The 58640-nt window shown below is 35.6% G+C and overlaps 2 protein-coding genes across 2 annotated transcripts; one reads left to right on the top strand and one right to left on the bottom strand.

Moving 5' to 3' along the window:
• Positions 1 to 4028: 4028 nt before the first annotated feature.
• On the bottom strand, positions 4029 to 19325 carry LOC145559474 (serine/threonine-protein kinase 12-like). Its single transcript, XM_081620899.1, has 12 exons — positions 18803 to 19325; positions 16764 to 16832; positions 16553 to 16630; positions 15656 to 15741; positions 15447 to 15567; positions 13029 to 13108; positions 11816 to 11875; positions 11579 to 11697; positions 9805 to 9890; positions 6857 to 6978; positions 5732 to 5843; positions 4029 to 4620 (listed from the first exon to the last, which is right to left on the bottom strand). Exons 1-12 carry the CDS (start codon positions 19115 to 19117, stop codon positions 4525 to 4527), a joined length of 1344 nt encoding a protein of 447 aa, XP_081477025.1. The 5' UTR covers positions 19118 to 19325; the 3' UTR covers positions 4029 to 4524.
• A 26090-nt stretch (positions 19326 to 45415) lies between these two features.
• On the top strand, positions 45416 to 48606 carry LOC145557376 (protein FAR-RED IMPAIRED RESPONSE 1-like). The gene is made up of 3 exons (XM_081618558.1): positions 45416 to 46226; positions 47672 to 48333; positions 48433 to 48606. Exons 1-3 carry the CDS (start codon positions 45416 to 45418, stop codon positions 48604 to 48606), a joined length of 1647 nt encoding a protein of 548 aa, XP_081474684.1.
• The last annotated feature ends 10034 nt before the right edge of the window (positions 48607 to 58640 follow it).

The following is a 58640-nucleotide window of genomic DNA, read 5'->3' as shown; positions in this document are numbered from 1 at the left end:
ATCACTAGTCCCAATTTTCAATTATTCCTAGAAAGATTAGGAAACCCTTCTTCTCAAAATTATGTTCATCAACCAACTCCTCGACAAATTCCTAATAATGAAAACACTTATTTTGAGCAACAAACTCCTTCCGTACCAAAGGGAGCAACTCTGAGTACGATGTCAGCCAAGAAGAAGCTGTTCCGGAGACACCACAATACCCTCCACCACCTCCAAGGATTCCGGCCAATCAACCACTTGCTAAAGCGAGTCGCATTTGGTCGGTTGCTGAGGATGAAGCTCTAATTGGGTTCTACCTAGAACTAAGTGATGATGCGCTTCGTGGTACGAGCCAAAAGGCATCCGAACTATGGCGAAAAGTTCATGCAGCTTACTGTAAACTACAAGCTGAGAAACCGCATATTCTTCCGCCAAGACCTATGAAGAGTTTGGAGACACATTGGAGAAGAACGGCAGCTGATTTGCTACAGTGGACTAGTTGCTATGAGGAGGCGGGCAAACTTCCTGAAAGCGGAAGTGGTTACAACGAAGCCGATCGAATTAAAAACGCTTCCAAGTTGTTTTATATCTCCTCTAATCCACAAAATAATTTTGCATTTCCACATGGAGTGGAAATGGTTAATAAAGATCCGAAGTGGAGGACTAAACTAAGATGGGGTCTGTCAAAGGAGGAAAGAAAGGGTTGCGGTACCGATGATGAGGAAGATAACAGTGGAAGTGGGAAAAGGTCTAGGGCGGAGAGTGAGAATGAAATCCGTACTGATGGATTTATGTCCGGAGGATTACCACGACCAAACGGTGTCAAAAAACGAAAGGCTAAGCGTAAGGGCAAAGCAGTTTCTTCAGAAAGTGCAATATTGAGCATTAGTGAACAGATAAAGGCGTGTACAAAGGTTAGAGAAAGGGAAGCGAATTTACGACAACAACGGTTGGAACTTGATAGAGAAAAGGAAAAGAGGAAGCAAAAATAAGTTGATTTAGCAGAGAAGAAGATGATTTTTGATATGCTTCAATCACTTTTAGCAAGGACAACACCACTTACTCCAGCTGAAGAGGCCCACAAGGAAAAGTTACTTCAATTAGTCTACAGTAGAAAATGATTGTATTTCTTTAATTAGTTTATTTTTAATTAATTGTATTATGATGTTAGATTTCTTTAATTAGTTTATCTTTAATTAGTTTATCTTTATTTTGTTCAATTTTAATTTGGTTTATTTTTAATTAGTTGTATTATGAGGTTAGATTTCTTTAATTAGTTTATCTTTAAATAGTTTATTTATAATTAGTTTATTTATAATTAGTTGTATTCTGAGGTTATATTTCTTTAATTAGCTTATCTTTAATTAGTTTATTTTTAATTAGTTGTATTCATGTCCCTTGTCTTACTATATTTTGAGTAGTCATGTGTCTTTCATGTCAGTTGTCTTTTTGTATATTGAATAGTCAAGATTCTTTTCTGTCTTACTATCTTTAATCACTCATGGAATTGTCAATCATGTTTCATCACTCATGGAATTGTCATTCATATTTTTGACCTCTCATTGAGAGTTCATGCTTGTAAATAATAGTGATACCATCTACGCAAACACAATATAATCCAACTCCTCAAAAATATCCAAACACCCGTAAGTAACAAGCAAACACAATGTTTTCCATTAGCAAACACAAAGTAGGAGAGAGATTGATGAGCATTTTTTTTTTGCTCACTAGTGGGATAAAATTTGCTCACAAAAAATGCTCATGAGCAAATTTGGTTGGGAAGAGAAAGAAAGTGGGTAGAGAGAGAATGAGGAAAATTTTTTTTGCTCACTAGTGGGGATGCTCTTAATATTTATCCTCAAACCTTATACTTGCCCCCTTGTTATAGAAATAGAGGGATAAGCCCCTATTTAGTCTCATCCCTTTTATATGGGATAACTTGTATCCCCTAAAACAAACAAGGGATAAGGGGACATTAGGGATTTTAAATCCTTATTCCATCAATAATCCCCACAAACAAACATGCTAGGATCACAAGCTCATGCATCTCACCTTGACCGCTGCGCCAACTCTTTTGGTCTATTACATTATGTGCTAATATTTTATTTAAACTAATTTGTTTTGGGAAGTAGGGGGACAACTATTCCCCTTTGTCCCATGCTAGCTCCGCCAATATAAGGCGAAGTAAGTAGCAAACATAAAAATGGCCTAAGAAGTAAATTGATAAATATAACAATTTTCAAGGATACATTAGTAGGGTGTAAAATGAGTTGATACGTTTTACGAGCTATCACGAACAACCTTTGTTATAAATCGTTTATTATGGTTAATAAACAAGCTTGAACAAAAATCATAAACTTGTTAATAAACATGTAAAGTTCAAATATGAGGTTCCATATGATGAAATATTCACATGTCAACAACAATTTTGTTATGTTGTCATCAATTAGTGGAACCTCTCTTTGGTGTTTTTTGTATGATGACATCCATAAAAAGCACAGAGGGAAAAAAAATAATAATAAATTGTAAGATCAACTGATCAATTTACTCTTTATTACAACGGAAAGTCGAAAATTGTATACAATTGACATTTTACAATTAGGGTTCACGATAGACCTCATTATATCCACTAATGAGGAAAAGTGGACAACACATATCATTAACAATTTATAAGATGATATTGGTTTTAATTGTGTAATCATGTTATTTGTTGAGGGAATTATGATATTAAGACCATCTCCAATGGTGAGACTCTAATAGTATTTTTTAGGAGAGAGAGAGAGTTGTTTTTGCAAAGAATACCAATAAGTTGGTATCTAAACTTAGCAACTCTAAAAGAAAGTTGCTAAATTTAAATATTCAACTTGAGTCTCAATTAACAAAAAATGTGGGCCTTAATTAATATTATAATAATTTTATATTTATTTAACTTGTTTTAAATACAAGCCAACAATCCCTCAAATAAAAAAGATGAAAACAAAATAATTGCATATGATGGGTCCAATGGAAAGTGACATAAGTATACTTAAATGTGAGTCTTACCATTGGAAAATTATAAATCATATGAGTTGCTAAATTGAGAAATGGGTTGAGTATTACCATTGGGAGTGAAAAACAACTCAACTTGTATTTTAATACTTAGAATTGAGTCTCACCATTGGAGATGGTCTAAGAGCCTGTTCAGCTCCTAATTTCTTTCTCTCATAAAATACTCGTTTCAGCTTGGTTCAGTTCAGTTCAGTTCAGCTCTAATCAGTTCAGTTCAGCTCAGCTCCAATCACTTCAATTCAGTTCAGCTTAATTCAGTAAATGTGAACATGCCTTGAGTTACAATGTCCTTGCCATTATACAAATACTGCCACCCATAAGATAAAGTTTTTTTTTTCAACCAAAAATTCTCAAAATCTAAGGGCTTGTTTGACCTTTTTTTTTTTTTTTTTTTTTTTTCTGAAAATAAAAACCAAAAACGGGATTCAAACACCCAACTACCACTTATGACAAAGTTGTCTATTTAACCATCTTAGCCCATTATCAAGCATGTTATAAATATGAAAAAGAAATGTACACGTATATAATTAAGTGTATAGACTGTACACCACATGATTTAATTATTTAAAAAAAAAAAACATTCAATAATGTCAATTTCAGATTTGAAAGTGCTTAAAAAAAATATCACAATTGCACGATTACAAAAGTAGCAACTTGGGGCAACACTCAAGCTACTCACTAGTTATCAATTAAATTAATGTTGTATTATTAGAGTAAAATTAATTATTCACTCTCACTAGTACCAAATGTTTGTGAAGCGAACAAATAATACAATCATCGAAGATAATCAAAGTAATATAGGTAAATTTTTTTTCCTTAAATAAATAGACTTAGGAGAATGGTGCTAAAATCAGAGTGTTATAAGTGTAAAAAAAATGGACACCATATGAACCCTTAGTTTCTCCTCTTTGAATCAGAGCAAAAATTTGTACATCCAAATGACACTTCGATAACCTTTTCTAAATGACATAAATTAGGAAATTTTAAAATGGAAACAAAAATTAGTGCAAAGTAAGAAAGTTATGCTACCATTTGTCATTACTAACAACAGAACCCGAAATAGTTACATTCCTCAACTGTACAAGGATCTCATTTCAGAATGTAATCTGTAAGACCAAACGTATACTGAGAAAACTGTCTACCACACAGAGGAGCATTTTATTCTCCTAAAATCCTAATAATATAAGACAAGTACTATCAGCCATCTTTCACTTGAGATATGGGTATCACAGAAGTTGAAATGGCCGGTTGCACTCTCACAGAAGACCTGTCTCATATTTACAGGCGTATAACCTATTCAGTAATTCACTTTAAAGGGTCTTCCAACTTACTTTCTTACACAGCAGATTCAATAGAAACTGAGATAAACTCTTGGCAAGTCAGGAAAGAATGGAAGGAAGAAAAGCAGCTTTAACAGCCCACGGTCAGAGAAATATTTAGGATGTACAGAATGATTTAAATTCCTATGAACATAATGCACATTCCAATTGGTAGTCATCATCTAACTATTGAGGTGGACGAGTGGCTGCCTGAATCAATAGGAGCTTTCTTGCCCAACTTTTCTAGCATCCGGAAGCATCCAAAAGGTCCAGACTGTCAAATTCAGAGGGTGAAAAAATGTCAACAAATAAAACGTTCACAAAACAGATGTATCATCAACTTAAAATACAAAGAAATGTCACTCCTATGATCTATCACAAGATAGGGGTTACTAGAGAACGTTGACAACAAAAAGCAAGATATAACGTTTCAAGATGTTATCTGGAAGCTTCTTGTATGGACTATATGCTGTTTTCTTCAAGAAAAGCTGGCATATAATTAAGAAAGAGGTGTATGCATCAGTTATAGAATTCTTTGTTCTCATTTACTGAGGCAACTAAATTGTACCGCAGTTACTCTCATTCCCAAGGTTCCTAATCCTACTACGGTGAAGGATTTTCGCACATTAGCATGCTGTATTGTTATTTACAAGATCATTTCTAAGATTTTAACTCAGAGAATGCAAGCTGTTAATTGGTGATGTTAGCGAGTTTCAAACTAGTTTCATTCCTTCCTGATAGACACATCTCTGATAATATTTATTGGCTAATGAGCTTATCAATGGTAAAAGTAGAGTTAATGTGTCTCCTAGATGCATGATCAAAGTGGACCTAAAAAAAGCCTATGACTCCATTGGATGAAGTTATCTAAAGGATGTCATGAACTCATGATTGAATTTGGTTTCAGTAGATTTTTGCTTGTCTTTCTAATAATTTTTTAATATTCTCTTAAATGGCAAGTTTTGTCCTCCCTTTGCTGCTAAAAAAAAGGTTTATAAAAATTCACAGGAATAGGAAGGCATTCAATGATAAATGTGAAGCTCCAACTGCAGTTTATCATAGAATTTGTTTTACAGTTTCATGTAGAGCTAATGATTGTCAGAGAAAGCTTATTGTTCTTAGTTGTTTGCATATGATGACTTTTATTCTCTGCCCTTCCTAGAAGGTAAGAGTTTATTAGTGCTATTGCATTTTTTATTCTTGTGGTTTCTTTGTACTAGTGGTTTGGTTGTAATGCTCTTTATTGGTAATAAAAATTCTATATTTTATTTGCCGCTAAAAAAATGACCTACATTTGCAATATTATTAAGCCCTTGATTCATTTTCAATTTTAATAACTTTGAGTATAGCAAAGATACTAGCAACCATAGTATTAAATAACTCACCTTCCAGCGTCTCTTACGATCCAATACATTTTCAATAACCTCCAACCTACTTATTATTTGTCTGAATGTTGGCCTCTTCATTGGTTTATCATTCCAGCAGTGCTCGATCAATCTGCAAAGTATATTCAAGTCAGCACAGTAGACTATAAATTAAAATATTGAATAAGCTAATTATCTTCAGCGAAAAATCACTGTATTCCCCCTGCTATGCTGGACACCCAGTAGTTTATACCCTTAAGATACAAATACAAAGAACATACATGCAAAAAAAAATCTAAAAGTAATCTTATAGCAATGAAAAGCAAATAAAGAAGACCCAACAAACAAATTACTGTATGCAACCATATGTCAATGCAGCAAGTGAGGTCACATACACTACACAAGCCTTTGTTACGAAATAAAATCCCCATGGGAACTTCAGTATCAATGCGCTGTTTGATAATAGAGGTCAGTGCAATCAATGTCAATCAGCTTCAAGCTCCCCTCGCATGAAGCCTTTTGGCTTTACATTTGCAGGATCACCCATAATCTCCAATTTTACCCCAACAAAGATTATACCAAATATTGCCCCTTCATTCATTGCCAGTCAAATTTACAAGATAAAGGGATATAAAGGCCAATTAATTCCTGCCTAATAAGCCCTGTGTTCTCTAATTCTCTTCACCTGAAGACATGGGTGTCAAAATTTTATTAAACGGCTACACACCTTTACCGATACATATATATACCAGATACATTCAGACATAGATTATATAAACATAATACCTATCACAAGGGAGATAAATATTCAAAAGTTTAATTAAAATAGTTATCAATCTTATCATAGGATTTAAGCATAGTTATCAATCTTATCATAGGATTTAAGCATAGTTATCAATCTTATCATCAAACAAAATTTCTGGTCATATATTGCATTAGATGACATGTACAAAAGATTTAACAGAAATTCAGCCAAGCACTGCAAAATATTAACAGATATATATCTAAGACTTGCCACCATGATATTAGTGAAGTAGTAACTTTTTTAGAATTAACCACAACCTTACTGGAAAAAGGCAGACAAAAACTGCAGCAGCTCTCCTACAGCTTATTAATAAAGAGACAAAATAAAACCTGGATACTTACTCTTTTAATCCAAGAGAATAATATTTGGCTGGAGCTGTAAATGGTGGGCGTTCATTAGAACAATATGCCTTAGCTACTTCCTCTTCTTGCATTGATTCAAAGGGAGGGCATCCTTCGATCATCTGAAGACACACATGACAGTAAACCAAAATAAGAAACTGAAATTTATGAATGTAAATGATAAAAATAAAAAATAAATATAAATAAATAAACCTCCACAAGTCTAAAGTTTAAATAGTAAGTCCAACTCCAGATGGGAAAAAAGAGTCCATATCTCACAAACCATCATAATAAATCTGAACTTCAGTAGATTCATAGATTGAACTGATAGTTAGTTATGTAGTTGTAGCATGCATTTAACATCAACCAATACAGCCTATACAGAACCAATATGGCTGATACAGACCCATACATCTCAAATGGGACTGACGCAACAGCTAGGTGATACAGGGTCATCAAAATACATCATAACAATAACAATTCATTAGCTCTGTGGAAAAACACACATCTTCATTTGGCAAATTCCAACAATCAAGCTCGCAAGTCAAACTCTTTACACACCATAGGGACACTTGGAAGGATCAAGTGTTTCTTATAGCCAACTTTAGTTAAAAACACCAGTTTCTCTAGATACAGACATTAATTAATGGCCCCACCTTGGTTTAGCTCAAAAAAGAAGCACCATGTATACAAAGACATCAAACAAAGGTCACGATTATATATAAATTACAGCAAGAGCCAAGGTTGCCAACACATATGGGTCATTTCATGAAGTAGTTATTTCTTTAATTGAAGGATCGGATCAAAAGGAAAATAATTAAACGGATGGATTTACATGTCGTGGGAAGGTAAATCGTGTTCAATAGATGGTGGAGATCCAAAAGTTACACATAAAGGATAATGGAGTGTTTAGTTTAGCTATATGTGGTGAAGTCTTCGAGAATCAGGGAACTAAATAAGTCACTGGGGAAGGTTATTATAGGCTCTTTGCTACTCCCTCCATTTATAAATTAGTGTATCACTTCCTTAATTGAAAATATCCATCTATTACATTATTTCTCTCCCCTCCTAATAACTTTACTTGCTATTTTATATGTTTTCTATCTCTTCTCATGGTCCCCAACTCCCCACATGTAAACTCACACCACCTTTATGAATAAAATATTCCCCACTCACCTTTTATCAAGATATTAATTCTCAAATTCACCCATTTGCATACTAGAATACTCACTTTAATTCATTGGCCTAAAACTTTGTGCATAGACAAGTGATGCACTTATTTTAAAATGAAGGGAGTAATGCGCTAAGTGTTTAGAAAGGCAGATTGCCAAAATCTATTGTAGCTAGGGATGAATTCAAATGTATGACAATTAATCATCTCATAGACACTAAAGCATATGTTTAGAGGAAAATGTGTAATAACTATAATCAAGAAATAGTCAAGCTCGTAATAAAAGCTTTATATTACTCTCTCTATTTCAAAATCACAACTTCCAATGTTCATCTATTTCCAATTGATTACAATACTTCCTAATTTGACCAGGTCCCACCAATATCTTATTATTTCTATCTCCTCTTGCATACCTCACTAAAGATGCAAATGAAGGAAGCGGATTTTCTGGATGACTACAGGAGATATTCTTGGATGTTATATACTAGGTTTATGCATCTGAGACCATCCTTTCAGAAATAAAGTTTTGGTGTTGCTGTTGTCTCTCTCTCTCTCTCCCCTTGTATGCCCAACAAATTAGTGGAAAGTGTGTAAAAATAATAAGGTAAATCTTCACTCACATGGAATATAAAATTTTACTCACTGCACCAGCTTTCACATGATAAATTTTCCCCCACGGCATTAACTTTTACATTAAAAAGTACTCCATTGGCTTTTTCAAGTGCTTACACTAGGTTGTGCATGGAGTTTTAGAATATTGAGAAAGTGAGGTTCGTTTTGCAGTATTGATCACCATAATATCAACTGGCAGAGCTTTAATCTAAACCGTTTAGCAGGCCAACACATTTCTTCAGACTTGGCTAAATGTGAAACAAATATTGTGCACAGCAGCACAGATGAGATGCAAAGGTAAAGAGGAATTACATTCAATGGAAGGTCTTTATTTACTCAAAAAAGACTCAAAAACCTATATTTTAAACGTAATTTTAGTCATCAAATTTTGACTGTATGCCTGCTAAAAGGTTCAAGGTAGAAAATGGCGTTTCAAACTCTCAAACAAGACTCCATAAACTAGTAGCTACCAAAAAAAAGAGTTATAGCGAGACAGAAATAGTAGGAACTATGAAGTTGGTACCTTCAAAATTGGAGTTAATGCTGATGTGGATGAGAGGACAGGAGTTAAGAATTTTTTTTCCCTAGATTTGACAGGGCTAATGCTGTGCTTTTTATTCGAATTAGCAGGTGTATAATAGTTTTCATCATGTCAAGGGTAGTAATTCAGATTAACATGTTGAGGAAAAAATAGCCTTATTATCTTTGTATGATTTTCGTCTAAGAATGATGGTTTCTTCAATAAGACTTTTCCATTTTTCAAAAAAGAAGAGCACGCATGAGTAAAAGTATTTAGTGTCACGTAAGTTGAAATCTTGCATTAAATTTGGGAATATCCTAGGATACTAGAGGCCTAGTAAACATAGAGAGCAATACTTCCTCTGTTCTTTTTTTAGTTGACACATTTCTACATCACGTTTGCCAATGCATAACCTAAATCATTTATATCTTTTATTACCAATACGTAAAAATAATAAAAAGTTAAAATCTTGATGATAAATTAAATAAATGATTTTTTATTAAAAAAAAAAGGTGTGATGTAAGCAACTCCTAAACTCCATTCAATCAGACACACTGTTCCTAAAACTCTTGACAGACTGACCACTTACAGTACCAGCATCTCAGAAACAATGTAAGATATGGGAAGGGCAAGCTAGAATCTTACTTCTTGAATTATCAAGGCAAATGAAAAAACGTCAACTTTTGTGTCATACTCCTCTTTCTTAAAAACCTCTGGAGCCACATATCTCCCTGCCAGGCAACAACCAGCAAAAGTTTTGAGAAACGGGTTAGAATAGGGGGGAGGGGGGAAAGAACAATTAATGACCTAGTACCTCTTCTATTTCCATTCATTTATAAGTCCAGGAGTCAATATATTTTTATGAAATTCAATTCACTGACAATAATAGCAGCAGAGATGAAAATACTTCAACAAATATGTAATTTAACTACAAGGGAAAAGCAAATTCATTTCAGATGATATGTTGATTATTCAGGCACTTTAAGGGAAGCACATATATAGAGATGCACAAAATCAGCTAATAAATTGTAACAGAAAAGAAGGTACCTAAAACAGAGTTTGGCAAAAATTTAGTAGGAGAGGGCCATTTTCCCGTGGTCATTTTTTCAAACAAAAGTAGAAAGTAGTAGTGGATCCTCTTTCAGAATTTTTTTTGTGAAAATGGTTCATGTATTCCAAGTTTCTAATTTACCAAGCACTTGGATAGAGATTTTTTGTGAACTACAGAGAGAGAGAGAGAGAGAGAGAGAGAGAGAGAGCGAGAGAGAGAGAGAGAGAGATTAATTCGATATTTTCAGAAATGATTTCTCTTAGTTCAATAATTTTCAAAAATGTAAATAAGTTTGTAGGTCTCTCAAACAACCTCTCATTATCCATACATGAGCACAAGAGCCAGGTATTTATCTGAGTGTTTGACTCAAATTATGGACACTGGAATATAAACTTAATAAATGTAAGGGCATGCCAATCATGAAACATAAGCAATCCTTTTTCTATAGGCTTTTGCATGTGCCTTCTAAATAACTGCTACATACCCACAAACGTTACAGGGAAATTGGTTTATCAAATTCTTGTTCCCGTTCAAAACTCATCTAAAGCCACACTTGCCAGCACATATTGCATTGATTCTCTTCTCTATTCAAATTCTCTACCAACATGTGCATTAGGGTGATTGAAGGGTCCAAGTGAGAAGTGAAATGTTCAACAAGAGATTCATACCCTTACCGCTTTATGTGTATTCCAAAAAATGAAAGTCATAATTCAGCTACGAAAATCATAATATATTAGGTGTTTAGTTTGAAAGCACCCAGCTCCCTAGGCATATTTAATCTACTTTTCCACAACCTCGTTCATTATTTAGCCTTTCTAGTGGTCCTCTATTTCTCGTCTTTCTCTCATATCCCATTTTTGGAGGAGCTTTTTGTATACTTTAGCAGATATTCATATTCAATATTTGCATAAGATGATGAAAGCAGTAAATCCTTTATATCACAACGACATATATCAATAAGTAGAGACATCATCATACAATACACAACCAAAACAAATAATTTCCAAATATAAGAATTTAGCATAATAAAAATTCCTTCCCTTTAAAATACCCGTCTTGCCCCTTTTAAAATACGAAATAGGAAATTCTAAGACATTACCGCCACCGTGATAACGGCTAAGGCATTTATTAAAGACACATAGCAGAAGACTCGTTTCAAAAACCATTCAAAATAAAACTAACTTCAAAAGTCAAACCAAACGAAAGTAAATTCAAACCAAAGTTAAACAAAGTCAACATACGGCTTGGAACCATTGTAGGCCCTTTCAAAACCCAAACCAAATAATTAACGCATTGCGTTAGTCTCACAAGCAAATAAATAATAACCAAAGCAATAACCAGGAAAAAATTCAAAGGTAGAAGACTCACATGAAAATTCTTGACACCACAGAGGCTCATGTTCTCTAACTGTTGTCGAGACTTTTAGTAGCTTGCTCACGCCAAAATCTGCAACTTTTAGATGCCCAGAATCGTCCCGCAGTATGTTACTGCCATCTTAACCAATACAGACTAAGAATGCTTCCATTATGCATAGCTTCACATTCTTTAAAAGAACAACTTGAAAATGAAAGTCAAGATAATAGAGAACAAGTTAGAAAGACATACGAAGGCTCAAGATCTCGGTGTATAATTGCTGGTCTATTTTCATGCAAGTAATTCATTCCCCTGCAATATAATAGTCTTTCAAATGTAAAGCAAATTGCATCCCCATCATACCAATGAAAGCTTCACCAAATCTATTATGCAGTTTCAGAGCCTACCTACAAAGATCTCGAACCTTATTTTCCAGAATCAAATTTTTAAACAATAAAAGGCACACAAGAGGAATCGTAAAGCATTCACAAATGTAAACCTAATGTTATACAGTTTAAGAATACAGAAGCCATAATAGCTCTACTAAACCTACATTTAATCAAAGACGTTACATAGTCTGACAAAGCTCCCACTTAGCTAATTTGGATTGGAGAGCAGCAAATCTACAATGATAGATTCAGCTCTAAAACTACTAATCTTCACAGCATAATCCACACCACCCAAGAAAAATAAGGTGATTGCCTGATTGGTGTCTTTTTTTTTTCTCTCTCTTAGACCAGATCAAAGAGTATTCATAATAGGTTTGCAGTCTAAAGAGCAAGAATCACAAGCAAACATACGCAATCCACATAATTGACCAAAAATGATCCTTCCACATAATTGCAATTCACATAATCTTCCTCACACTCGGCTTCCCAAGCCAGCCCCTCCCCCTGTCAGGGAAAAAATACTTTGGAACTGAAAAAAATCAAAGTCATTGATTTATATTGATTAAAGACCACAGATTGCACTCCAATACTTTGAAGGTGTTGACCAGTAGACAAATAGAATAAGAGTGCTAAGGAGAAAGGACTGGAACTAATCAGACCTATAGCTCAGTCATAGCTAGCCTTGAACTTGGTTCAGCTAAGCTGCACCGGTAAGGCAACATTGATCCCAAACTCCCAATGCTTCAAATCTGGTAACTAATAAATGGGAGGAGTGCAAAATATCAAGATATACATTCTGTTTTAATTTTTTCTTTTATGCACATCAAAGTTACTCACAAAATCCTCAACAGATTTTAAATTGCCATAGACCATGATTGATGATTACGATATAAAAACCTTAAGGACTACTGACGCATTGAAGAAATATAGGAAGATGCACAAACAGAGAAATAGCTTAGAATTTTTTGTCTGCCTCTCTCTTTTTCATTGTTCATTGAGTATCATGCACATGAAACACAAAAATATGAACAAAAACATATCGTAGTTTGATTTCATATGCAGACAGGAGAAGCCACCTTGCAATATCGAGAGCGAACTTCACCGTGGTTAATGGCTTTAAAGCAACTTTCCGTTTCAAAAAAGCACGAAGATCCCCCTACATACAGAACTAGCAAACTGTAAATGCTTGTTTTATTTCAAATAAAGAAAATGTTAAATAATACAATAAAGTATGCAGCTATATCAAAAGAAGACAAGTAGCCTTCTAGAAACTAATGATTTAAGATGCATGCCATATGGTACATAAAATAAAGATGATCCTAGAAAGGTCCTTGAAGCATGAAAGTATCAATACAAAGAAACTATTTTTTCCGTTTTTTTATTAGTTGACGCGTTTCTTTTTGGCACACAAATTAAGAAGAAGTGGGAAAGATATGCTAAAGACAAAAGCACCCTTACTCATCCTTACCCCCGCCCCCCACCCTTCTCCATAATTTTTCTTCTTGCCTCATATAGATCAACGGAATCCACTGACATGAGTCTTGAGTGTAAGCCTCCAATAGATTGATGAAATCAATCGACACGGGTCGGGTCTGCGATGTAAGCCTCCAATAGACCGACGAATCAAGATCTTAATTCTATCTCGTGGTGATGGGGATGGTGATGATGAGGGCATTGATGTGTAAATGCAAAAGAGGAGGTTATATTTAGTGGTGGTGGTGGTGGTACGATGTGGTAGGGGGAGGAGAGAGAAAGAGATGACGAGCGGAGGAGGAGGTGGTGATAGTAGTGAGGAACGAGGTATGGTGCAATGGATGGAGGAGAGAGAAATTGGATGATGGTCTGTTAATTGGGTGTGACTAGTGGCCTTGTGGGAGAGGAGAGATATTGCTCTCATATAAGGAGGAGAGAGAATAAAAGTATGGCTAAAACTGACTATTCACCATAAAAAATTATGCGTAAAATAGAATGAAGTATAAAATAATTCTTTCCCACAAAGAGCCTTACCACATCTCTTACAAACAGCAATGCATGCAAAAATGCCACTACATCTTATTCAAACCCAATGCAGAAGCTATACCAACTCATTCCATCCTCGCAATATCACAAGACACAAGAATAATCCAAACAACCAAATCAGAATGCAAAGATAGTGGTTTCTGGGTTTTAGGGTTACCACTTGTTAGCACAAAGCACACACAGTAGGGAGAAATATCTCAATTTGATTATCATTAGTATGAACTTCAAAAAACTATGTCCAGATTTAAAAAATCGCCTTTTTCTAACCTTTGAATTTCATTTCCAAAAAATTCAGAAGGGTTAAACATCAAGTAGTTTGTGAGAGTGTACAATAAGCGTACAAGAAAATGCACCATGCATATTCAGCCACTGAACTCTTCAATCTGACCAGCAATAATATCAGACTATCAGAGCACAACACATTTACTCTGAAGACTCAGACTAAAGCCATGCTCTCTTCAACTTATTCAAATAATATTCACTAAAAATATTTTTAGTTCACTATAAATAATTTAAATAGGTTTTAATCGGAAAAAATCAATAACTTTAAAGAACAAATATAATAGAGAATCAAAGAAAAAAAAATTAAATTCAACAAAAATAATTTTAGTTCAGTAAAAAAATTATTTCAATTCAGCAAAATCAAGGTGAAGAGAATAGGACCTAAATACCTGACCTCTCTAATCATGAAAGAACCGATAATGCCATGATGTACAAAGAGGGGTTGGTAAGGACAGGGAAAGAAACAAAAAGGATTTTACCCAGCCATAACTTTTTCACCAGAAGCCAAATGGCTCTACTTTAAACCTTACAAAGAAAGAAAAGAAAGAGACTTGTATAAATTACCCAGGAGTAATACAAGAGACACAATTTCCTGTGAATACATCCCATTAATTCTTTTAAAGACCCTCCTTGCTTATTGTTATAAAGGAAATTGGGCTCCACCAAACAGAAGACACTTTGAGACACTAGATTCCAAACCTAAACCTCTTTTTACTTAAGTGATAACATCTATGCTCCAACTAAAACCATACTGGCATGAATCCTAACAACAGATGCTAGAAAAATGATAAATGAGTGTAACTCAAAACAGGAACAAAGTTTTCCTAATGTAAAGATTACCAAAGATGGTCAAAGTGGGGTATGTGAATGCTTAATATTACCAAAGATTAATAAGGGACAACTGCTAAAAATAAAACTTTAAAAAAAAAAAAAAAATCAACAACAAAGAGAGAGAGAGAGAGAGAGAGAGAGAGATTTAAAGCAAGAGATTGTTTCAAAATTAAGAGCAAAAGACATACAAGGGGTACAAATGCGCTTAGCAAATAGGAAGAAGAGTGAAGAACACTGAAATTGAGTAAAGCTCAAAAAAAAAAAGCAGGTAGAATATATTTAAAGCAAAACATCAAGCTTTAACTGTTTCATCATAAACTAGACAGCATATTATAATGTATAATATCATTTGGAAAGAAGACCTTAGGCAAGTACTCTGTTATAATCATCATTGGGCTACTCTGTGTTACAGCTCCCAAGAATTGTACAACATTTGGATGGCGTATCTTTTGGAGTAACGCTAACTCGTCTGTAAATGCTTTTCTACAAGCCAAGGAGAAAATTTAAAAATTAATCAGGGACTAACAAAATTAATCAGAAGACAGATAAATGAGATATAGGGTCAACTCACACTTTTTCTTCATCCATCACCACGTCAATTCCAAGTGTTTTTACAGCAACTTCAATCCCCCGCCACAATGCAATGCGGTAAGTACCCTGACATTGATGAACAAGGGAGTGATAATGCTGAGATTCCAAGCAAAATAATTTGACACCAAAACTATATGTGCCTTACTATAAGAAAAATGATGAGAACATATTGCAATGTAAAATGAAAAAATGTAGTATAACATGATATAGAGCTACATCATCTTCACTTTATTTAACATTATAACTTCAAATCCTCTCATAAAGAACCAAAAATAAAGGGAAAAAAAAATACTACACTAGCTAGGAAAGCAGCAATTGTCTCAAATAAAGTATACGAACATGATAACTGAGAGTCATAGATGGCTTTTATTTCTTCCACTTTTTGTTATAGATGGCTTTTATTATTACTTCCTAAAGCATGATATATTTGCTGCTTTCTTTCTTCCACCTGCACAGATGCCAACATAAACATCTTTCGCACATCCTATTCAGGCCTGCTTCATCCTTCCATTCTATGGAACATAAAGATATCTAGCACGGCCACCAACAGAAACACACCCACCCACAGAAATCCTCATTTTTAGTCATCCAAAAAATGACTCTAACCGGCACATAACATGTCCAAAGATCCCTGTGACTATACAACAAATCCATAATTTCCAAAGACTAAACTTTTTAGCTAAATCAGCTCTGCTTGTGCCCAAAAACCAGATAACATCTATGTTCAATCATATGGAGGTATACATACTGCTAAGTTTCCTAAACTTTGTAATAAACCAGAAAGTCACTTAAAAAGTAATAGATGTAATAACTAAATGAACATAATTAAGCAAAATGGAAAAACTAGGAAACCAATAGAGTGAATTCACCAAGTAACCTTAGAAATGTCAACACTGTTGGAAAAGTCGAGTTCACTGGGATCAATCTCATATTCAGGGATTTCAGGAGAATCCACCTATACAGAATTGAACAGGATGTCAATGGGCATAGGGGGAAAAAAGACACACAGACAAAACTAAAATGGTCAACAGATACAGAAAGAGGAGAACAAAATAGAGCATCAAATGCAAATAAACATCAAGACGTACCTTTGCACCATGTTTCTCCAAAAGCTTGATTACATCTAGATGTTTGTAATATTTTGCATCTGCAAGAGGCTGTTTAAAATTGGGGGGGGAAAGTGAGTTTAACAAAATAATTAATCTCATCCAATTTCTCATGTTTTTTTATTGCAAAGCATATTCAAGGAAATTAATTTCAGAAAAAACCAACAATATTTTTTATTTTTTTCAATGGTGCATTTGACAAAAATACAGTCTATTCCCCGTCACAATATTGACAACAGCATGGACCATTCCATTACATGAGAGTTTAGGACCAATATTGGAACAAAGATCAGTTATTTTTTATTAATTAAAGAACATCGAGTCTAAAAATTACAAAGTAATTACTAATTCCTCTGTTTTTTAAACTTTTTTTTTCTTGCAACATTTCTCATTTCACGTTTGTCAATGCATTATGTCAATCACTAATATCTTTAATTGCTAATATGTAAAATTGATAAGAATTTAATATTGTGAAAGTATAAATTGAGGTAAACAAAACAAGACCTCACATGAATATACTTATCCTTAATTATACATATCAAGGCTAGTTAAAATGGAGTATATGAATAGTGTATAAGTTAAAATGGTGCAACTTGCAAGTAAACAAAAACAGAGGAAGTATTAAATCGTTAGACACAAAATAAAATACAAATGAAGTAATCTAGTTTAATAAGTGACATATAAATTTTGTTATTAATTAAGTACAATGATACAAAGTATCACTTAACCAAAGAGTATTCCAAAGAGATTGTACAAGTGCAAAAGAAAATCATACTTTACACAACCTACATTGGACTTGATTTAATACCTACCTTGCCAATATAATCCATGAAAGTTGGAATGATCCAGAAGGAAAGGTAAGAAAAAAGATGTTTTTGCATTATAATCAAAGCATGATGTAAGTTTAGTGGTGTAAATGAAATCAGCAATACTCCCATAAGGACCAAACATTGTCAATTACACTAACAACCTACTGAAAGGCCACTAAATGGAGTAAAAAGAAACATGCAACAAAACAATAGTACGATGGCAATAGCATAAACACCAGTCAGTGGATATGAACCAAAACAAACATAGGACCCCTAAAATGAAGAAGGGAAATCAAAATAGAAATCATGACAACTACGTATTGAAAGGTTCAAATTGGATGAGCAAACATGAAAATCACATTCAATGTGTCTTCCAGACATAATCTCACAGTGATCGCTTATCATAATAGTCAAACAAGTTACAAAATGGTTATGCTTTGGCTTTTAGGCCCTAGACAACTTTGAACCATGTGGTTTCTGCAACTACATTTATTAGGAATTAATCAGATAATTAACTTGTGAAGCTAGCATGCAGCATGCTAATATGCTATACAATTATGTGGGTTTCGGAGTGAGGTTTTCCACTTGAGAGAAAGGTAAACACTAATAAATGAAAGGGGAAGACATTTGTCAAGTGCGATTCTTGTCTCCCATAAGGTCTCAAGATATATGATACCGCCAAGTACTTCTAGTGGCACGTTCCACATATTGCCAAGTAAGCTTTATCACTAAGACCATAATGCGCACACATTTTCGTTGGATCATAGAGATTCCCACCCATCTCTATATATATCTCTATCCATCTCACATGTGTTTGCTTCATAAGCATGTCAATTCTCAATGTTGGCATGAAAAAGGACAGTCAGTGAGAGTACTACGTAAGCCTAGCGAACACAACATCGATTAAATTTAGGACGAACCTCCCTCTATTCCAAATTCTAAAAGTCTCACTAGTTCTCCCTCATAAGTCATAACACTAACACAAGTACACAACCAAACTATGACACTATGATCCATTGCCACAACCCAAGTGCAAAGTAATCTTTTTAAATCAAATCCCAAATTCCCAATAATAAATTCATAGTAAACCTACAGCAATAAGCTCCCAATTCTACAAATTGGCACAATTATATCAAATATAAAACACAATATGATTTCAAAAATCACAAACATTACAATACTTGTCAATAAATAGTGGATAATCAGACTTACAGTGCTACCCCAACGATCCTTAGGATCAACCTTGGCGCCGCGTTCGAGCAACAATCGAACGACATCAGGAAGACCCTGACAAGAAGCAACATGAAGAGGAGTTCTGGAATCAATATCTTTGAAATTAACATCAATCCCAGAATCCAAAACCTCATTAATCCCTTCCAAATCACCCTCATTCGCCAAGAACATCAGTCTAACTCCTTCCTCATCAAACTCAACATTCTCGAACAAATTAGGGGAATCATCCTCGCGTTCCGGCGCCATTGAAGACTGTCTTCCATAGCTGAACTTCCCCTGAGATTTCGACTCCATTGATGAAACCCTAGAGTTGGATTAATGGTGAAATTAGCATGTACAGAGGAAGAAATTGAGGAATTTGGAGGAAAGTGCATAGAAAGGAAGAAAGGGGTGGCTTTGAGTGATATTTCTGCTTTCTCTCTGGAGGAGAGAGAAAGAACAGAGAGAAAGAGAGAGAGAGGGAGTCACGAATCTGAAAATGGGGGAATTTTTGAAAAGTGTTAATATTGTCACTATGTGGTTTATATACTTTGTCCTCCCAATTTTAAATTTAAATAAAATAAAAATTGTCATAAAAAACAAATTACAAAAATGAACAAATTATAAATTACCACTTGAGCTATCCTTCACTCTCTTTGTGAAGATTGAAGAACATATAGTTATTTTGTAAAGAACAACCAATTTTGGTCTTATTTGGCAAAAGCAGCGGTAGCGGGTAGCTTTTAGCGGTTGAGTAGCAGGTAGCTGTTACGGTAACGAATAGCGGTCAATTAGTAGTGGGTAGAGGTTAGATGTCAAGGTAACGGTTAATAGTACTCCCTCCGTCCCTAAATTACATTCCTGTTTGTAAAATTACACGGGAATTAAGGAGGAAAGAATTTAACAAATACTCCCTTCGTTTCACTTTGTTAGTCTCATATAGAATCAATCACAAAAAAATAAGAGAATGAATAATATTTGGAATCTTACATTTTAGTACAAAAATTGCTTAAATAGTTCTATCTTATTAAATGTTGTGATTTTTTTTATTTGGAAAGCATCAATTACAATGCTTGTTTAATGGGATTGATGGCCAATCAGAATATTTAATTACTGTCATGTCATCAATCCACTAATGGGATTAGAAATTATAAGACCAAATTAGGAAAATAAAATAAAATTTAAAAAAGAATAGATTCAATATGGGTAGATCATTTTGAAACGCCCAAAATAGTATATGGGACTAAACGGAGGGAGTAACAATGATGAAAAAATTCAAAGGGAAATACAAAACATTAAATGATGTCTTTGAGTAAAACACGGATAGATGAATGATTAATGATGCCATGTCATCAATCCTTTGCAAAAAAAAAAAAAAAAAAAAAAAAAAAAAAAAAAAAAAAAAAAGACCAATAACATGCTTCTAATTGAAAATTAAGAACCAATCATATTCATTAGGTTAGTTATGGAAAGTACTCCCTCCGTCCCTAAATTACATTCATGTTTGGAAATTTAAACGGGAATTAAGGAGGAAAGAATAAGACAAATAACAATAATTAGATAATGCAATGGGAAGTACAAAACATTAAATAATGTTTTTGAGTAAAACAAAGATAGATTAGTGATTACTCATGACATGTCATCAATCCTTTGCCAAAAAAAAGGACAAATCACATGCTCCTAATTGAAAATTTTTAACCAATCATATTCATTGTAATTTGGCACAAGGATTCTGAAAAATTAAAGGCTGAAAAAGTACATTAGTCAACCAAACATTAAAAGTGGAATGTAAATACATTAATTATATGCGGATTTCTTGGTCTCTAGCTACTTGAGACCAAAGATGGTCTCTACCAAAATAAAAAAAAAAATAATAAAAAAAAAGCTAGAATTGAAAAGGCTATAATGCAAACAAAATAGCTTAATGAAAGAAAAGAAAAGGACAACAGGTGGGGGACCAATGTTTTTGTACTGTACAAATGGAAATTCTCACATATTTCATCCCTCCAATTTTTCCCCCAAATTCATGGCGGGATCTAAATCCCCCAAATTTTTCCCTCCTTTTCATTTTTTTTGGGAAAAATTAATGGATTCCCATCCATTATTTTTTGAAGGCTCGACTGCAACAATAATCAACAAACCAGCTGGGATGTTGGTGAGTTGAATAATGATTGTGGACACAACTTACACAATTCGAGATCAGGTAGATGTATAGGTGCAGCTGCATTACCTCATCCAGAAGTAGGGACGGAGTTTAGTTCTTGGGATGATATGAATAATTACTATCGTACATATGGAGAGCAAGAGGGATTTGGAATTGTATGTATAGGTGGGAGAAAGAATGATGTTTACAACAAAGCGGCATATAGCACTTATGTTTGGAAGTGCGAGTGTTATGGAATTACAACATACAAGAAGAGGGTTAATGGGAAGAGGGTTGTGGTATATGATGAGCCATTGAAGAAAAGAAAGAGTAAAAAATGTGAATGTCCAGTGATGTTGTATGGGCAAGGCCACAGTGACGGTGTGTGGCAGATTAAGAAAGTCGTTAATGAGCACAATCACACTGTGAATCCTGAGCTATCAAGGCACATTGCAATGTACAGAAAGCAAAATATTACGAAGCATTTGGAGCAAAGGATTGAAACTGACCATGCCTCTGGTGCCTTGGTTAGTTAGATTTTCAACAACATGGCGGACCAAAGACACGGAGTCGGGAATGTTTGTTTTACGAAAAAAGATATTCATAATTTAGTGAATAGGAAGAGGAGATTGAAGTTGAAAAGCGGTGATGCATCGGCTATGCTTGAGTATTTTGATAAAATGACTACCGATAACCAAAATTTTTTCCACATGCATCGGCTTGATCACAAGGGCCGATTGAAAGACATCATGTGGGTTGATGCTAGGAGCAGGGAGGCGTATCAGTATTTTGGAGATGTCGTCTGCTTCGACTCCACTTACCTTACTAACCAATACGAACTTCCCTTCTCAAATTTTGTGGGTGTCAACCACCATGGTCAGACTATCCTATTAGGTTGTGCTTTGGTATCACATGAGAATGCTGAGACATTTGAGTGGCTATTCAAGACATGGTTGTCTTGCATGAGGGGAAAGCGGCCGGTGGCTATCATGACAGATCAAGATGCAGCGATGAGGAAGGTAATAAGAGTCGTGTTCCCTATGCCGGAAACACGTCATAGGTGGTGTATGTGGCACATCATGAAAAATTTTGGTACGAAGTTGGGTGCTGTAAAAGATTACGAAGCTGTGAAAGATGCATTGCAAGGTGTGATCTACAACAGCATTACACCTGATGAATTTGTTGAATCTTGGAGGGAAGTGGTGAATAAGTTCAAGCTAGAACAATATGAGTGCTACGAGTGGCTGGAAGGTTAGTAGCTCCTTAAATTCATTTTTTATTTGTGGGTTATTTGTTCTGGTTTTATTTAATATTTGTTATGGAAATGATCAGACAGTCTGAAATCTGCACTGTTAGTTACTGATAGAGGATTCAGTAGTTGAACTTGTTTTCTGAATAAAAATGCAATGACTACCATTCTAGACAAAGATGCATGGTACCATTCTAGTCATAGATGGTACCATTCTAGACATAAATGGTACCAAAGCCAGTAATGTATAACCATCCTAGTCAAAGATAGTACCACAGTTGACATATAGATAAATAACAATCTGGAAATGGATAGTATAATTATGCACTTTTGTGGACTGGTTATTTGGATTTCTTGTACATAAGCATTTATTGTGTTGGCTTTGTGTAATTCCTTCTTGGGTTGGTTTTGTGTGATTTTGTGTGCTTATTGTCCCTTTCCCTTGATCAATACATAACCAAATATTAATGGTGATTTGTATTTCCTTATGCTGTTGTGTCATCTTGTTGTTGCTCCTTAATTCCCTGTTGTATTTAAAGCTGGTGGGTGTGCTCTGCTTCATTGTAGTTGGTTTTGTTGTGTAGGTCTATACGAGGAGCGAGAGATGTGGATTCCTGCGTATGTTAAAGGGGTATTTTGGGCAAGAATGCAGATTACTCAATGTGTTGAGAGCATAAATAGTTTTTTTGATGGTTATATTAATAAACATACCCGGCTGTGTGAGTTTGCTCCTAATTATATTAAGGCGATGGAGAGCCGAGCTAATGATGAGCAGGAAGCGAATGCTAATTGTACACGATTCGTTAGGCCTCTAATATCGAAATTTGCCTTAGAAGGTAAATTCCAGAAGGTGTATACGGATGCAAAGTTTGTGGAAGTTCAAAACCAGTGCAACCGTGTAGCATATCTCACTCTTGTGTCGAAGAAGTCATTGTCACAAAATGAGGAGGAGTATGTGTTTTCAGATTGTGTGTGGATTTATTGCAAGAATAAGAAGAAGGAGACTCCCCTAAAAGGTCGGTTGAAGGAATATACTGTTGTGTATAATACAGAAAGGAAAGAGGAAAACTGTGATTGTCGACATTTTGAATGTCATGGAATTATTTGCAGACATATAATAAAGGTGTTAGACATGAGTGGAGTGACTGAAGTTCCATCCATGTACGTTGTGGATAGGTGGAGAAAGGACATAAGTAGGAAACATACGCTTGTCAAAGTTGCGTATCATGACGCATCAAAAACAGAGGAGGTGCGAAGATATGATAAGCTTATGTTAGCACTTGAACCTATTGTACTTCGTGCTTCTGCATCTGATGAAGCTGTGGAAGTGTTAATGGACTTGATTCAGCTAATGAGCCTAAAAGTCGATGAGTTGCATGTGTTGGCTGAGGGGTCAGGCCAAGGTTTGGGTGGTGAAGAAAGGCCGCCTAGTGGTGAAATGGTACCTCCAACTCCCAAAACCCCAAGCTCAGTTAACAAAGGTAGTGTTGTAGGTTCTACGGATACACCAAATTCTTCTACATGTGTGAAAGATCCTGAACCTCGGGGTAATAATAAGAAGGGGAGACCTCGAACAACACGTTACGTATCTCTAGCGGAAAAGGCCATGGCTAAGGTACCAAAGACAGGGGGCAAAAAGAAACAGGGTAAGGGACATGACAACAAAGTACAATACGGTCAGGGGAATCCCCATCCACCTGAGTTCATGCAACAACAAGTAAGTTGAACTGCTTTAAGTGTTTTATTATTGTGCCAAATCTTTTTCTTTTTTTTTTATTACTCACATTCTAAGTAATTACATTATTACAGGTTGGTTTCCCAAATGTATTACCTTCTCAGCACCATATTGGGAATATGTTTCCTAATAGTCAGGTAACATTAATTTGAGTAAAGTGTATATTTCAGTGTGTTGTTAAGTGTTGGTGTTGGAGATGATTGTATTCATAGTTGTGGTATATATATGAATATATAGGTCAACAACCAAGGATACTTTGCTGGTGACCCGTTGGTGTTCACCGGAAGTGGGAGTGGTCCTTCCCCACCGTTTAACAGGAGGGTGCTAGCTGGTGGGATACATATGAACCAGCATAGTGGGGAAGTTGGTTACTTCACCGCCAACAATGTGTATGGTCAAGTCCAATTTGGTGATGGCAGCCATTTTATCAACCCGGCACATGTGCCCAACACGACCATACAAAATCCACATTCGCATACTCTCATGCAAAATCCAAATCCACATTTGCGAAATCTACATCCCCATCCTAGCTTCTCCTTAAATAATAGTTGACTTTATCGAACTTGTTTGTTCTGGTATTATGAGTCGTTGTTATGAATCATTGTGATTCTTTTGTGTACGTATGTAATTTTTTATTACTATTTTAAACTAATACAGCATTGGAAAATGTCCTGAACTGATTGTGGTACAAAACTAGGCCTTGATGGTATTTAACAAACATGCCATGGTATGCATTACATGTAGGAGTTTATAGGTACTACGCAGCGGAAAAACATGAATCATATTCAATCAAGTACCAATCCCAAGAATCACATGCATAACACACAAGACACATAATCATACCTTTGACGCGTGAATTCCACGAAGCTATTTGACAGGCAAATCAGGGAGATAATAGAGCCCCAAGCGTTGCTCCTCTACTTAGTCCACGAGATTCGAACGAGCCGTCCACCAATACTAGATTGGTCGAGTGATTGAGGAGAACCGCGATCACCACCTTTATGGACAACCGACCACCGCACGAACCACCACCACCACGACACACCACCGGCGCCTAGGAGGAGGAGAGAGTCGTGAGAGAGAGAGAGAGAGAGAGAGAGAGAGAGAGAGAGAGAGAGAGAGAGAGAGAGAGAGAGAGAGAGAGAGAGGACTGAGAGGGGTTGGGTTTCGTGTTTGATAATTAGGGTTTGATCACACTGATCAGTTAATTCTTACTTACTGCAAACCTAGGCACCTAGTCTATTTATAATCTCATTATAATTAGACTAGGGCACGAAGCCCAAAACTCCTTCTAATCCACTACATGGCCGGCCACCTAGAGTGATGAGGCCCATGATGGGCCTCGTCCTCTAATGCTCGATCTAGCCCCTTTGTGTGACCTTATAGGATCCGTCCAATTGGGCTTTGGGCTATTTTACTAGTCCAAAGATCGTTAGTACCTCTATCTATGGCAAAACGACGACCCAAATGTACGAACTTAATTATCTCCATAATTTGATCCATTTATATATCTAGTAATTGCACACGACGAAGACATAACTCCTTCAATCTCCCACTTGTCTGAGACAAGAGTGCAATATTCAAATTCCTTAAGTCAATATATGTGTCGATTTGATAATATGATTGCATCACATGTCGAGATCATATTAATCTACAAATCGTTTCTTGAAATCTGAGTTAGAATTACAAAACCAAATGATTACTGTGTAATGCATTTGAACGCGGCCACGTATTTTCTGAATTCTCCCTCTTCAAGCGGCCATGACACATTTCCTAATTTAATAGGTAGACTCTATCCAATCTTGTGGCAACATGACTCCCACTCAACTTCTGAAATAACCGGGAAACACCCTTTATAATCTCCAGTTACGGCTAGACGTTTGAGTGTACCACAGTCACAACATCCATTGAATGAAATCAATGTTCCACTCATGTCAAAGAAATCCACTAATATATACGGAAGCTCTATACTTGAACTTCAAAGTAGGTCAATAGTTCGATCATGCATCATTCATGCATATCCAAGTGATTGACCGAGCATCACTATGCCCCTATAGCCCATGAAACTGCGCTATCCAATCAATCTTACATGCTAGTCCATTTATTGAAATCATTTATGTCCACTTTAATGATCTCGAACTAGGAACTTAAATAATGTATGAATTTTGTTCACCTGTGGGGTTTCCATTCACCAGGTCATCAACCTGATGAGCCCATCAATTCATAATTATTTTGGACATTTTATTTAATTTCCAAAACCATAATTAAATAAGAGAAATAATAATTTCTATTTTAAACATAATTCTGCAAATTGATGGATTTCTTATGTAATATGTTTTCTCAAAACATATACAACTTAAATTACATAACTTGCTTCAATCTTAAGACTTTAATATGACTCTCATATCTTAGTCCATGGAAGGGGTTTAGTGATTTCTCACTCATAATAAAACTTTGCAGAACACGACCTTCCGCTGGTCAATGATCTCATAATTGAGGTGATATCTCATATCCTTTTGGATTTGTGATGTGACTCTGGCTCCTTTGTTTTGGGCAAAGGTGACCTGTTAGTCACATGACATTTTAATCCAAACTTCCTCTGTAACTATACACATATTCTGACAATGAGTATGCAACAGTGCTCTGCTTTGAACTCTTCAAGCTCACTATCCTTCTCCATCCATACACAAATATGCATTCAGATCACCATCTAGAATCATCTTGCCTGTTTGGAAAACTTGCATTCATGTAACCTTTTGACAACTTGCTTAAATTACCATTTAACACAACAACTAGAAGAATTCCTTTTAGTGCTTCTCAAGTACTCAAGGATCTGTTGTTGGTAATTCTCCGTATGCTTATTCTGAGTTTGCTTGAATTCTGCTACACATGCACAAGTCATATGCAACATCTTGCAATGTACATTTCATGGCACATGTAATGGATCCTTTTGCAGAAGCATAAGGTACATTATCAATACAACTCAACTCTATTAGCTTTTGAAGGCACTGAGTCTTACTGAGTGTATTACCATGAAACATGGGAAGATATCCTATCTTAGAGTCTTTCTTCATGAACTTGTCAAGATCCTTATCAACATAAGTCTCTCGATTCATTCCAATCATTATTCAAGATTCACTTCATGGATCTTAATTCCCAATATGTACTCAACATCTCCTAAGTCTATCATATTGAAACAATCTTTCTAACCATTGCTTGACTTATTCAAGCATTGATATATCATTTCATATGAATTGTATGTCAACTACATACTAGACTAAAAAACCAATTGCTCCCACTAAACTTCTTGTCTCTACAAGAATTCTTTCGTTCTACTAAGGAAATCAAACTGTTTGATTGCCTAATCAAAACGAATGTTCCAACTCCCTGATGCTTACTTTAATCCATAAATGAATTTCTGAAGTTTGCAAAACTTTCTAGGAATTTCTGGATTTCAAAACTCTTAGGATGTATCATATACATTCTCACCATCAAGAACATTTCATGAAAGTGATTTTGATATCCATTACTAGAATAATCCGAATAGGCTTACCCAACTAATAGGTTTGACCCTATTTGTAAGACTATTATGGACTAACACATCTTTACAAACATGGAGTCCATACTGGATTTCATGGCTTTAAGCCATTTCCTGAGTTGGCACTTATCCAAAGCTTGATTGTAGGCCATGGATTCTAACCGTTCTAATAAAAAAATTTTAGAATCCACCTTTTCTCAGAATTTCAACAAACTGTTTGTTTTGATCCCAAGTCACCTACGATAGGTGTGAACGACAATAGAATTATTCTCTTCAACTCTTTGAAGTCTTTCATTCTAGTGGGACGATAGAAGCCTCGCTAGTGGAATTAGCTTGCTTCGACACATGGTTTATCAAATTAGCTGATTTCATATGCCTTCATCTCCGATGCAGTGTTATCCACATCCATTTGTTGCTCATCTTGAATCTCATCGAGATCTAACTTCACTCCCACTTGGCTTTGTAGGAAGACATTCTTTCTATAAAGACAATATCGCGAGCAACAAACACTTTGTTTCTACGCGATTGTATGTAGGAAAAATATCTCTTAGTTTCCATGAGAAAACCCATGAAGAACTACTTTTCTGATTTAGGGTGTATTATGTCATCTTAGTAAACATTTTACTTTGATTTCATAACCCTTAATCCTATTTAGAAAAGATAACTTTTGGAACATTTCCAAATCATAACTCTTATGACATTTTTTCTTCTGCTTTGGTTAAGTTTATTGTTTAGTATATTTGCAATTGTTGTTGTTCTAATGCATATCCTCAAAACGATATTTGTAAATCATTAAATTTTGGATCGAACAATGGAAATCAAAGTTTGATACCTTCTTCATAAACATACAATTGAATTGTAATGTTTCTGGATTGTGAATTAATTCAACAATTCCCTTTAGATGATCATTCCTTGTGAGTAAAATATTTATCACAACAATCATATTGTGGTGTTAAATTGTTTATCTCAAACTGATTTTACATTTCATTTTTGGAATTTTAAACTTTTCAATGTTTCCAAGCTTTACTTCATTAAGTAATTATCGATATATTTACTTAAATTGTTAGTAAAAGCAATGAAATAGTTAAATCCCTTTGCTAGTTTTGAACTTATTGACTCACATACATCATATGTATGAGTACCAAAAGGTCATTTTAGCTTCTTTTACCCTTTCTACTAAAAGGCAACTTGGTCATTTTAACTTTTATCAAGCATGACTTCTAATTCTCAAGTGATTAATAATCATATAAGTTTGAGAGTCCATCCAAAACTTTGGATGTGCAAATGGTTTATGTGACCCAACCTTACTTTGTTATAAGTAAGTGTACCTTGAATCATCTAAATTTACTTTTGTGATCTACGTATATCAATTTCATAAAACAAAATTAACTCATATCTAGAAAAATGAAAATAATTTATTACCTTGGTCATGGATCAACACTTGTCCAAGCCAAGTAAACCAAATTCAGTATTCAAAACAAGAAAACCGAAATATTGTCTCATCAAAACTGGAAATTGTTCTAAAATCATGATAACTAATCAAAATTTAAAACTATGAAGATATCTCTGGTCACTCAAATACTTCTAGTGCACCTTCAAGCTCCATTTCCATGCTAGCTTCACTTGTTTGCAGTTCCTGCGCAACATCATTATGTTAAGCACTGCAACTTGGTATCTCATACCTAAGTGAAAGTTAAAATGTTTATAACATTATACCTGAGGTTGATGCTCCATTCTTCTTGAGGAAGTCATGGTATTTCTGGCAATTTCGCTTCCAATGCCCCTTCTTCTTGCAGTAAAAGCATTCACTTTCACTTGCAGCCTTGGGCTTTGGAGTCGTCTTAGGCTTTTCAGGAGCCTTGGCAACTTGCTTGCCCTTGCTCTTGGAATTAGCCTTTTTCCCCTTCTTCTTGAACCCCTTTCCCTTTTGAATCATAAGAACTTCCTTCTTAGGTTCCTTAGGGATTTGTTTCTCAGCACTAACCAGCATTGCATGCAATTGATTCATAGTCTTTGTAGTGGCAGTCATGTTAAAATTCATGATAAACTGGTTGAAACTTTCTGGTAGTGAATGGAGAATGATGTTTGTTGCCAAATCATCATTGTATGGGTGCCCCAGTTTTTCCATACTTTGAATTAGGCCGATCATTTTGAAAACATGATCATGAACTGTGGCTCCCTTCTCCATCCTACAATCCAGAATCTCACGATGGAGCTCATACCTTTCAACTCTAGCTTGTTTCTTAAACAAAGCTTTGAGTTCTTGCATGATTGAGTAGGCATCCTAGTCCTCAAAACGCTTTTGAAGACTAGGCTCCATGGTAGCAATCATTAAGCAAGTGATAGGTATAGCTCTATCATGAGCTTCCTTGTGCTTCTTGATCTCTGTCGCAGTTGGATTTTCTGGCAAAGGTCCTGGTAATGGGGTATCAATGATATCCTCTTTACCCTCAGATTTCAGAACAAGTCTTAGCATTCTTTCCCAAGTGGAAAAGTTCTCCCCTGTCAACCTATCCTTCTCAAGGAATGGTCGAAGGTTGTAAACGTTGTTGTCATTGTGATTACGGCTACCCATCTATGTCAAAATAAGGCAAAGTTTAATAATTATGTTTAATTTCAAATTAAAGTACCATAAACGCATTCATTTGGTAACTTTAAAACACTTTATTCAATAATTAATTGATCCCAATTGAATTTAAGTGATTCCTAGATCCTTTATTTGTGCAATAATTGACCGGACTGAGGCCCTACCATCAATCATTACATTTTCAAGGTGAGTAAACTCTTTACTAATTACAACTCTTGTAACTCTTGGTTGAATAATTAATCATCACATGCTTAATTATTACCCTTAGCTTCAAGGTTCTAAACTCTTTAGGTAACCTTGTTGAGTAAAACCAATTAAAAGTGTAAAACGTGATTTACCCCCATTCCCCTGAGATATAATATGACACCCAGCTGAGGCATGACCCATCATAAAATATCAAGGTTTCATTGGGTTTTTAATTGGAAAAGCTATCTCAATATTACTGGGACCTAGATTCATTATGTTGTGATTATTTAGTGAACTCTAGCGCATCATCAATCAACATAAATAAAATCTAACATGCATAATCTACTAATGCAATAAATCATGACATAGTATGGCCCCATAGTCCTAAGAAAACTAGAAATGGAAAAGCTCCCACTTGAATCATCATGGATCTCCATCCACCTTTCTCCTTTGGGCCTTCACTTCATGGGCTTCTTTGGACTAACACTATTTAAATAACTATTCTATTTACTTTAAATAAAAGTTACAAAAATACTTAACGGTATGCAGACCGTATTTAGATTACAAAAATACATCACGATGCGCAGATCGTATTTAAGAATCTATGGGCCATACTAGTCTATATATAGCAACATAATATCATATATTATAAAAGTGCCATATAATAAATCACTCAACATGCTTGTCTAAATTACAACATCGAATGTTCATAATAAAGTCAACACATTTCCTAAAATATCTCATATTTTAATCATAATTAGATAATATCATATATTATTCATGACCGTTTATAAAATATCATATATTTAATTTAGTCATGAGATAGAATCAAATCATATTTTAATCTAGAAAGATAAATCATATTTACACTATAAGAAAATAACATTTTCGTAGCAATTATTTTAACCTTTAGTATCGATTGTAATTGCAACAAAAAGCTTTCCCAACGAATGATCATTCGATACAATATCCCCCGTTGCCTTAGCCTGTAGTAGTGGTATTCAATATCGCTGGGGTTGGCCTCAATAATCGATACGAAAAACTACATCCAATTGTGGTGATTATTGTAGCGATTACAATCGCTATAAATGTTTAACTCATTTTCTTCCAAAAAAAAAAAACATGCGTATGATCTTTACAAGATCCGAACATGCAACCTCAAACTCTTATATTAAATGTTTCACCAATAAGCTATGACATATTTTATGTATTCTTTGTCAAACAATATATATATATCTAGTGTTGAAAAGGCTTTTCGTATCGATTTTTAGGATTTAGTGGCGATTATAAATGATACGATTTCTCAAAATTATATAATTGTGTAAAAATAGTGTGGATATGTAATATTATGTTTTCCGTATCGATTTTATATGGGAAAACCATGGCGATTGTAAAAATGATATGACATCCTTAATTATTTCATAAACATACTTGCATATTGTAGCGAATGTACAATCGCTACGAAATAATTGCTAAGAAAACAGATTTTTCTTGTAGTGTTAATCTTCCATGATTATCCTAACTAATTTAGGAGATTCTATCCTAATTACTAGCCAATCAAATAATTTTAAAATCAATTATATCGTAATCTAATTATGGGATAATCACATTATTTAAATCAATTATTATCCTTTTGGAATATGCTCAGAATATCCTAGTCAATTTTATCCAAAATTAACCACTTTAATTAGGATAATTACCAATTTAACAACTTTAAATATGGATAATATCAAATATAACAACTCTTGAATATTTGATTTTATCCAAATAAAACCAACTTTATCTTTTAAAATAAAAGATCATATTTTCAAAATATTTTATCTTATCCAAAATAAAACTGATTTTATCCCAAAATAATTCATAATTATCTTGAAATAATTTTTAAAATAAGATAATAATTTTTTTTTTTTTTGAAAAATACCGCAAGCCACCACCGCCGACCACCGTGGTTGGCTAGCCGAAGCTAGCCACGGTGGCTGGCTGCCATAACAGCAGCCACTGCCGCAAGGCAGCAGCGGGCAGCTGCTTTGGCAGCCATGGTAGCAGCCGTGCAACGCTTGCACGCTGCTGCCCACAGCCGCCCTTGACTGCCTGCCCTCCCTCCCTCCCTCTCGGACTGCCACCTGGTCGGCAGCCGCCATGGCTGCGCCACCCACCCGCGGTTGCCGACCACTTAAAACAAATTTCTTTTTTTTTTTGTGTGTTTTAATTTAATTAAAATAACACTTATCATAATTAAATTAAATCAGTCCATAAGATTAAAATTAAATCACATTCAACTTTAAAATTAGGGTTTATCATAAAATTAATCCCAATTTAATTATAACTTTTAAAATTAAATTGATGATCATACACAAAACACTTTTATGCATAAATCAATCCGATTAAAATTATGAATCATAAAATAAATCGAATTAAATCAAAATCAAGCACAAAATCATATTTTAGGGCTAGGATTTTCGAAAAATTCGAAATTTAGGGTTAGGGTGTTCGAAATTTTCGAACAATTAGGGCTAAAATTTGGTCTCTTCATGGCTATTTTGAGCATAATTAAATCATATTTAATCGATTCCAAAAGTTTAATCACATTAAATATAATAATTGAACCATAATTAAATTAATTTCTCCCTCTTAATTGATTATAAAATTAACGTGGACATCAAATAATCGTATTATTATGATCAAGCGCGTTCATGCAAGATGCTAACTGATACCACTGTAGGAGTTTATAGGTACTACGCAGCGGAAAAACATGAATCATATTCAATCAAGTACCAATCCCAAGAATCACATGCATAACACACAAGACACATAATCATACCTTTGACGCGTGAATTCCACGAAGCTATTCGACAGACAAATCAGGGAGAGAATAGAGCCCCAAGCGTTGCTCCTCTACTTAGTCCACGAGATTCGAACGAGCCGTCCACCAATACTAGATTGGTCGAGTGATTGAGGAGAACCGCGATCACCACCTTTATGGACAACCGACCACCGCACGAACCACCACCACCACGACACACCACTGACGCCTAGGAGGAGGAGAGAGCCGTGAGAGAGAGAGAGAGGACTATGAGAGGGGTTGGGTTTCGTGTTTGATAATTAGGGTTTGATCACACTGATCAGTTAATTGCTTACTTACTGCAAACCTTGGCACCTAGTCTATTTATAATCTCATTATAATTAGACTAGGGCACGAAGCCCAAAACTCCTTCTAATCCACTACATGGCCGGCCACCTAGAGTGATGAGGCCCATGATGGGCCTCGTCCTCTAATGCTCGATCTAGCCCCTTTGTGTGACCTTATAGGATCCGTCCAATTGGGCTTTGGGCTATTTTACTAGTCCAAAGATCGTTAGTACCTCTAGCTATGGCAAAATGACGACCCAAATGTACGAACTTAATTATCTCCATAATTTGATCCATTTATATATATCTAGTAATTGCACACGACGAAGACATAACTCCTTCATTACATACCATCCATCCCTTGCAAAGGTATGCCAAACCACAAGTACACACCAATGAGGATGTCAATTATACCATCATAGGACAGGCTAAGAGCACGTGTGTGTGGGTGTTTACCTTGCATGTACTTGTGGATAATGTAATCCAAAGGCATTATCCACATAAATATCCCAGTACCCCCCTTATATATACAACAGCAGCAGATCTATCAAACTAGTGAAAATATTAAACTACACTTATGAAAATGAATCAAAAATGTAAGACCAAATGTCAAAGATTAGACTTGGTCTTAGAAGGTGGTGTATGCACCGGTGAGGTAACTGAAATTTACGGTGAAAGTGGCGTGGGTAAAGCACAAATATGCTTGCAGTTGGTATTGAATTGTACGTTGTTGCCGAAAGATGGTGGCTTATATGGATCCTCTATTTACATACAAGCGTGCCCGGTGTTTCCAGTCAACAGGCTTAGTCAGATAAGTACATATCTGTTACAACATTACGCCATTGATGAAAATCCACTTAGTTTGGTTTAAGTGAAGAAGGTTGACAATCCTCAACAAATTCTTTTAGTGTTGAACCAAGTAGAGCAAATGGTGTTGTACGCACATGAAGGATGTAGGAACAAATTCCGTGACGACCATGACAACACATCAAAGGGATATTACTAACGACACCGAATGTTAGTAGCCGTAGCTAGAAAAATGAAACAAATCGCTGAAAGTTACAACATTGCACTCATTGTCGTCAACGAGGTCATAGATGTGTTCGACGCACCATTTCGTTCGGGGAGCTCATCCTTGCAAACCTATACGTCGGGCCGGGAGGTCAAAGCATCCTTGGGGACTGCTTGGGGGGAAGGTTAAATTTCAAATAAGATGTTCATTTCAAAGCAATTCAACACAGAAACTCAATCATGGTACCGGGAGTGGATGGTAGTAAAGAGCAGCTCCCAACACCTTCAAGGGCGACGTTGTGCTTTTAGTGTAACAGCTACGGGTTTGTCAGATTAGAGACATTGCTAGCTTATACTATCATAGAGGTTTGATGGTACCAATAATGTACCATACTATTCGTTGATGGTACATGTAGGGAATATTTCAAGCATTACTCCTAGCTTGAACCCCACTGTGATCATACACTAAAGTACGGTGGTGTCCAAAGAAGATAGAGCAAAAGAGTCGCCAACAAGTTTTAGGAACTTGTAAACCGTTCACGAGGTGAAGGTTACACCCCTTAACAATCCAGGAGATCGTCAACTCCATAAGGTCTTGAACCAAATAAGGGTTCGGGGATGAAGGTACAAATCCAACCTAAAAGAGATTGAACCTGCCCTAATAATAGGCCTCTACTTTATTCTGATCGCATTTATGTGCGCTTTCTTATTAACATACAATCAATAGGTTTACCCTAAACCTGTTTATCTATGTTGGTTGAATATTAATGCACAAATAAAACTATTATTGGCGATCACTTGAATTATAATCACATTAACCCTAAACAAGATTATTAATTATCTTATTAAGCGTGATTACAAGTACCAAATTCCCTTTAAACATGCATAAAAGGTGCGACCAAGCAATAAACAATAAAAATCAAGCAACATAATAATCATCATAAAAATAAAATTATAATCATAACAATCATAATTAAAAATAATCATCATAACAGTAATTATAACAATTATAATCATAAATCATAAAAAATAATCATAATAATGTTAAAGCATAATAATAGCAAGATCCTAGGCATGATACTAACAAGATCAATGACAAACCCTAGCATGTCACTAAGCAATAAAAATCATATATTTAACCCTAACATGATACTAACATGAATAAATATTAGGAAGAACATAAAAGACATCGTACTTTTAATCATACTTGATATTAAAATTACCCTAGACATGATACTAGGAATCATAATAACAACCTAAGCATGAACTCTAGATCATAACATCAATAAAACCATTAAAGTACTTACTTTGATGCCTCGTACCTCTTTCTAATAACAAAATACACACGTTAGTAACTTCAAGGAAAATAATAAACAAAACAACTAAATTAAATAATGGAAATAAAGATTTGGGACCAAACCCTAAGAAATTAAACCTTTCACGTCTAGGGCGAAGGCAACTTCAAATATGGCTAGGTGTTTCTAGATCTAATGAATGCGGAATTTTTATATTTGAGAAAAGCTAGTTTAGAAAAAGAGAGAGGGAGAGAGTAATCAAGAGAATCTTGATGAGAGTTGGTGAATGAAAGAGAGAGAATTGATGATTGTAGGTGATAACTGGTTATTTGATGAAAACTGGTTATCGAAAACGGAGTTTTTAGCACGTTATTTATAGAGAAAATCAGCCAAAAAGATAAAATATCAAAAAAGAGTTTTGGCGCACGTAAAACCTGATCAGCGCCAACGCTGGCTATTGGCGTCAGGCGCCAACATTAGCACCAGGCGCCAAGCGTAGCGCCAGGCGCTACAGCTGGCGTTTGGTGCTGATTCATAAAATCACGCGTTTTCTTAAAATCAGATAAAAACTGTTGTACAGGAGGATAAAATCGTATTTTCCTCAAAAATGCTCTTTGATTTTAATTAAAACTCTGAAAAGTCAACAAAAGTCAATTTATCAATGCTAATTGAATCAGGAATGAAAAGAACCTTCTAGAAGAATCTAGAAGACTAAAACCATTCCTAATTGCATTAGGAATGATAAATCTATATTAGGCCCTCCCCTAGATCATTGGGCCGCATATAAGACTCAAACCGGGCCCAGTTTAGTAAATTGGCCATAACTTCCTCAATATTCATCGGAATTGGGCTTATAATATATCGTTGGAAAGCTCTTGTCAAGCCCCATCCAACTACACTACTATTGGACCCATATCATGAACCAACCAAACTGGATTGGCTGTTTTCTTAAAATAAGTTTTCAAAAACAGAGAGAAGAGAAAAGAATTAAAACTATCCGCAACACTAAACTTTCCACACTTTCACTTCATTCGATTATGATTCGACGCGAAAGGTACTCATCACCGGGTTTGGTTTTGGGGAGACACAAATGGGTGTCTACAGTACCACACATTAGTGTCTATGTTGTAATAAAAGTTATTTGCATGTAGGGGGTGTCATTTACCAATGAACAATGCCTTTTATGGGTTAGTGTGATTATACTGAGTACCATGGTTATTCTAGATGGTATAATAATTTAATTCATTCCAAATACCATTCTAGGTTAGGATGGTATTCGTAAATGTGCTGTAAACAAGCACATTATTCCGTACATGACATTAAAAGCGTACCAATAACTTAAAATAAAGAAAGTGCATCAGAATTAATACATTCTACCCATATTGTACTGGCAACCTAAACAAAATAAAACACTCCACTCTCCAAAACTTGAATAGAAACACCATTTGCTAAATTGTTTCATTTTATCATATTTGATCATGGAAAAAAAAAAACCCTATGGTGAGTCTTCGTCATCCCATAATAGAAAAAGAATCACAAGGAGCATGACCCGTCAGTACACGTATGCCGAAAAGGGAAAAGCTAAGGTTGAAGAATTCGACATATGCAAGGAACTTAAAGAACCGGGAGAGAGGGATGTCAAAGATTCGATAGGAGCCATAGATCTTGAGAATCGGTCAAAGAATCTAATACGGCCATTTCAACTAGCTGTTTATTGTGGTAAAGGTTCGGGTGCTATACGCGGTTTAAGGTATCATCCCGATTATCCTTACTTAACACTACTAGAACTAGGGCCTGGGAGAGAGTTTAGAAAGGATGCATATTGCTTCTTGTTTTACCTACTAGATGTCTACAAAATGGCTTTTATTTTTTATGTTGTCAAGTTAAAAAAAATATTGCCAAAATGCATGCAAAATAAATAAGCATATATTTGGCTAGGGAAATTGTTTGCCTTGTTTAAGCCAATTGAAGCATGGTTGGAAGATGTTCATGATATTGTTGAGAAGAATGTGCCGGAGTTGGGAAAATGGGGTATTATTATATTAGGACGCAAGTTTTCTGGCGAAAGTGGGGTTGGTGTTCATGTTGCTGATAAGATCAACATCACATGTGTGTGGGTGAACTTTTCCCATGAAAATTTGAGGTTTGAGCTCCAAGATGACGAGGAAAACTTCCTTACGTTCAAGAACATGATGATGGAGGCCAATGGTTTGGATGTTATGGAACACATGGATATCCTACTTACTAATCCATACATCACCGATCTCCATCCTGAAGACTACAAGAACCAAATGGATTTGGCTGTGAAGAAGCTCAGGGACCGGCTCTTTTGGGATATGGATTTAACTTCTGGAACGGAGTACACCACCTTAGAATCGTCCGACACGGATGGTAGTGAAGAGATCTGAGGCAATCCAGATTTATGTTTATATGGTGTCTTCCAGGTAGATTAAGTGTACCAGCATAAATTTAGTTGGTATGTTTAAATATAACTAGGTAGATTAAGAGTACCAACAGAATGGCATGTTACAATACCATTCTATTTATTGTTGGTACAATGGGTAATTAATATAACTAGTTCTAAGTTCATTATGGGTGTCTAAGTATGTGGATGTTTAAACAAGGGGTAATAATATAAGTAGGTCTAAGTGTGTTTGTTTAAGTATGTTAGTTATTTAACTATGTGATGTGTGTTAGTTGTTTAATTTTCAAGTATGTGCTTAGTGTGCTAAAGTATCTCGGTTATTTAATTAATTAATTAATTAATTAATCTAGAATGTGTTGGTATCATGTTCTGTATTTATATTTTAGGGGGGGGGTTTGATTTTCAAGTGATATGCACTTTGTTTGAGGGCTGGTTGAGAACGGTAGTTTTAGCTATTTAATATCTTTACAGTAGTTTATGTGATACCATCTGCGGTTGTAAATATACCGTTGTATGTGAGATTGAGTTTTCTCCAACACCAAACGTTGGTGGTGGTAATTTCTTGAACACATATATCAATTCATAAGGCATTAATGCATTTCGCATTTATCAACGACCAATTTCATTTACTTCATTTAATGGAAGTGACTGAAAGAGATGAGCTTTGACATGCTTTTATTCCCATCAAGAGTTATTACAATGAATTTAATATAGGAAGAAAAGTAAATTTGAATCTTCTTAAGGTCACTTCTCATTTAATGAAGTGTGTACGCCACTTTTATAACAACACATACACTAAAGTTAGTGAGTAGGGATTCTTTCACCCTCCATCTTATTTAATTATAACAATTACAGATTACCAATTACACATATTACGGAAAAAAAGATGCAATAGAACTGGAAAATACCAACGAACACCCCGTTAGTATGAATATATTACAAACACTTGCCTAGATGGTACCATGTTTGCCAAACATTATTTGAGAATAAAGAAAGGTTTTTGAAAACACAAGATATGATCAGTATTTTCCCCTCTACTGTTCAACCGTGTTTGGTAGTCTTTCCTCATTGGCTGGTGAAATATGCGTACGTAAAATAACGCACCTGTGGCATAATAAACCTTTAGTGTCTCACCTGCAACAATGGCGTTATCAGTGACAAATGTGTCCCACCCAAGGTGGAGAAACACTGGATTTTGCGAAGTAACTTTAGTCCTAGAAAGAGTTACATCCCATACTCGACCCTTATTACCACGCATTACCCTTACCGAGTCTGTAGGGCGACGTAGCCATGGTCTCCATGCGGCCGGTAAAGGCTGAACAAATAAAGTATTATCGTTAAATGCACAATAATATCAGCTCAAAGTAACGGCGAAATGATTGAATGATCGTCTTAAATCTTACCAGGCCAACTTGTCGTTCATGCCATTTTTGAATATTATAGTCGTGCATGGAAGATTTTCGTACTCCATTTTTAGCTTGGAGAATGATGTTGATGTTGTATGAATTAACTTAAACCAATGGCCTTTTTATAGTGAATTTATTCAAGTGTGGTAAAATAGACAAAGTTGAAAATTAGTTGAAAATAGTTGAAAATTAGTGCGAACAACTCTACAATTCCTAAAAAGGAGGGGCACCATTGAAGTTGTGTGGTGCTATGTGTGAACAATGTCCTCCATAACGTTGAATAATGGTGTGTGAACAACGTCATACGTCATACCATCGTATACATGATGCAAAATAATAAAATGAAAAGTAACATCATCATGAAAACAAATTCACTACGTGATACCATCTAAGATGATATTACCATAGTGATCACATAACTACGTGATACCATCCAAGATGCTAGTACCATAGTGATCACATTTTCAATTGCCATTACAGAAGTGATCACATAATAACGACATGCATTACAAAAGTGTTCATGGCATCTGAACAATTTGAAAAAGTTACTTACTTTAAAATCAAATTGAAAAACAATAACATCTCATACATTAGGACACCATCAAGAATCTACATGGTATTGTCTTAGCTGACCATCAAGAAGCTACATGGTATTATCTTAGCTGGAAATGAACGCTGAAAATGTCGAAATTGTTAATTAGCTCGGCATCAGCAAAACGTGGGATTAGTCTTGGATCCCACATTACAATAGCGCCTCCAGTGCATCCCCGTGGCGCAAAAACCGAAACCCTATAACCACCTGGAAGCTGACCAACTACATTTATCAATGTCGTTCTACTAACTCGAGATTCAGTGATAATCCAAACCCATGGTTTGAAGTTATTGTATATGGCCTTGAAATGGGGTATAAATGAAGGACGATATACACCAAGGGCATTCCAATGAAGCGCTACCGTTCCCTTTGGAATGTATTTGTTATCATTCGCATCATAGCCTCTTCGCTCGAAATAGATGTCAACCTCATGATATTTTCCTTTGCGCAACCAAAACCACTTGAAGGTCACCTTAAAGCAGAGGTAGTGCATAAGTGAGTCCACACGCATCACATGAATCGAGTCCGTGTACTCGGCCACAAACAAAGGGGCAAGGAAATCCGGGAAGCTATAGACGATGGGATTTTCAACGTTAATACTGGGTGTTGGATCTATAACAGGCATTAGGTCATCGGGGAACATCTTGGGGGAGTTTGATTCTTTCAATCTAGACGACATCTAGTCAGAAAAATTCCATAAAGCAAGATGCATGTTCGGATGATCTTGCGCATATGGAAGGTGTGCAACCACAGGACTCCCGCTGCCAGGTTTTGACATCCACTTCGGCTCAAACCCATCTCTATCATACTCTTGTGACCGTATGCCTTTCTTGACATACTCAGATGCAATTGGTCTGCCTTGCCGGTAGTCGATGTTGTCGTTGAAGTAAAACATGTCGTTGTAATCCACCTCTGCCCTTCCTGTGGTAGACGATGGAGGTGTGAAGTATACCATAGCCCGTGGGTGATAAGTGAGCAATTGCCCCCCCTAAGTTCATTCATGGACACTTGTTGGTTGATGGATTTGTTTTTACCATGGTGATAAAAAACTCTCCTAAACATTGTGTGATTTAATTTTGGTTTTTCTGAAGTGAGTTTGGGTATTATCAATTTGAAAGTTCAACTTATGTAGTGTATAGTAACCAAAAAGGCGAAAATACGGAACACAAAATTGAGACTACCCTGTATCAACTATACCATCTACGACTAATTTGGTGTTGATTACTAACACGACGGTGTTATTGTGGATACAAATTTATACCATCGTAATATATGTTGGTGTACAATGCACAGTAAAATTAGGACAATTAAATTACCGGAACCCAGCTATCAAGGGTAACGTGTTCACCTAGTCTAGTCTGTTAATTTGTCAGCTATTAATAGCCTTTTCAGAAAGGCATTCCTGTTGTATCTTGTCAAATCTTTTAAGGTGTTGACCGAAAATTTAGTATTTTGTAAATACATAATTACAAATCCACACTGGTATTAGAACTACAAAATTTGAGTGGCATATTATACCAACTAGTTCGTAGTTAGTATTTTGCAATAGACATTTCCTGGACATTCAATGGTTCGAAATTTTTAGGGGAATTTTCCCGCCCTTTGCTTCCGCTTCCTAATACACGTTTAAGATTTAATATGTAATTTAAAGTGGTACTATGAACTTAGTATAATTGAGGTACAAAGAAATTAATTTTAGTTCCCAAATAAAGCAGCATCAACTAATCTTCTTCTTTTTCCACAAAATCTTTCATTTTCCTTTTGATTTTTAAACTCCTCCTCACAAAAACATGTCAAGGAATTCGTCTGCAAGTACTAGGTTTAGGCCTCATAATTGTCACCCAAATCAGAGACCCGTGTCGTGGGTGGAGATGATAACTTGTCCAAATTGTGAGGCCATTGTAGTTGAGATTCGTGTTTCAGACACCTCGACTAACCCTGGTCGTTTATACTACAAGTGTCGCCACTGCTCTTTTTTCAAATGGGTTGAAGAGGAGGGCATGATTCGACCAGACCAGAGAAAATGGTTCCGGGGAAGCTAGTATGGTTGGGCATGGATAAAATAGCTGCTGCTGTGGCTGAAGTCAACGTGGGTGTCCGGGTCATTAAAAAGACGATCGCATTTTTTGTCATTTTTATATTACTTTACGTACTAGGTCGTGTATGATAATAACCTGTACTAATTTTAATTATGTACTAATCCCAATTATGTTAAATTTCAATATCAAGTGACTTTCTGCATATATTAAGAACATAAACACGAGCGTAAAATATAATTTAATAATATAAGTACCATAATGCATCAGGATGGTTCCTTTATGGTACCATACTCATGCATGTTACAATAATTTATATTCAAAATGAATACCATAAAACATCAGATTGGTACCAAGTACCTTCTAATTGGTATTAGCAAACATGACAATGAGGTACCATCTAAAATAAAGATCAGATATTTTTGGAACTCTTATTCCCATTAACTAACTGTCCGAATAGTTGTTTCAGTGATCTCCTGCTAGTGGGTGATGCACCACGAGGTCCCTGCAAACGTTGGTACAAAATTCGTAGTCAGAAAACTACTAACCACAAATTGGATGGTATGAAGAATGCACCATAAAATAATTTTACTCTTACGTGGAACGAAAGATTAACAACTTGTTGAACTATCTGTGGTACATCCGGGTGTTTGAGTGGATGGGCCATAGGTTGAACTTCACCTTTGCACCAAAGCACCACTACACCTCCCGGTGAAGCTATAGGACCAAACAAGTCCAACTTATAATTCATAGGGAGTGCTAGTTTAATAAGTAGCAGATCTTCATACCTGTTACGGCTCTCTGTCACTACCATTATGGTTGGTTGGTGACGTGGTGAAGTTCATAGAAATGCCGTACAAAACATGGACGGTTCATTCCTCTAGCATTCCAGCACACAATTTTTTTGCCTTTCGGAATGATCGGAGTTGAGCTACAGTACGGAGAAGTTGGAGCAGCCTTAATTTTGTGGACATGGAAACGCAGTTGCCGCTCTTTGGAATATGAAAAATACACTTGGACATGCAACACCACCGCGACAGTGGCCAATTCCATGACATGGATAGAATTAGTGAAAGAACCAACAAAGACCGGAGATGTCTTCGTTGGTACAACATACATAGGCAAATTATCAAATTGGTATTGGGGTTTTGGATCAAATATAGGCAATAAATTTTCAGGAATCAACCCTTGTTCCAAGTTTTGTACTTCCCACTCAAGATAATCCCACCAACCCCTATGCATGCCATACGAATCACACAACAAAGGTAAGTGACTAGGGAAGATTTTCTCACCTGATGGTATGAGCATGAACCGTCCAATGAAAGGCTCCCAATAAACCGTAGAAGACAACAATGAAACCCTTAACTCGACTAGTTCTATTGGATCCACGCGATCAATATCATCTTACTTCTTGTAATACACCGTGTTGTTGATATCAAACTCTACCTCACATGTCTCTAGAGGCTTAAAATACATAACATAAGGTGGATGATACGGAATTCGTGTAGTAGGGAATAATTTGGTAGATTTTAATTTACTACAAATATTTAGAGAAGTTGGCATTTTAAAAGGGGAAATGCTTGGTCTCTACTAAGTTGAGTCCACTTGGACTCAACTAGATAAAAAAAAAAAAAAAAAAAAAAAATGAAAAAGGCACAATGAAACAAAAAAGCTGAAAAAGAGAAAGGGACCACTTTGTACTCTTAGATTCTCCTCTCCAAAATTTCACCAGCCACAACAATGAATCTATGGCGGGCAAAAAAATCCCAAAAAATTTCCCCAATTTTTTCCCTCCCAAATTTTGGTGAAATAATTAATGGGGTTCCCTCCCCTATCCCCCCACCCAAAGCAAAGAGAAAAACACAAAACAGTAAATTGAATCTCCAAAGGGTTGTACAGTCCCAAAATTTCAGAGAAGAGAAGCTCTTATATTTTGTGAGTAATAAATTTCTGAAAATTGAGCCAGCTGCAACTGTGGATTTGAAATAGAAGAAGATTAGGCCTCATTTTTGTGAGAAGCTCTTATTATTGGAGTAATTAATTTGTAAAAATTAAGTGAGCTGCAACTTTGGATCCGAAATAGAAGAAGATTAGGTGCGAGTTTGTAGGGGAATGGATTTTTGTAATTCGGGGAACAAAGACAGTGAGATGAATGAGGTAAGTTTTATTTTGATTTGTTTTCCTTTTGTTTTCCAAAAATTGTAATTGATTTTGATTATGGTAATTCGGTTTGCTGTAAGTTCATTATTGGATATAGAGAATGTTTTGATAAATTGTAATGCTGAGAATTGTGACATTTGTTTGTTATTGAGAAATGAGGAATTGAACAATATAGTGAAATTGATCACTATGCGTGATCAAGTGTAATTTTCAGTAATTGATTAATTTGTATTTGATTTATAGTTAGTTATCTTGTTTTTATGCAACCATATCATCTACGTACATGTAGGAACAACCAAAGTGTACGTTAACGTTTATATACCACCTACATGGTTAATGGTACGTACTGGTAATACCAACAACCATGCATGAAATATTAGGAGGAATTGTTTACTATTTGTTGTTTCATGACTTCTGTTGATCTTATTGTGGTGTTCTTTTCTTGGTTTATTATGATTGAAGAATATGTGTTCATTAATTTTGTTGTTTGGTTTGGTTAGGAGTGTAATGTTGTGCACCCGAACCATGATACACAAGGAGGCACATACCTTAGCTGCAGCTCATATAGTAGTTCTGACAGTAATGAAAGTGATCATTTTAATTTGAATGATGATTTGAATATTGACGATTTGAATAATGATATAGGGGAGGGTTTTGACTTGAATAAAGACCCTCTTGCTGAATGTACCATTACCGAGGGCGAATGTAGTGTGGATTTATATAATGCAAGCTTAGAAAATTCAGGTAGATGTGTAGTGGGAGGAGTAGTACCCCCAGAAGTAGGAATGGAGTTTAGTACTTGGGATGACATGAATAATTATTATCGTAGTTATGGCAAGCAAGAGGGATTTGGTGTTATGCGTATAGGTGGTGGGAAGATAAGATCTTATAGCACTTATGTTTGGAAGTGTGAGTGTTACAGTATGACAGCATACAGGAGGAGGGTTAATGGGAAGAGGGTTGTGGTTTATGATGAGCCATCTGTGAAGAAGAAGAGTAAAAAATGCAACTGCCCAGTTATGATGTATGGGCAAGGCAACGATGAAATTTGGTGACATATCAAGAAAGTAGTGAATGAGCACAATCACACAGTAAGTCCCGAGCTATCAAGACACATTGCAATGTATAGGAAGGAAAAAATCACTAAACATTTGGAGCATAGGATTGAAACTGACCATGCATTTGGCGCCCTGGTAGGTAAAATATTTAACAACTTGGCGGGCCAAAGACATGGTGTGGAGAATGTGGGATTCACGAAAAAAGATATTCATAATTTGGTGAATAGAAAGAGGAGGTTGAAGTTAAAAAATGGTGATGCCACGGCTATGTTGGAGTATTTTGATAAAATGACTGCGGATAATAAAAAAAAAATTCACATGCATCTCCTTGATGAAAAGGGGAGATTGAAAGACATCATGTGGGTTGATGCCCGGAGTAGGGAGGCGTTTCAGTATTTTGGAGATGTTGTCTGCTTTGATTCAACATACTTGACAAACCAGTATAAGCTCCCCTTTTCAAACTTTGTTGGGGTGAATCACCATGGTCAGACAATCCTACTTGGATGTGCTTTGGTTTCCCATGAGAATGCCGAGACGTTTGAGTGGCTATTCAAGACTTGGGTTTCTTGCATAGGTGGAAAGCCCCCTGCTGCAATCATGACAGATCAGGACCCTGCAATGAGGAAGGCAATAAGAGCGGTGTTCCCAATGCCGCAAACACTCCATCGGTGGTGTTTGTGGCACATCATGAAGAAGTTTGGTCAAAAACTTGGTGCTATTGATAATTACGAAGATCTTAAAGAGGAATTGCAACATGTCATCTACAATAGCATTACTCCAGAGGAGTTTGTTGATTCTTGGTGGGAAGTTGTCAAAAAATTCAAGCTAGAAGAGTATGAATGCTACGAGTGGCTGGAAGGTGCATTTGCCTACTGTAATAATAGCTGGAAGTTGTTAATATTGATGTTTTTGCTTATGCTGATGGTATTTTATTTTCTGTTTGCTTTAAGAAATTGTTTGGATGATGAAATTCAGGTTGAAATTATTTTAGTAATGATGAAATTGTGTGCAGAAAAAAATCTACCCATGTTTATTTTTTTTTTATTCGGGTTCTTACTCCCTGATTTGTTTATAGGATTTGTGTTGTTACCGAGTTGTTTAATATTTAGTTATTATTAGTTTCTATTAAAGCTTGCTGGTACAAAAAATTCACATGAAATTGATACTTTTGATAGTAGTTTCTTTATGAGGCCGAGCCGATCATAACATACTCCTATTCTACATTATAACTAAGATAAGTGTTAATTACCTTACACTGTATAAATACCAGCATAGTATATAATAATATGCTATAAATACCAACATAGATTATGGGGGTATAAAGTAAATACCAACATAGGATTTGTTGCCCTATCACTTGAGTCCATCTATTAATGTTTACTATCACTTGTTTGATATTATATCTTCCATGGGTATGACACATAGATACATATACTATGATAGAATACTACGAAATATTGTTAAGTCTTTACCATAGATACATACTAGATGAAGCCCGTGCGATGCACGGTTTGTTTGATTTTTTTTTTTTTTTTTTTTTTTTTTTTTTTTTTTTTTGTATTTATGAGCCTAAAATTTGTTATATATTTAGATAAAATTCATAATATTAAAAGATAATATATAATATATAATTAATTTAAAATTAAAAATCTCATTTGCCAATTTTGCTTACATGGCATTTGAATTATTTAATTCTAAAAGAAATTAATAATCCCGTATTTAATTGGCTACTACTAAGATTTATAATCCTACATGGCGCGCTGAGAAAATTAGATCCTACGTGGCTCTCTAAAAACTCGGGAAAAAACTCCCCTTTATATATATATATATTAGATTTGGTGAACCCAAGACATAAATCTGTTAACGCGAAGGCCTTTTCAAGTTACAATGGTTCCTATATTCACAATGAAGCATTCCTATTAATGCTGATAAACAGGCCTGATTAGTTATTTTAGATAAGAGCACCATAATAACTCAAGTAATTTTAAGAAATTACAAGAAATGAAGCATTTTACCACAACATAAAACTGTTTACGCAGTAGATAATGTATTAGATAATTGGTACTCCAATATCTTTAAAAATAGGATGTGTTTGCAAGAAATGTAACAAACACTTTATGTAAATTCTCCTCTTTTCTGATCCCCTTCCTCTTCTCTCCAATATATATCTCTTCAATCCATCCTGCCCTCATTCCCTAGTTATGTTCCATCTCCCAAAACTTTGCCTATCTCCATTTCCTGTTAAATGTTGAGTTATAGGACTTCATTTGATGGTTAAAGGGTTTGTTAATTGTTAAAATGCCATATTTATTTGGATAGGCCTATACGAGGAACGAGAGATGTGGATTCCCGCATATGTGAAAGGTGTGTTTTGGGCAGGAATGCAGACAACTCAAAGGGTTGAGAGCATAAATAGCTTTTTCGATGGTTATATTAGAAGGCACACCCGACTATGTGAGTTTGCTCCTAATTACTGTAAGGCGATGGAAAGCCGAGCAAATGATGAGAAGGAAGCGGATGCAAACTGTACACGTTTTGTGAGGCCATTGATATCAGAATTTGGGCTGGAACTTAAATTTCAGAAGTTGTACACGGATGCAAAGTTTGTAGAAGTGCAAAACCAATGCAACCGAGTCGCATATGTTACTCTTGTATCAAAGAAGTCGGTGTCACATAAAGAGGAGGAGTATGTGTTCTCAGACCGTGTATGGATATATTGCAAGAAAAAAAAGGAGACTCCTCTCAAAGGTCGGTTGAAGGACTATACTGTTTTGTACAACACAGAGAGACATGAGGCGTACTGTGATTGTCGCCACTTTGAATGTCATGGGATAATTTGTAGGCACATAATCAAGGTTTTAGACATGAGTGGAGTAACTAATGTCTCTCCCATGTTCATACTAGATAAGTGGAGAAAGGATATTAGTAGGAAACACACTCTCGTTAAAGTTGCCTATCATGATGCCTCAAAAACAGAAGAGGTTTGAAGATATGATAAGTTGATGTTAGCCCTTGAACCTGTTGTATTGCATGGTTCGGCATCAGATGAAGTTGTTGAAGTCTTGATGGACTTGATTCAGCTAATGAGCATTAAGGTGGATGAACTTTGTGTGTTGGCAGAAAGGTCGGGCCAAGGTTCTGGTGGGGATGAAAGGCGTAGTGTTGATGTGGAGGCAGTGAAAGATGCTACACCTCCAACTCCCAAAACCCCAAGCTCAGTTAATAAAGCAAGCGTTGCAGGTTCCTTAGTGTAGGCGTCGCTCGAAGTACGCCTACGTAAAAGCATGTGCTGAATATGCTTGGAACTCTTAAGAAGTGGGAATTGACGTATACAATTAGGGACAAGGAAAGTAGGGAGTTGCCAACAAGTTTTTAAGGAACTTGTAAACCGTTCACGGATCATTAAAGGCAACCACGATAAAGGGACAACGAAAGGCAACAACGATTGACCCGTGAAGGTTACACCCAATTCATAATCCATAAGATTTTTAACTCCATATGGTTCGGAACCACAAAAGGAGGATCGGGGATGATGGTACGAAGTGAGTCATGGAGTCACATTCGCCCGTATTGGCCTCTACTCGATTCTTATAGTGAAAAGTGATTCCTGCGATCTCAAAGGCATACAAACAAAAATTCAATTTGCTCCAATCTATTATTAAGCTAAATTGGTTTAATATTAATGCAACACATAATTCTAAAATATTGTGATCACTTGATTTAATAACAAGATTAAAAAGGAACCTAAACCGGTTGTCCAAATTATCTTATTAGGCGTGATTTTCAATTACATATTCCCTTTAAACATGCAATATAGTGATGATAAAAATAATATAATAACATCAATATTGAAAGCAATTTAACCATAATATCATTATTCAAATCAAATATAAAATAACCTAATCATGATGCTAGCAATATTAAAATAAAATAAGAGTAATTAAATTAATTAATTACTCACATTCCGCGCGTTCCTTTAAATTGCTACATCATGAATAAACTGTTAGTAACTTCAATAAAATTATAAAGCAAATGAAATTAAATTAAATAAATGTAGATTTGATTTGGTCCAAACCCTCAGTTATTTATACCTTTCACGCCTTGGTTTAAGGACGGAACCCCGGGTTTAGTATAGATTCATTGGAGTGCTTAAGGGAAGAATGGTGTAATTAGGAATATAGGTTTAAGGCTTCGAATATGGGAGAGAGAGAAGAGAATGATTTTTGGTGTAAAAGAGAAAAAGAGAGAAGGATTTGATGATCAAGCTTGTTGATGATTCAAAAAGGGGTGATATGACCTCTATTTATAGGGAGAAAAGAGGGTCGAAGAATCAAGAAAAGATCGAGTTCGAATCGGATTAAAACTCTTGCGATAGACAGCAGTTTTTGCGGTTTTTGTTTTTATCATATCTTTTGATTCAGAAACCGGAATAAGATAAATAAGATATAGTTAGAAAGATCTTGAATTCTAATTTCTAAAACAATTGGAATCAGATTAAAATATTTTTTATAAGTAAAGATATGGCCGAAATAGTGGGACGGTGTCAGTTTTGGATAGAGTTTTTTATTTAATTCATATCTTTTTCGTTATTGCTCGAAATTGATATTATAATATATCATTGGAAATATAATTTCAAGGTCTATCCAACCATATAAAATTTGGATAAAAACTATGATGCTCGAAAATGATATCTGTCTATCTTTGAACATCTTTCAATTCGGATATAAATAGGATTTTCAAAAAAAGGAGTTTTATTCAATTTCAAACTATTTAATCTTATCTTTTCAAAAAGGATAATTAAGATTTTTAGAAACTTATAGAAGCTTCCAATTAATCCTAATTGGTTTAGGAATGGGATTAAATAATTTGGACCCTCCACATGATCATTTGGTCGTAGGTAAGGTGGGCTTAGGTTCGGTTTGGGCTCGGTTTAATATTTTGGCCATAACTTATTCGTTATAACTCGAATTTGGGCTTATAATATATCGTTGGAAAGCTCTTTTCAAACCCCATCCAACTATTCAATCATTAGACCCATATTATGGACCAAAATAAACTGGATCAAACGTTTTTATAAAAAGGACACGAAATGAATGATTTTAAAGGACACGAAATGAATTATTTTGGGTTTAAAGGCACGGAAAGAGGAAAATAAGTTATGGTTTGGGGAAATGGGCTAGGAATTGGGTTGGTTTATGAAATGGAAATATGGATTTAAGCACTCCAAAAATTAAATACTCAACCCGACCAATAATGGCGGTGAAAGGTTGTTCATCATCGGGTTTGGTTTTGGGGAGACATTTTTAGGTGTCTACAGAAGCCCCCACTTTGACTGAGTTTGTAGAAACGTCAGTTTCAAAAACGATAGTCAAAGTAGTCGATAGGGACGGAGAATGATTTAAGATGTTTGGCGATCCTAAATCATTCTGTATACGCCGATACCTGCAAAAAAATGTTAGTTCTACAGATAATAGAGTAAAGGGATAGAATGTGTATCTGACACCAGTGTATCGGTGACAAATGAGTTTAGTAGCTTCCTATGCTTGAAGGAATCCACCGGATGACGTTTGTTGAAATGCTTTCCATGCTTGAGGAAAGCTGACAGATGAATTTGGTAGCTTTCTAAGCCTGAAGAAACCTACCGGATGACACTTTCCATGCTTGAGGAAAGTCGACATATGATTTTGGCGTTTTTCTATGCTTGAAGAAATCCACCGATAAAGCTTTCCATGCTTGAGGAAATCCGACAAAGGAATTTGGCGGTTTTCTATGCTTGAAGAAATCCACCGGATAATACTTTCCATGCTTGAGGAAAGTCGACAGATGATGAGATTGCAAGTCTCTATGTATCAAGAACCTTGCGTCATGAAATTATGGTGGTTCGATTGTCCCCGAACGTGGGTTGTAGATGGTCCGCTTGTCCCCGGACGTGGGCAGTGGTTGGTTCGCTTGTCCCCGAACGTGGGCTGTAGATGGTCCGCTTGTCCCCGGACGTGGGCTGTAGATGGTCCGCTTGTCCCCGGACGTGGGCTGTAGATGGTCCGCTTGTCCCCGGACATGGGCTGTAGATGGTCCGCTTGTTCCCGGGCGTGGGCTGCAGATGGTCCGCTTGTCCCCGGACGTGGGCTGTAAATGGTCCGCTTGTCCCCGGACGTGAGCTGTAGATAAGACCTGAAAAATAAAATTTGCCAAGGGACTCGTACATACTGTGATTGACTTGACCAACTGACTTGACCAAGTTTGACTTGACATGACATGACATGTGTATGACTTGTGATTGTGTGTGTCTTGAGTGAGTGTGTGCACTGACACAAGCAATTAAAAATGCAAAGCAAAAGACTTGACCAAGTTTGACTTGACATGACATGACATGTGTATGACTTGTGATTGTGTGTGTCTTGAGTGAGTGTGTGCACTAACACAAGCAATTAAAAATGAAAAAGCAAAAATTTTCCGTCATTTTTGTCATGAGTGGAAGGTATCGACTTTCTCCCGAGCAAGAAAGACGTGTAAACTAAACTTTTATTTTCGAACTTCCCTCGATGAGAAAATTTTGAAAAAGTTTTTTTAAACTTCCCCAAAAGAAAAGACGCGAAAAAAAGGAAAGAAGTTTTGAACTTCCTCGTTGAGCAAGACAAAATGAATCGCATGGATTGAATTGCTTTTCTTGAAAGTAATTTATGCATGATGCATGTCCTTAGGCCAGGAGGCTAAGGACAATTACATCATGTGACACGATAGATGAATTAACTTAGGTCTTGGAGCTAAGCATCATTTATGGTGTAAAGAAACAATCTTGAACGTCACTTAGGTCTGGAAGCTAAGCACGTATACAGATGAAGTGATTATTGCATAATGAACGTTGCTTAGGTCAAGGAGCTAAGCACGATATGCTTTGTATGATTAAAAATCATTGATATATAAATGTTTCTTAGCACATTATGCGATGCATGAAACAATGAATATTGCTCAGGTCAGGAAGCTAAGCAAGTATACAATGTTTCTTCTAATGAATGTTGTCTTTAAATATGATGGAACATGCACAATGTTGTAACAAGATTTCATGATAAAGGGCTCTTAAAGAGAAGGATGATTGATATGGATATGGATGTGTGAGTGAAGTGTGTGAATGTGATACTAAGGCTGGCTGCAAGGGTTATGGCGATGGAAAGAGATGTGAGAAGAGTCCAAGATGATGACTCTTTAGGCTAGGTAGGCTAAATGATGTGGGTTCAAGCCCCCAAGTCTAGCTCTATATGGGTAGGGGTAAGCATTGGATATTCTTTGACTCGATCATGCACGGATATGAATATGAATGTGGCCGCACCTCGATGTGAGGTTGCCTACGTATCCGTTAGGAATCAAGACGAACGTAGCTCTAAGCGAACTTTGCACAAGAATGTGTACACCTCAAAGAGGTCTTTCAAGGGTTGTAAGGTGGTTAAGCTGAAGGTTTAAGGAAGAAATGGGTAAAAGGCTCAAGACCCGAGAGAAGCCCCCAAGATGTGTAATTGTGTATTTGAAAATTTGGACTTTGCAAGTTTATTTTCAACTTTTTTTTCGCTTTGGTTATTGTTATTTTCATTCTTTTGAATTAGTGTGGACAATCTCATATCATGCGGTCCATCACTCACTTAGAATTCATGTTTCTCAGGCAAGGTACTTAGCACTCGATGAGAGACGCAATTTGAGACGTGTTCATATCAAAGACATTGGAACACTTGCCCTTAGACAATGTTTTATTGTTGCTTTATTGCTTTTTTTTTTTACTTGATTTTTGAATGTTACAAAAATTACACAAATTTCAATCCCAGGGTTGAATGAATGTGGGTTGAAAAAATGAAGGCCAAACGTTAGACTAGGCTCAAAGTGGTTGATGAAGAAATGGAATGTGATTGAGCTGTTAATAGGGAATGACAGGGTTGCAAAGGTGCCTCAAGTCATTGGTGTACCTTGTGTTTAGTTCGGTAATTGTTTTTTTTTTTTTTATACTAATGACATGATGGAATGAAAAGGAAAGAAATGCTCATTGATGAAAAAGGTAAGAAATATGACACATAAACACATGGATAAGGAGAACCTATGCTAGACTTTTTAGGGGGAAGGGTTTGAAACAAAAGAAGAAGAAAACATGAAATCTTGGTGAGAAGCTTGCATCGTGCATTGTCTTCATGGCTATTTATGAGTTACTTCTAGTTGCCTGCTGAGGAAAATAGTTTCATGTTGTTGATGTTTTGATTGGAAGGAAAGAAGGAAGGAGTGACGTTCCCCTTATTCTTCCAAATATTGCCTAGTGATTTTAGACTCAAGTACTGTGTAAGGATGATTTCACTTAATGCATTCACTCAATACTCGGATTGGAAAGGAAGAGTGTATGAAACAATTTTGAAATCTGATGGGAAATACTCCATTCATTCCTATTACGACGGAAAATGACGCATGCATGGTCCTAATATACGATCATAAACAATATAGTGCATTACTCGAAGACAAAGTGTGTGCAATGACTCAACATATGTGATTAGGTGAGTTTATTAAGACTTGTGGTATGATCGCATGGCTAGACATGAGGTCGTTGTGAAAAACAAAAGACCCAATGACCAAATAGCACGGAAGACTAAAAGAAAAACTAACTTGATTAATTTTGTCCATTTTTAATGTTTATGCTATTTACTAGGTGAAAACAGTCCATTGGCAATCGTTAGTCATAAATAAGATCAACCACAATCAAAGACAAAGAACACATGTTAAGGTTAGCACAAAAATCTATCACAAGAAACTAGGAAGAGGACTAGAATTCTAGAAGAGTTAAGACTCATGGGTATAAAAAAAATCTATAATCCTATGTTATACGAGTTGAAACGGATTAAAGGACTTGGCTAAGACTAGCTTGACACGATTTTTTTTTTTTTTAAAAATAAAATAAAAAAAGGTAACGTTAAAAAGACACCTAAACTAGACAGGCTGTAGTATATCGGTTATAACTTTTGATCTGTGACTCTGATTAGGACGAAACCAACTCCAAGTGAAAGATAAAACTCGGGGCTACAGATCCATAGGTTACACAACACGTAACTCTTTCTAAAACTCCGGCTATGACCAAAACAAGTTGACTCTTATGCAGTATACGGGAATAAAAAACCGAGTTGACTCAAATTTAAAAAAAAAAATCTATGACTCGACTCTAAAAAAAATAAAAAGAGTTTGATAAGAGAAAAAATAATTAAAAAAAAAAAGTCAATAAAAAATGCACATATAAGCATATTGTCACGCATGATGCAATGAAGTTCGCAACCTAAAGTCAAGTTCTATGTTCGACTATGGTCAAGCTTTTGGGTGTCAAAGGGTACCATGGTTAAGAGTTTGGACGCGTTAGCAAGGCAGCCTCCCTTGAGGGTGTATGCCAACGGGCGGCTCTGCGAGTTCATGATGAAATCAAACTCGACTCCATGGTTTGGGTGGATTTAAAAACTCGGATGAACCCTTAATGCCATGAGCGTTTTCGGGTTGATAGAGCATAAATCCCCCGGGCTAGCCACATACGTAGAACACGTACTATTGTGGTAAAATAGGTAAGCTAAAATGCATATGCATATGTGACAATGCCAATTAAATCACAAGAATATTTTTCAAGAATCTTTCAAGTCTCATCCACTCATCTTAATTAAATACCGATCACTCAAATCGATAAATAATCAAGAATCCTCCCCAGTGGAGTCGCCAAATTGTAAGCGTCGTTCGAAGTGCGCCTACGTAAAAGCATGTGCTGAATATGCTTGGCACTCTTAGGAAGTGGGAATTGACGTATACGATTAGGGACAAGGAAAGTAGGGAGCCGCCAACAAGTTTTTAAGGAACTTGTAAACCGTTCACGGATCATTAAAGGCAACCACGATAAAGGGACAACGAAAGGCAACAACGATGACCCGTGAAGGTTACACCCCATTCATAATCCATGAGATTATTAACTCCATATGGTTCAGAACCACGAAAGGAGGATCGGGGATGATGGTACGAAGTGAGTCATGGAGTCACATTCGCCCGTATTGGCCTCTACTCGATTCTTGTAGTGAAAAGTGATTCCTGCGATCTCAAAGGCATACAAACAAAAATTCAATTTGCTCCAATCTATTATTAAGCTAAATTGGTTTAATATTAATGCAACACATAATTCTAAAATATTGTGATCACTTGATTTCATAACAAGATTAAAAAGGAACCTAAACCAGTTGTCCAAATTATCTTATTAGGCGTGATTTTCAATTACATATTCCCTTTAAACATGCAATATAGTGATCATAAAAATAATAGAATAACATCAATATTGGAAGCAATTTAACCATAATATCATTATTCAAATCAAATATAAAATAACCTAATCATGATGCTAGCAATATTAAAATAAAATAAGAGTAATTAAATTAATTAATTACTCACATTCCGCGCGTTCCTTTAAATTGCTACATCATGAATAAATTGTTAGTAACTTCAATAAAAATATAAAGCAAATGAAATTAAATTAAATAAATGTAGATTTGATTTGGTCCAAACCCTCAGTTATTTATACCTTTCACGCCTTGGTTTAAGGACGGAACCTCGGGTTTAGTATAGACTCATTAGAGTGCTTAAGGGAATAATGGTGTAATTAGGAATATAGGTTTAAGGCTTAGAATATGGGAAAGAGAGAAGAGAATGATTTTTGGTGTAAAAGAGAAAAAGAGAGAAGGATTTGATGATCAAGCTTGTTGATGATTCAAAAAGGGGTGATATGACCTCTATTTATAGGAAAAAAAGAGGGTCGAAGAATCAAGAAAAGATCGAGTTCGAATCGGATTAAAACTCTTGCGATGGACAACAGTTTTTGCGGTTTTTGTTTTCATCATATCTTTTGATTCAGAAATCGGAATAAGATATCGTTGGAAAGATCTTGAAGTCTACTTTCTAACACAATGGAATCAGATTAAAATATTTTGTATAAGTAAAGATATGGTCGAAATAGTGGTACGGTATCAGTTTTGGATAGAGTTTTTTTATTTAATTCATATCTTTTTCATTATAGCTCGAAATTGATATTATGATATATCATTGGAAAGATAATTTCAAGGGCTATCCAACCATATAAAATTTGGATAAAAACTATGATGCACGAAAATAATATTTGTCTATATTTGAACGTCTTTCAATTCGGATATAAATAGGATTTTCAAAAAAAGGAGTTTTATTCAATTTCAAACTATTTAATCTTATCTTTTCAAAAAGGATAATTAAGACCTTTTAGAAACTTATAGAAGCTTCCAATTAATCCTAATTGGTTTAGGAATGGGATTAAATAATTTGGACCCTCCATATGATCATTGGGTCGTAGGTAAGGTGGGCTTAGGTTCGGTTTGGGCTCAGTTTAATATTTTGGCCATAACTTATTCGTTATAACTCGGATTTGGGCTTATAATATATCGTTGGAAAGCTCTTTTCAAACCCCATCCAACTATTCAATCATTAGACCCATATTATGGACCAAAATAAACTGGATCAAACGTTTTTATAAAAAGGACACGAAATGAATGATTTTAAAGGACACGAAATGAATTATTTTGGGTTTAAAGGCACGGAAAGAGGAAAATAAGTTATGGTTTGGGGAAATGGGCTAGGAATTGGGTTGTTTTATGAAATGGAAATATGGATTTAAGCACTCCAAAAATTAAATACTCAACCCGACCAATAATGGCGGTGAAAGGTTGTTCATCATCGGGTTTGGTTTTGGGGAGACATTTTTAGGTGTCTACACTTAGACACACCCAGTTCCACATGTATGAAAGATCCAGAACCTCAAGGAGGTAATAATAACAAAGGCAGACCTCGAACAACACGATTTGTATCCCCAGCAGAAAAGGCCAAAGCCAAGGTTCCAAAGACATGTGGTAGGAAGAAACAGGCCAAGGGGCATGATGATCACTTACAATATGATCATGGGACTATGCAACATCATCCCTCTGAGTTTCTGCAACATCCGGCGGAGTTCCAACAAGTAAGGTTTTCTGATTTGGGTATAATAAGTGTATCATGTATGTCATATGTTCATTATTTTCCTTAATCAGTGTTGTTAACAAAGAGTATTGCGTGCATGTTTGTTTCCCCAACAACGTGTTACCTACTCAGCATTATCCCATTTCTCATTTTAGGGGGGATATGTTACACCTCCAACAGCAGCATAACAATTGTTTAATTCACAATAGTCAGGTATTTTTCAGCTAGTTAAGTAATACATTCAATGTCTTACCTTTGTGTTTTGATTTTGGTGTATTAGATGATACAAATAAAAATTTACCACATATGTGTAGGTCAACCAAGGATATTATGGTGGAATTGGGAGCGGGGGGCCTTCAGCCTTGAACGGAAGGGTATTAGCTGGTGGGATTCATATCAATCCGCAAAGTGAGGCGGTTGGTTACTTTACTAAGAATGCGTACCAAGGACAACTGGATTTTGGGGATGGTGGCCAATTTATCAATCCTGGCTTTGTCCCCAACACGCCCATACAAACTCATTCTAATTTCTCAAGCTGTTGAGTACTGTTAGTACTGACATCTTGTTATTGTACCATATTTATGGATTGGATAGTACTGACATATTGTAATTGTGCCCTATTTATGGCTTGGATAGTATGAACTACAAAAAAAAAAAAAAAAAAAAAAAAAGGATTTTTGGACAGGAAGATGGACTTAGTTGTATGCAGTAATTCAAGTTTCATTAACCATTCACATTGCCTTTATCAATCTTATTGCCTTCATCTGTAGTTATACAATTTAAGCTCACTCCTAAATACCAACATAGGGTCTAATGGTATAAAACACATACCAATATATTGTGTGATGGTATGATGTAGTATGATGTAAATACCAACATATGGTTGATGTTATGATGTAAATACCAATATATGGTGTGATGGTATATGATTAATACCAACAATAGGTTTTTTATTACCAACATACTGAGGCATTATTAATTACCATATTAGTTGTGGTTGTATTCATTTGAATTTGAATCATGTAACAAACAAGTCTTGTGATGGTTGTATTGAATTTAATCACATCAATTTATTCACTTATGTTTCGGTTTGTTTATGATTTGGAAACCAACACACTTAATTCACGTTAATGAAATAGTTGATGGTGTACAATATATACGAAACATATAGGTTTTTTTTATACGTCCAAGTGAAATGATATCATACCAAACAAACATATTAATTAAGAATTACAACAAAACGTGATACCACATAGTAGCAACA

The sequence above is a fragment of the Chenopodium album genome, chromosome 9, assembly GCF_948465745.1.
Source record: "Chenopodium album chromosome 9, dcCheAlbu1.1, whole genome shotgun sequence".
Lineage (NCBI taxonomy): Eukaryota > Viridiplantae > Streptophyta > Magnoliopsida > Caryophyllales > Amaranthaceae > Chenopodium > Chenopodium album.
The sequence above is the reverse complement of the archived record's forward strand: the minus strand, read 5'-3'. Positions and strand labels throughout refer to the sequence as shown.

Excerpts from the sequence above, each read along its gene's own strand:
- LOC145557376 (XM_081618558.1), top strand. The coding sequence starts at position 45,416 with ATGTATAGGAAGGAAAAAATCACTAAACATTTGGAGCATAGGATTGAA. Across the intron at positions 46,227-47,671 it reads GGAAGGTGCATTTGCCTACT|GCCTATACGAGGAACGAGAG; the intron begins GTAATAATAGCT and ends TTATTTGGATAG. Across the intron at positions 48,334-48,432 it reads ATGCCTCAAAAACAGAAGAG|CTAATGAGCATTAAGGTGGA; the intron begins GTTTGAAGATAT and ends GACTTGATTCAG.
- LOC145559474 (XM_081620899.1), bottom strand. The coding sequence starts at position 19,117 with ATGGAGTCGAAATCTCAGGGGAAGTTCAGCTATGGAAGACAGTCTTCA. Across the intron at positions 9,891-11,578 it reads GTGGTGTCAAGAATTTTCAT|GGAGATATGTGGCTCCAGAG; the intron begins GTGAGTCTTCTA and ends GTTGCCTGGCAG. Across the intron at positions 4,621-5,731 it reads ATCGTAAGAGACGCTGGAAG|TCTGGACCTTTTGGATGCTT; the intron begins GTGAGTTATTTA and ends TGAATTTGACAG.